This window comes from Aegilops tauschii, chromosome 2, assembly GCF_002575655.3.
Source record: "Aegilops tauschii subsp. strangulata cultivar AL8/78 chromosome 2, Aet v6.0, whole genome shotgun sequence".
Taxonomy (NCBI): Eukaryota; Viridiplantae; Streptophyta; class Magnoliopsida; order Poales; family Poaceae; genus Aegilops; species Aegilops tauschii.
The window spans coordinates 49,640,999-49,713,087 of NC_053036.3; the positions used below are offsets into that span (position 1 = coordinate 49,640,999).

Genomic DNA, 72,089 nt, shown 5'->3' on the forward strand with positions numbered 1-72,089 from the left:
GGAAGGGGGCGCCCCCCCCCCTCCCTAGTCCAATTCGGACTAGCCCATGGGGAGGGGTGCGGCCACCCTTTGGGGTCTTTCTCTCCTTTCCCGTATGGCCCATTAAGGCCCAATACGTATTCCCGTAACTCTCCGGTACTCCGAAAAATACCCGAATCACTCGGAACCTTTCCGAAGTCCGAATATAGTCGTCCAATATATCGATCTTTACGTCTCGACCATTTCGAGACTCCTCGTCATGTCCCCGATCTCATCCGGGACTCCGAACTCCTTCGGTACATCAACATACATAAACTCATAATAAAACTGTCATCGTAACTTTAAGCGTGCGGACCCTTCGGGTTCGAGAACTATGTAGACATGACCGAGACACCTCTCCGGTCAATAACCAATAGCGGGACCTGGATGCCCATATTGGCTCCCACATATTCTACGAAGATCTTTATCGGTCAGACCGCATAACAACATACGTTGTTCCCTTTGTCATCGGTATGTTACTTGCCCGAGATTCGATCGTCGGTATCTCGATACCTAGTTCAATCTCGTTACCGGCAAGTCTCTTTACTCGTTCCGTAATACATCATCCCGTAACTAACTCATTAGTCACAATGCTTGCAAGGCTTATAGTGATGTGCATTACCGAGTGGGCCCAGAGATACCTCTCCGACAATCGGAGTGACAAATCCTAATCTCGAAATACGCCAACCCAACAAGTACCTTTGGAGACACCTGTAGAGCACCTTTATAATCACCCAGTTACGTTGTGACGTTTGGTAGCACACAAAGTGTTCCTCCGGTAAACGGGAGTTGCATAATCTCATAGTCATAGGAACATGTATAAGTCATGAAGAAAGCAATAGCAACATACTAAACGATCGGGTGCTAAGCTAACGTAATGGGTCATGTCAATCACGTCATTCTCCTAATGAGGTGATCCCGTTAATCAAATGACAACTCATGTCTATGGCTAGGAAACATAACCATCTTTGATTAACGAGCTAGTCAAGTAGAGGCATACTAGTGACACTCTGTTTGTCTATGTATTCACACATGTATTATGTTTCCGGTTAATACAATTCTAGCATGAATAATAAACATTTATCATGATATAAGGAAATATATAATACTTTATTATTGCCTCTAGGGCATATTTCCTTCACAAGATGCTCCACAACGGAGCATATCACCTCTACAATGTGGAGCACAAGAAGGACGAGCCACGTGCTTGGAATGCGGAGCTGCTCCGTGATGACCCACAAGTGTAGGGGATCTATCATAGTCCTTTCGATAAGTAAGAGTGTCGAACCCAACGAGGAGCAGAAGGAAATGATAAGCGGTTTTCAGCAAGGTATTCTCTGCAAGTACTGAAATTATAGGTAACAGATAGTTTTGTGATAAGATAATTTGTAACGAGCAACAAGTAACAAAAGTAAATAAAGTGCAGCAAGGTGGCCCAATCCTTTTTGTAGCAAAGGACAAGCCTGGCCAATTTCTTATATGAAGGAAAACGCTCCCGAGGACACATGGGAATTATCGTCAAGCTAGTTTTCATCACGTTCATATGATTTGCGTTCGATACTTTGATAATTTGATATGTGGGTGGACCGGTGCTTGGGTGATGTCCTTAATTGGACAAGCATCCCACTTATGATTAACTCCTATTCAAAGCATCCGTAACTACAAAAGAAGTATTAAGGTAAACCTAACCATAGCATGAAACATATGGATCCAAATCAGCCCCTTACGAAGCAACGCATAAACTAGGGTTTAAGCTTCTGTCACTCTAGCAACCCATCATCTACTTATTACTTCCCAATGCCTTCCTCTAGGCCCAAACATTGGTGAAGTGTCATGTAGTCGACGTTCACATAACACCACTAGAGGAGAGACAACATACATCTCATCAAAATATCGAACGAATACCAAATTCACGTGACTACTAATAGCAAGACTTCTCCCATGTCCTCAGGAACAAACGTAACTACTCACAAAGCATACTCATGTTCATAATCAGAGGAGTATTAATATGCATAATGGATCTGAACATATGATCTTCCACCAAATAAACCAACTAGCATCAACTACAAGGAGTAATCAACACTACTAGCAACCTACAGGTACCAATCCCAGACTTAGAGACAAGAATTGGATACAAGAGATGAACTAGGGTTTGAGAGGAGATGGTGCTGGTGAAGATGTTGATGGAGATTGGCCCCCTCCCGATGAGAGGAGCGTTGGTGATGACGATGGCGATGATTTCCCCCTCCCGGAGGGAAGTTTCCCCGGCAGAACAGCTCCGCCGGAGCCCCAGATTGGTTCCGCCAAGGTTCCGCCTCGTGGCAGCGGAGTCTCGTCCCAAAAGCTTGCTTATGATTTTTCTTCGGACAAAAGACTTCATATAGCAGAAGATGGCCACCGAAGGGCCACCAGGGGGCCCACGAGGCAGTGGGGTGCGCCAAGGGGGTAGGGCGCGACCCCCACCCTCATGCCTGGTGGGTGGCCCCCCTCTGGTATTTCTTCCGCTCAATATTTTTTATTATTTCCAAGAATAACTTCCGTGGAGTTTCAGGACTTTTGGAGTTGTGCAGAAAGGGTCTCTAATATTTGCTCCTTTTCCAGCCCAGAATTCCAGCTGCCGGCATTCTCCCTCTTCATGTAAACCTTGTAAAATAAGAGAGAATAGACATAAGTATTGTGACATAATGTGTAATAACAACCCATAATGCAATAAATATCGATATAAAAGCATGATGCAAAATGGACGTATCAACTCCCCCAAGCTTAGACCTCGCTTGTCCTCAAGCGGAAGCCGATAACGATAAATATGTCCACATGTTTAGAGGTAGAGGTGTCGATAAAATAAAATACAGACATGAGGGCATCATGATTATTCTTATAACAGCAACATATATGGATATCATCATATGATTCCTTATGCTCAAGTAATAATCTATTCACAATGTCAAGTGTGAATCAGAAACTTTATTGAGAACTAACAAACTGTAATCTCAGTCATTGAAGCAATTGCAATTTATCATAACATCATAACGAGTCAATATAAGAGCTTTTCAGCAAGTCCACATACTCAACTATCATTTAGTCTTTCACAATTGCTAACACTCACACAATACTTGTGGTTACGGAGTTTTAATCGGACACAGAGAAAGATAGGGGCTTATAGTTTCGCCTCCCAACCTTTTACCTCAAGGGTAATGTCAACAATAATAGTTCATGCTAACTTACATCCAATTAGATATATATATATATATATATATATATATATATATATCAGGATCTTTCCAACACACTGTGCTTGCCAAAGGATAAAAGGTAAAAAGGAAAGGTGAAGATCACCATGACTCTTGCATAAGGTAGAAGATAATATTAAAAGATAGGCCCTTCGCAGAGGGAAGCAGAGGTTGTCATGCGCTTTCAGGGTTGGATGCACAAAATCTTAATGCGAAAGAACGTCACTTTATATTGCCACTTGTGATATGGACCTTTATTATGCAGTCTGTCACTTTTATTTCTTCCACATCACAAGATCGTATAAAGCTTATTTTCTCCCACACTAATAAGTCATACATATTTAAAGAGCAATTTTTATTGCTTGAACCGATGACAACTTACTTGAAGGATCTTACTCAATCCATAGGTAGATATGGTGGACTCTCATGGCAAGACTAGGTTTAAGGGATATTTGGAAGCACAAGTAGTATCTCTACTTAGTGCAAAGAATTTGGCTAGCATGAGGGGGAAAGGCAAGCTCAACATGTTGGATAATCCATGACAATATACTTTATCTCGGATATAAGAAAACATAACCCATTACGTTGTCTTCCTTGTCCAACATCAACTCTTTAGCATGTCATATTTTAATGAGTGCTCACAATCATAAAAGATGTCCAAGATAGTATATTTATATGTGAAACCTCTCTTTCTTTATTACTTCCTATTAATTGCAACGATGACCAAAACTATGTTTGTCAACTCTCAACAACTCTTAATCATCATACTCTTTCTATGTGAAGTCATTACTCTCCATAAGATCAATATGATATATTTTTATTTTTTTATTCTATTCTTTTTCTTTTATTCACTCAAGATCATGGCAAAATAATCAAGCCCTTGACTCAACACTAATCTTTATTATATATAGCTCACGGACTCGATTACATAGAGGAATCATAAAGCAAAACTCAAAACTAAATCATACTAAAATTTTATTCTACTAGATCAAGATATTACCAAAATGATCGAACTAAGAAAAACGGTAAAGATAGGAGTGTGATGGTGATACGATACCGGGGCACCTCCCCCAAGCTTGGCAGTTGCCAAGGGGAGTGCCCATACCCATGTGATTACGTCTCCCTTGATGGTGAAGAAGATGTAGGCTTGTCGTCCCTCTTCCAAGGCATAGGCTCTCCATCATAGAAGGATGATCGAGTCTCCGAGATCCTTAAATCTGCAGCCAAACTCATCCTTTTGAATCTATATTCATACTCACATTTTTGGTTTTGCAGGTCATAGATCTGGGCTTGGAGGTGCTCGATTTTCCCGTGAAGCTTGAAGATGGCCTCCCCGATGTCCTTGGCGTCCAGCTTGTGGTTGCTAGTGAACTCCGTGATCATTATGTGATTGGAGTCAAGTCCACGCTCCACCATCTCCTGGCACTTGAAAACTTGTTGCTCCATTGCCTCAAGTCTTGTCTCCACGCTTCCGGTCCTCCTTGGCCCCTCAACATCGCGGATGTGCAGCACCCCCTCATGCATCTCAATGGTTTGAGGGTGTTGCAGCACCTCCGCGAGGTAGGGGTTGATGACCTTCTCGAAGAACTTGTCCTTGGGAGCGCTTGGGGACGTCATAGTGCTCTAGATCTGTCAGAAAAACAGCTTGAAACGAGAACATAGGATAATTATGTGATACAGGAGTCAAAACCTTCGGGAGAGTATATAATGAATTTTTACCGACCAAAAATACGTATCGTGCAAGAAAACGGAGTCCGGAGAGCGCACAAGGTGCCCATGAGGCAGGGGGCGTGCCCTCCACCCTCGTGGAGGCCTCGTGTCCTTCCCAGACTGCTTCTTATTTTTCTATTTTTCTAAATATTCCAAAACGGAGAAAAATTGACATTAGAACTGTTTTGGAGTCGGTTTACTTACCATACCACATACCTATTCCTTTTAGGAGTCTGAAATGTTCCGGAAAGTGTCTCTTATGTATTCCTCCGGGGTTACGGTTTCAATAACATTGGTTTCAACATTTATGGGATTACCTGAGATATAATGTTTGATTCTTTGACCGTTTACCACCTTCGGATTTGTGCCTTCGAAGTTGTTGATTTTTATGGCACCGGAACGATAGACCTCCTCGATAATGTAAGGACCTTCCCATTTAGAGAGAAGTTTTCCTGCAAAAAATCTTAAACGAGAGTTGTATAGCAATACATAATCACCTACATTAAACTCGCGCTTTTGTATTCTTTTGTCATGCCATCTTTTAACTTTTTCTTTAAACAGTTTGGCATTCTCATAGGCTTGGGTTCTCTATTCATGAAGTGAGCTAATGTCAAATAACCTCTTCTCACCGGCAAGTTTGAAATCATAGTTGAGCTCTTTAATAGCCCAATATGCCTTATGTTCTAGTTCTAGAGGTAAGTGACAATCTTTTCCATAAACCATTTTATACGGAGACATACCCATAGGATTTTTATATGCAGTTCTATAGGCCCATAATGCATCATCAAGTTTCTTGGACCAATTCTTTCTAGATCTATTAACAGTCTTTTGCAAAATTAATTTAATTTTCTATTACTCAATTCTACTTGACCACTAGACTGTGGGTGATAAGGAGATGCAATTCTATGATTAACGTCATACTTAGCAAGCATTTTACGAAAAGCACCATGAATAAAATGTGAACCACCATCAGTCATTAAATATCTAGGGACTCCAAACCTCGAAAAAATAACTTCTTTAAGCATTTTAATAGAAGTGTTATGATCAGCACTACTAGTTGGAATAGCTTCTACCCACTTAGTAACGTAATCAACAGCAACTAAAATATGTGTATATCCATTAGAGGCAGGAAACGGTCCCATATAATCAAAGCCCCAAACATCAAATGGTTCAATAACAAGTGAATAATTCATAGGCATTTCTTGACATTTACTAATATTACCAATTCTTTGACATTCATCGCAAGATAAGACAAACTTACGGGCATCCTTGAAGAGAGTAGGCTAATAAAAACCGGACTGCAATACCTTATGTGCAGTTCTATCTCAAGTGTGGTGTCCTCCATAAGCTTCGGAGTGACACTTGCGTAGGATCTGTTCCTGTTCATGCTCAGGTACACAACGCCTAATAACACCATCTACTCCTTCTTTATAAAGATGTGGGTCATCCCAAAAGTAATGTCTCAAATCATAGAAAAACTTTTTCTTTTGCTGGTATGTGAAACTAGGTGGTATGAATTTAGCAACAATGTAATTAGCATAATCAGCATACCATGGAGCAACACGAGAAGCATTTATGACATTCAGTTGTTCTTCAGGAAAGCTACCATCAATAGGTAGTGGGTCATCAAGAACATTCTCTAACCTAGACAAGTTGTCTACAACGGGGTTCTCAGCTCCTTTTCTATCAATAATATGCAAATCAAATTCTTGTAGCAAGAGAACCCATCTAATAAGTCTAGGTTTAGCATCTTTCTTTTCCATAAGATATTTAATAGCAGCATGATCAGTGTGAATAGTTACTTTAGAATCAACAATACATGGTCTGAACTTATCACAAGTAAATACAACTGCTAACAATTCTTTTTCAGTAGTAGCATAATTTCTCTGGGCATCTTCTAGAGTTTTACTAGCATATTGAATAACATTTAGTTTCTTATCAACTCTTCGCCCTAGAACAGCACCTACAGCATAATCACTAGCATCACACATAATTTCAAAAGGTAAATTCCAATCAGGTGGCCGAACAATAGGTGCAGAGATTAATGCTTTCTTAGGTATTTCAAATGCTTCTACACAATCATCATCAAAGACAAATGGTATATCTTTTGTAATAGATTAGTCAGAGGCCGAGAAATTTTTGAGAAGTCCTTAATGAACCTCCTATAAAAGCCGGCATGACCAAGGAAACTTCTTATACCTTTGATGTCCTTGGGACACGGCATCTTTTCAATAGCATCAACCTTAGCTTTGTCAACTTCAATACCTTTTTCAGAAATTTTATGCCCCAAGACAATACCTTCATTAACCATAAAGTGGCACTTCTCCCAATTCAAGACAAGGTTAGTTTCTTCACATCTCTGCAAAACTCGATCAAGGTTGCTTAAGCAATCATCAAAAGAGGATCCATAGACGGAGAAATCGTCCATGAAAACCTCACAAATCTTTTCACAAAAATCAGAGAATATAGCCATCATGCATCTTTGAAAGGTAGCAGGTGCATTACATAAACCAAAAGGCATACGTCTATAAGCAAAAGTACCGGAAGGGCAAGTAAAAGTGGTCTTTGATTGATCATCAGCTGACACAGGTATTTGAGAGAAACCAGAATAACCATCTAGAAAGCAAAAATGTGTATGTTTGGATAGCCTTTCTAGCATTTGATCAATAAAAGGTAAGGGGTAATGATCTTTTTTAGTAGCTTTATTTAATTTGCGGAAATCAATTACCATCCTATAACCTGTAATAATTCTTTGCGGAATCAATTCATCTTTATCATTAGGAACGACAGTAATACCTCCCTTCTTAGGGACACAATGGACAAGACTTACCCACCGACTATCAGCAACGGGATAAATTATACCCGCCTCAAGGAGCTTTAGTATTTCCTTTCTTACCGCTTCTTTCATCTTAGGATTCAGCCGTCGTTGATGATCAATAACTGGTTTGGCATCTTTCTCCAAATTTATTTTGTGTTGGCATAGAGTGGGACTAATGCCCTTAAGATCATCAAGAGTATATCCAATAGCAGCACGGTGCTTCTTCAGAGTTTTCAATAAATTTTTTCCTCCTTCTCTGAAAGGTTAGCACTAATAATAACAGGATATATTTTGTTTTCATCAAGATAAGCATATTTAAGAGTATCAGGCAATGGTTTAAGCTCAAACACGGGATCACCCTTGGGTGGAGGAGGATCCCCTAGGATTTCAACAGGCAAGTTGTGTTTCAGAATAGGTCCCTGTTTAAAGAATACTTCGTCTATTTCCCTTCTTTCATTCATGAACATATCATTTTCATGGTCTAGCAAATATTGTTCTAAAGGATCACTAGGAGGTACGGCAATAGAAGCAAGGCCAAGAATTTCATCCTTACTAGGCAATTCCTCTTCACGATGTTGTGTATGAAATTTAGAAAAATTAAATTCATGAGTCATATCACCTAGACCAATAGTAACAACATCCTTTTTGCAGTCTATCCTAGTATTAACAGTGTTCAAGAAGGGTCTACCAAATATAATGGGACAAAAGCTATCTTGTGGGGAACCAAGAACAAGAAAATCAGCTGGATATTTAGTTTTCCAACACAAAACTTCAACATCTCTAACAATCCCAATTGGTGAAATAGTATCTCTATTGGCAAGCTTAATTGTGACATCAATTTCTTCTAACTCAGTAGGTGCAATATTACGCATAATTTCTTTGTATAAGGAATGAGGTATCGCACTAGCACTAGCACCCATGTCACATAAGCCATGATAACAATGATCTCCTATTTTAACATAAATAACAGGCATGCCTACCACAGGTCTATGTTTATCTTTAGCACAAGGTTTAGCAATTCTAGCAGTTTCATTGCAGAAGTAAATAACATGCCCATCAATATTATCAGCGAAGAGATCTTTAACAATAGCAATATTAGGTTCAACTTTATCTTGCTCAGGAGGTGTATAAGTTCTAATATTACTTTTACGAACCACAGTTGAAGCTTTAGCATGGTCCTTTATTGTAACAGGGAAAGGTGGTTTCTCAACATAAGCAGTAGGAACAATAGGATCATTATAAGTGATAGTCTTTTCTTCAACTTTAATAGGTGCAACTACTTTTAGTTCTATGGGAGGATGATATTTAAACCACTTCTCCTTAGGGAGATCAACGTGAGCAGCAAAAGATTCACAGAAAGAAGCTACTATCTCAGAGTCAAGTCCATATTTAGTGCTGAATTTACGGAAAACATCGGTATCCATAAAAGACTTAACACAATCAAACTTAGGTGTTATACCTGACTCCTTACCTTCGTCGAGGTCCCAATTTTCAGAGTTGCGTTTAATTCTTTCCAATAAATTCCATTTGAATTCAATAGTCTTCATCATAAAAGAACCAGTACAAGAAAGCATGGTGCGATTGTTGTCAGAAAGCCAAGCATAAATTTTTTTAATAATCATTTCTCTTGAGAGCTCATGATTGGGGCATGAGTATAACATTGACTTAAGCCTCCCCCAAGGTTGAGCGATGCTTTCTCCTTCGCGAGGCCAAAAATATAATTACGATCACGATGAACAAGATGCATAGGATAAAACTTCTGATGAAATTCCAATTTCAATCGTTTGTAGTTCCATGATCCCATATCATCACATAGCCTATACCATGTCAATGCATCTCCCTTCAAAGATAAAGGGAAGACTTTCTTCTTGATAACATCATCGAGCATACCTGCAAGCTTAAATAATCGACAAACTTCATCCACATAGATTAGGTGCTCATCAGGATGTAATGTTCCGTCTCCTGCAAAAGGATTAGCTAGCAGTTTTTTCTATCATACCCGAAGGGATTTCAAATTAGACATTTTCATTTTCAGTAGGTTCAATAGGTTGAGGAGCAACTCTTTGCTCTACTGGTCAGGGTGAAGATACCCCGAACAAGCCCCTCAAAGGATTACTTTCCATAGTAACAAGTGACAGTAAATTTCAGCACACTATATAAATTTTTCCTTACCAAATTCCACCTACCAAAGGCGCTTCACTCCCCGGCAACGGCGCCAGAAAAGAGTCTTGATGACCCACAAGTGTAGGGGATCTATCGTAGTCCTTTCGATAAGTAAGAGTGTCGAACCCAACGAGGAGCAGAAGGAAATGATAAGCGGTTTTCAGTAAGGTATTCTCTGCAAGCACAGAAATTATAGGTAACAGATAGTTTTGTGATAAGATAAATTATAACGGGTAGCAAGTAACAAGTGTAAAGAAAGTGCAGCAAGATGGCCCAATCCTTTTTGTAGCAAAGGACAAGCCTGGACAATTTCTTATATAGAGAAAAGCGCTCCCGAGGACACATGGGAATTATCGTCAAGCTAGTTTTCATCACGTTCATCTGATTCGCGTTCGGTACTTTGATAATTTGATATGTGGGTGGACCGATGCTTGTGTGCTGTACTTACTTGGAAAAGCATCCCACTTCTGATTAACTCCTATTGCAAGCATCCGCAACTACAAAAGAAGTATTAAGGTAAACCTAACCATAGCATGAAACATATGGATCCAAATCAGCCCCTTACGAAGCAACGCATAAACTAGGGTTTAAGCTTTTGTCACTCTAGCAACCCATCATCTACTTATTACTTCCCAATGCCTTCCTCTAGGCCCAAACAATGGTGAAGTGTCATGTAGTCGACGTTCACATAAGACCACTAGAGGAGAGACAACATACATCTCATCAAAATATCGAACGAATACCAAATTCACATGACTACTAATAGCAAGACTTCTCCCATGTCCTCAGGAACAAACGTAACTACTCACAAAGCATATTCATGTTCATAATCAGAGGAGTATTAATATGCATAATGGATCTGAACATATGATCTTCCACCAAATAAACCAACTAGCATCAACTACAAGGAGTAATCAACACTACTAGCAACCTACAGGTACCAATCCCAGACTTAGAGACAAGAATTGGATACAAGAGATGAACTAGGGTTTGAGAGGATATGGTGCTGGTGAAGATGTTGATGATGATTGACCCCCTCCCGATGAGAGGATCGTTGGTGATGACGATGGTGATGATTTCCCCCTCCCGGAGGGAAGTTTCCCCGGCAGAACAGCTCCGCAGGAGCCCGAGGATCGTTGGTGATGACGATGGCGATGATTTCCCCCTCCCGGAGGGAAGTTTCCCCGGCAGAACAGCTCCGCCGTAGCCCAATAGTTTCCCTTGCAGAACAGCTCCGCCGGAGCCCTAGATTGGTTCCGCCAAGGTTCTGCCTCGTGGCGGCGGAGTCTCGTCCGAGAGGGGGAAATCATCGCCATCGTCATCACCAACGATCCTCTCATCGGGAGGGGGTCAATCTTCATCAACATCTTCTCCAGCACCATATCCTCTCAAACCCTAGTTCATCTCTTGTATCCAATTCTTGTCTCTAAGTCTGGGATTGGTACCTGTAGGTTGCTAGTAGTGTTGATTACTCCGTGTAGTTGATGCTAGTTGGTTTATTTGGTGGAAGATCATATGTTCAGATCCATTATGCATATTAATACCCCACTGATTATGAACATGAATATGCTTTGTGAGTAGTTACGTTTGTTCCCGAGGACATGGGAGAAGTCTTGCTATTAGTAGTCATGTGAATTTGGTATTCATTCGATATTTTGATGAGATGTATGTTGTGTATCCTCTAGTGGTGTTATGTGAATGTCGACTACATGACACTTCACCATTGTTTGGGCCTAGAGGAAGGCATTGGGAAGTAATAAGTAGATGATGGGTTGCTAGAGTGACAGAAGCTTAAACCCTAGTTTATGCGTTGCTTCGTAAGGGTCTGATTTGGATCCATATGTTTCATGCTATGGTTAGGTTTACCTTAATACTTCTTTTGTAGTTGCGGATGCTTGCAATAGGAGTTAATCATAAGTGGGATGCTTGTCCAAGTAAGTACAGCACCCAAGCACCGGTCCACCCACATATCAAATTATCAAAGTACCGAACGCGAATCATATGAACGTGATGAAAACTAGCTTGACGATAATTCCCATGTGTCCTCGGGAGCGCTTTTCTCTATATAAGAAATTGTCCAGGCTTGTCCTTTGCTACAAAAAGGATTGGGCCATCTTGCTGCACTTTATTTACACTTGTTACTTGCTACCCGTTACAATTTATCTTATCACAAAACTATCTGTTACCTATAATTTCAGTGCTTGCAGAGAATACCTTACTGAAAGCCGCTTGTCATTTCCTTCTGCTCCTCGTTGGGTTCGACACTCTTACTTATCGAAAAGTCTACGATAGAGCCCCTACACTTGTGGGTCATCAAGACTCTTTTCTGGCGCCGTTGCCGGGGAGTGAAGCGCCTTTGGTAGGTGGAATTTGGTAAGGAAAATTTATATAGTGTGCTGAAATTTACTGTCACTTGTTACTATGGAAAGTAATCCTTTGAGGGGCTTGTTCGGGGTATCTTCACCCCGACCAGTAGAGCAAATAGTTTCTCCTCAACCTACTCAACCTACTGAAAATGAATTTTTTTACTTTGAGATCCTTTCGGGTATGATAGAGAAACTGCTAGCTAATCCTTTTGCAGGAGATGGAACATTGCATCCCGATTTACACTTAATCTATGTGGATGAAGTTTGTGGATTATTTAAGCTTGCAGGTATGCCCGATGATGTTATCAAGAAGAAGGTCTTCCCTTTATCTTTGAAGGGAGATGCATTGACATGGTATAGGCTATGTGATGATATGGGATCATGGGACTACAAGCGATTGAAATTGGAATTTCATCAGAAGTTTTATCCTATGCATCTTGTTCATCGTGACCGTAATTATATATATAATTTTTGGCCTCGCGAAGGAGAAAGCATCGCTCAAGCTTGGGGGAGGCTTAAGTCAATGTTATATTCATGCCCCTATCATGAGCTCTCAAGAGAAATGATTATTCAAAAATTTTATGCTCGGCTTTCTGACAACAATCACACCATGCTCGATACTTCTTGTACTGGTTCTTTTATGATGAAGACTATTGAATTCAAATGGGATTTATTGGAAAGAATTAAACGCAACTCTGAAGATTGGGATCTCGACGAAGGTAAGGAGTCAGGTATAACACCTAAGTTTGATTGTGTTAAATATTTTATGGAGACCGATGTTTTCCGTAAATTTAGCACTAAATATGGACTTGACTCTGAGATAGTAGCTTCTTTTGTGAATCTTTTGCTACTCATGTTGATCTCTCTAAGGAGAAGTGGTTTAAATATCATCCTCCCATAGAACTAAAAGTAGTTGAACCTATTAATGTTGAAGAAAAGACTATCACTTATAATGATCCTATTGTTCCTACTGCGTATGTTGAGAAACCAGCTTTTGCTGTTAGGATAAAGGATCATGCTAAAGCTTCAACTGTGGTTCGTAAAAGTAATATTAGAACTTATACACCTCCTGAGCAAGTTAAAGTTGAACCTAATATTGCTATTGTAAAAGATCTCTTGGCTGATAATATTGATGGGCATGTTATTTACTTTTCTGAGGAAACTGCTAGAATTGCTAAACCTGGTGCTAAAGATAAACATAGACCTGTGGTAGGCATGCCTGTTATTTCTGTTAAAATAGGAGATCATTGTTATCATGGCTTATGTGATATGGGTGCTAGCGCTAGTGCAATACCTATTGTGGGTTGGTGATTGCAATGGGTTGGTCCTGTTGTGGCCAAAGAGTCTGCTTCGTTTGGAGGCGGCCGGGAGCACACCCACGAGCACGCAGTTAGGTATGAACATCAACACCCCACCTACCCAATTAGCGTCGGCTGTCGTGTTGGGTGATAGCGGACGGGGTGAGGAAGAGGCTCCATTAGTCGCTGGTGACGTCGCCATAGATGAGGATGACAATGACGATGACACTCAACAGTATCTCAATACTGGCGCCTACTCAGGGTTTGAGCGTCATGAGTCGGTGCCTGAATTGCCGCCTCTGGAGGCTGAACGTATTATAGACGACCTTCCGGTAGCAAAGAAGCCTAGGAAGAGATCGAGGAAAGGCAACCAAGATGCTTCTATGATCCAGCCACCTTAGCAGCCTCGGGTTCAAGACCGTATAGATATCCCCGGTGCGGCAAAATGGCATATCCCCGGTGAACCAATCCTACCTAAAGAAACGCTAGGGGCCAGATTCGGCGATCTAAGGAGACTTCATGACGATGTGCTGCGGATAGAGAAAGCCCTCATCACCTCGAAAAATCCAGGATACCCACTCTACATGGTTAACGTGCCGCGACAATTGTCGTACGTTGACACATTCCCTGCGGAGAAGTTCTTCCTTCGATTCGATTACATCTTCGACATGTTTCACTTGAAGAAGGTGGATTTTACGTTTTTCCGCCTTTATGCCTTGCACATGAACTACCTCATCGGGGTTGAGCAGATACCTCATATCTGTGTCGCTGACCCGTACTTCATGCACGAGGGCTTCTTGGGAGTCTGCACAGAGCACCATGAATACGTGAGGGAATACATCGCCAATTTCATGCTCGCCAATAAGGACAAGGAGGCGATTCTCATGCCTTATAATCCCCTGTAAGTCATCGCGCGGATATCCTTCCTTCGATTTCAATCATTCATTTGCACGGTGGAGGCTAATAAATTTGAGGTGTACTTATTTTGCGCTGCGGCGGGCGCGCCGTCCTCATCATCCTCTACCCCCGATACTCCCACGCTCTTTACTTGGACTCATCGAAGAACATTAACAAAAAGGATTACACCCAGATCAAGTCTGTTCTCGACAGTGCTATGTTTTACTACGGCGCACGGGTGGAGAGGTCAAGGACAAGAAGAAAAGGGACGGCAGGCCCACCTTCGGCCATAAGACCGACTTCTGCTGCATCCAGCAACCGAGTGATTCTCTTAATGATGGATTCTATGTCCTACACCACATGCTGGAGTACAGACGGGATCACCAGAACCTTCGCATGTCACCTAGATCCGGCGATGCCCATATTCTGCAATGGGCAAAGAACTTAGGAGATATCGAGGATCATCGACTTCGAGCTTAGTTCTATCACATCCAGCGCGAACTTGCCCAAATCATCATGAAGGAGGTCATGGAAAAAACAGGGATATTCTATGAAGAAGGACAAATGTCGCGGGAAGACGTCCGAACACGCGTAGCCGCTCAGCATCTCGACCTGAAGCTTTTCACTAAGCTCGGGGACTATCTCCCTGACTTGGATGGATGGCACGACATGTTGGAGTGATTGTCGATATATGATAATGTGTCCGTTTAGTCCATACTTTCTGTATGACGAAACTTTGAGTTATGCACGACGCAACTTTATTTGTGATGTAATTAAACCGTCCTCCTCGACTAGCGAAGATCACTCTAGTTAGGGCATTTTGGGTACGATGAACTTTGTTATTTATGCTTATGATATGTTGCTTCTATTTTTGCCAAGTCCGTCTCTTTCTGTTGCTCAACTATATATGTTGCATATCATCGACTCATGTGACGATGCAGGTACATAGATCATCGATGGCGAAGAAGTGCTATGCCAGGAGTATACGACGAGTGGCCGGAGTGTCAGGCCCAGGTGTACCGGTTTCCGGTTTCCGAGCGACAGCCAGTAGTTAGTTTAGGTTCACGCTAATGCGAGAGAGGGATACGAACTCATGTACTGCATAGTTCCGCTCTCACTCATAGTGATAGCTCTTGTCGCGTATACAATTGTTTAGATGGATGACGATGTAGTTGCAAGTAATCGAGACTTGTATCGCTATTTTCGAGATGATGACGAGAGACCACTTTGTGTTGGATGATGATTATGACGATGACATGATTTGATGAGACTATTTGTATGTATATGCTATGATTACATTTGTATGTGTATGATATGCTAAAGATTATTGTATAAAGCCTGTTAAAATACAAAACAAATACGCAGAAAAAAATAGAAACTAATAAAACTAGCAGTAGCGAGGGGAATAAAGTTAGCAGTAGCGCTCCCTTACCAGTCGCGCTTCCTGCTAAAAAGCGCTGGAGATATCAGCAGCAATGCTTTGCACTAAAGCTCGCTACTGCTAGCCATGTATAGCAGTAGCGTTGGATGACACGCGCTACTGCTACATGTTAGCTGTAGCGCCTTATCAGTAGCGCGGCCACCCGCGCTACTGATAGGCAAAATACCCACGCTACTGCTAGGGTTTTCCCTAGTAGTGCTTGGTGATTTCCCTCTCGAAAGCATTGCACTTCCTCGGTGATAGTTCGGTTTATGAAGGGCGTGCATGACAACATAAATCAAACCTTCTCATATTTTAACTAGGGCACGGTGAGGCCATACCATGGCACCATGCCAAACGTCATGTTTTTCAAGCACGTATTTAATTGTTCTATAGTTGATAACCCAGTAAATGACGCGTTTGTGGTTGACTATTGCCACGCATTCCCTCGAAATCTCTGCCCCTTCCTTGTAAAAGGCTTGAGAATTTACTAAATACCACGAGTATGGTTTTTCCAGACCGTTCTTGTGCACCTTTTCAAGCACCAATTGTTTGAATTTGAATTATGTGCATTAATGCCTACAAAATGCACATAATCCCCTAAATATTGTAAATGAACCCGGAAAAGTGTCAAATTTGAACACGGTGGTTAGCAGGGTTTATGTTCATCGTAGAAAAAAACTCATGGATGAAGGACAAAGGATATTTGGATTCCCATTCAATCTCGATGATTTACTATCGCACACGATTCATCTTCGTCGCCTCTGCGAACCGTGTGTGTTCACTCACACATGCAAAAGGAAAAAGAAAATCCTCGCCCACTTCGTCCCCACCCACTCGCCGCGGACTCCTCCGCAACTCTGCACCTCATCAACTTCTATCACGGCGGCCACCCTAAGCTCGACGGTTGTTGTCGGCGGGCATAGGTCGCGCTCCAAACGGCACGGGATTTCGCCCCTCCCACTTTCCGCCGCCTATCTGCACCGACATTCTAGACTCTGGTCGACTGGGGTTTTCTGCGGTATTGGGACGGGGATTTTTCTCATGGAGAAGGTAATCAACTTAGCGAAATATTCACTCATCTCTTATCGCAGTCCGTCCGTCGCTGTTAATCAACCTGCGGAAATCGCCGTGGAATCATTTTTGTTCTAGTTGATTCATGGGTGTTCATTCATGTGTCCACAGTGCGAGCACAAATCGGGCAAGTGTCTTCGTGGCCAGTCGGAAACAAAGTTCTATCTCACCATTCCGGATGACTTCAGGGAGCGCTCGGTATGTTCAATCTCAACCTACCACGGCCGGCATGGCCCAAATTTGTGAACATATACCGTCTGTTGCTACATTATCTATATATTTGCATCAAATCTTTGTTACATTATTTATTTTTAATTCTATATTTTTGTACTTTGCTTTCATCTATATATTGATCTGTTCTATTAGTTACTCCCATATTTGCATCTTGCTCTGTTATTTCAATATATCTAATTTACGATCTTAATTTTCATTTCAAGCGGTACATCCCTTGCTTTGCAAGAACAGGAGTAGAAGGAAATCTTGGGCTTTACTTTGTTGATGACTCCCAGGATGTCATATTGACAATGCAGCATGGATTTACAATGACGGTTAGCGTAAAACTTGATAAAGATGGTCACTCCTATTTTAATGCGGACCTTTGGAGAAAAATGTCTAAGTGTTATGAACTGAAAGCTGGCAATAAAATTCTAGTGCGTGCACCATAGCCTGATCTAATTAACATGGATGTTTACTTCCCCAACATCATCAGCCGATCAAAGTCTGATCGAGGTTAGTATCCTTTCAACTTTCTCCATGCTGTCATATTACTTAGCAAAATCGGGGTATTTGTTCTGACTAATTGATCACTATTTAAGCAACCAATTGTGATTTCATATTCTGACTCCGTTCCTAGGTAGTAACAAATTCTATTTACCAATTTATGCGCACTATATATTTTTCTGCCATGTTCTGAATAAATAATACATTTTCACCTTTTAAGCAGGATATGTTGGATGCATAGTGAACGATTTGTATGTTACTAAGCGTACCAAATTTCACTGGAAGGACTTGAAGCATGTCATAAACTTTGTTGATAATCTGACAGAGATAGCACAGTGTATGAACGCTGAATTTTGGATGGGATTAATTAGACCTATGGTGCACACATTGAACAAGACCAATTGTGTGCACAAAACGCTGGTAAAAAGTCTTATTTTAATGTTGATGCTCATAAACTATATATATCTTCAACGATATGTTACAATGGGTTCTTATTCTACATGTCAACAGAAATTGTCCGCTGTAGCAGTTCCTGGATTGATTTCCCGGCATGGTCGAATTACACTTGTGCCCGCTAATAACGTCAAAGTGATTGCAAGGTACTGCATTTCCCGCAGAAATGGAACCATTCAAATTAACAAGTTCTCGCTTGTCGTGGCAATGCATCCATATTGGAAAATTGGAGATACTGTTCTACTCATGCTCTACCAAGGCACAGGAGGGCTCTTCCTTTTCATTGACGAGATGCCGAGTCGCCGTGATCAAGCTGCTTCCAGCTGATAGTTGTGGTTGTTGGTCCTCAGTCTCTTAAAATGTGCTAGCTATTACTATGTTAAGTATGTAGATATGGACCATATGGTTGTTGGCCCTTAGCCTCTTAAAATGTGATAGTTGTTATTATGTTAAGTATGTAGATATTTGTCAAAACCGTATTACGAAGATCCTCCTTTTGTCGAATAGTGTAACCACTATATATATGTTACTCAAACGATGTTACCCAAGTTCTTAAATTTTCATAGAAAGTATTAGTACCGTACACCGTTCATTGAGTTTAAGCGTGTGCTCGATGTCCAGAAGGCATTTGCATATTAATTGTCCATATTGCAAATTCACACACATGTTAACATAAGGAAACATATGTGTAACTTACTAATCATCGCACACGAGTACTCGCAAACGCATCGTGTGCGATACTCCTAGCCACCGCAAGCAACTAGTTTGCGTTTGTCAAAGATTTTGTACACATAGAATCGCACACGAACTAACTGTATTAACCGTCTGTGTTGTAATTTCTCATCGCAAACAGTTCATCCGAGTCGGCTGTTTGCCACGTATCACACAACATCTTGTTTACACGACTCGTTTGTGTTCTTTTGGCTCATTGGGAGTGACAAATCCTAATCTCAATCTATGCCAACCCAACAAACACCTTCGGAGATACCTGTAGAGCATCTTTATAATCACCCAGTTACGTTGTGATGTTTGATAGCACACAAGGTATTCCTCCGGTATCCAGGAGTTGCATAATCTCATAGTCAAAGGAATATGTATATGACATGAAGAAAGCAATAGCAATAAAACTGAACGATCAATATGCTAAGCTAACGGATGGGTCTTATCCATCACATCATTCTCCTAATGATGTAATCCCGTTCATCAAATGACAACACATGTCTATGGTTAGGAAACTTAACCTTCTTTGATTAACGAGCTAGTCTAGTAGAGGCTTGCTAGGGACACAGTGTTTTGTCTATGTATCCACACATGTATCAAGTTTCCGGTTAATACAATTCTAGCATGAATAATAAACATTTATCATGATATAAGGAAATATAAAATAACAACTTTATTATTGCCTCTAGGGCATATTTCCTTCACGAGCAGGTACCACAAACGAGGCCCAGCCAGTAATTTTTTTAGAGGAGGCCCATAACCCCCCCCCCCCCACGCGGTTCCTCCATATATGCGGGCGCCGATGGGATTTAGGGTTCCCGTCCCATAAATCCTCCGCCGCCCTCCGCCGGAATCCTCCCTTTGCGGCGTCAAATTCGCTCCGCTCCAGCCACATTTTCCTTCCCATTTCTTCATCCTTTCTCGTTGAAAATGTCGTCCGCGGGCTCTGGTAGTGGAGGCAGTGGGGGTTTCGGCCACCGCGGTGGCTTCGGGTTTGCCGGCCGCAACCCGCAAGCGCCTCCACGACAACGAGGCCGGTGGCTCCGCCCTCCGCCCTCCCGTGTCGACAGGCAAAGGGAGGTGGCGTGCAAGCGCGCCGCGAAGTCCCACGGCTCCGGAGTGAGGTCGCGGGCGTGGAATACCTTCCGGCGTTGCGGCCGACTCTTCGACCTAGCGATCCAGCGGCAGCACGCGGCCAAGCGGGTGTGCTTTGCGGAAAGGGCCGCCACCGACACCGGAGATGCAACTACGGCCGCGCAACTGCCAGCGCTCTGGGAGGAGTACCAGCTCCAAACCCGACTCTTTGGTTCGCTGATCCACAATAGGCTGCATGGAGGCAAGGCACTGCTCGCCGAGGTCATCTCCAGCGACGAGGATGACGAGGGCCACGACAACGGTTCAGGCAAGGAGTAGACTGCGGCTCCGGCGACAGCAAGTTTATCTAGCTAGTTTAATAGTTTTATTTAAGTTTTATCTAGTTTGTGTCTATGCTTTGCATGAACTCCGGCAAACTATCTAGTTTTATCTAAGTTTAAATTTGCAGTATGTTTACATTGTATCTGTTCTGCGCAAGCTTGCGTGTTCCCGCAAATTGGTTTTACAGGATCCCGTAACTGAAAAGTAGGGGACAGAGAGACACGGGGAGATAATTACACGATAGTACCACATTTGGGGCGGTGGTGGCGAATTGGTACCACTTTTGGAAATTTTTACGTGTCAGTACCACGTTTGGGTCGAACCATTGAAAATTGAGCTAATCTTCGTATTTCTACGTATTGACGTTGGAACTGACCGCCCGGGCCCGCGTGTCAGCTGCCACGCTGGCGAATCAGCACCCGCCCGCTCGCTCGATACGTGCGGTCTGGCTCGAACCGGACCGGCCCGTGCTCTGTCTCTCCCTCCTCGCTCGTGCCTTCCTCCTCGCTCCTCTCTCGCCGCCCTCGTCGCTGCCCGCAGTGTTGCCGGACCGGACCGCCGCCGCCCGCCATGGTTTTCGAAGACGAAAGCAGTGAGGAGACGTCCAGCCTGCCGTACATGCACTCGACCTCATCCACGGACAGGCTTAACCAGGTGATTTCCCTTGATCTAGGTTTAGGGTTAGGGTTTCAGATTTGGGGCTTTTTGATTTGGTTGATTTTGCTGGGTTTTGATTTGGGCATTTTGTTTGTATGAGGTTCGGCAGGTCCCTTTCAGCGTTGAAGATCCAGATTACCAGGGGCTTGAGCTGGAAACGATGTCGCCATGTGAGAAGCACGGGAAGGCATCTGAGAGGCTTGTCGCATTTGAAGGAACAGACACAGGGAGAAGGTTCTTAGCATGTGCAGAGCCGGTATGAATTGTAGGGTGATAGTTGGATATTATATTTAGGTTGATAGTGTCATTTTATTGTTGGTTTGACAGTGGCATATTGAACATGACTACAAGGCCTGATTATTAGGGCATATTCACTTTTGCAACAGCAGTAGTAGTAGTTTAATGACAGTGGTACTGTTATTTAGCAGTGGCATTGTTCTTGGTATCATGTGAAATATTCAGTTTGGGACTTCTACAGGTTTTATGTTGCTGTTGTGGCATTTTTATGTAGTTAATGGCAGTGCACTGTTAATTATGTTGCTGTTACACTTTTGCTCCTGTTTGGAACTAAATATTGAGTGCACTGTTACTTTTATGTTGGGATGCACCTGCTGTTATGTATCTAAATGCTACAAATATTCAGTTGAATGGAGCATATGTACTGCATATGCTTTGGTAGTTCAACAAGGTTGCAGTTTGAGATAGCTCTTGTTTTGTAGCTGATTAGCAAAATCTAGTTCAAATCTGTAGCTGAGTGGTGTTGTAATTTGTCATGCTGTTATTTAGTGGGTAGGTACATGTCAATTACCAGTGTAGCTTAGTGCTGCTATATTACCAATTTAGAAAGGAAAAACAGTGGTAGGAACTAATGTAGCTTAGTGCACTAGTTATTTACCTGTGGTATGAACTAACTTGTTTATTATTTATCTTTTTGCTCTTTTTGCAGGAAGGGCAGAATTGTGGGTTTATTGAATGGGTTGATCACCAGTGGCCCCCAACAATGCAAAATGCATTGTTGAAGCTGTGGGCAATGGTTGAAGATAGCAGGAGTGCTAGGGTGAATGATAATCTTGAAAGTCCTTTCACTATCCACCATCTGACAGAAGAGAAGAACAAGTTGGAGGCCAACTATGACAAGCTAGTCCAAGATGTGCATGAGCTTATGAGCTTCCAGGAGGAGAGGGTGGTGGATTTCAGACATCTGTAGTCTGCCATTACATATCAGCATAAATGCAGAAGTGAACTGGTGGCTGATATGAAGGCACAGATGGCAAAGAGAGATGCAGAGTCTGAGAAGCTTAAGCAGAATTATGAAGTGCTACTGAACCTGACAAGAGCTCAAGCTACAATCATCCAGAACCTGAAGTTGAAGCATATTACAGACAAGCAATTGCTTAGTGAAGCTAAGATGAACTTGGAGTTGAAGAATGCAGAGCTCACAAAGTCTGAGGAGAAGCTCACCCAAGATAAGCTAGAGTTGAAGTTTCAGGTTGCAGATTTGCTTAAGGGAAAGGAAAAGCATGGTGAAGAGATGGTGCAGCTAGAGCTTCAGTTTGCTGAGTTGATGAAGGCAGAGGAGAAGCTGAAGGAGAAGATCAAGGGGATCCAGGCCATCCTAGAGAAGTGAAGAAAATGAATATGAGACTAGTGGGCAATGCTGGCCTTTTGGGCATGATGGTTGTGTAGTGTATGGCTCTACTAAATGTGAACTTCTCTAAGATGAACTATGGCTGTGTATGTATGTAGTAAATATGCTTTTCATCCTTTTGTGAGAAAAGGATGAACTATGCATCTAAACTCCACTATGTGTTGTGAACAATGGTTGTGTACCCTATAATATGTTGAACTCCAGTAACTATTGTGTGTTATGTTTGCTAGACTTGAAATGATGATATATCATGCATTGGACGATGGATCAGATATTCTGTGTTATGTTTGCTAGACTTCAGATTATGATTTCTCATGCACTAGGTTTTATATTAGATGATTATGTTAGCATTGGAAGACTATTTGATGGTTATGTTAGCACCGTAAACCCTAATGGTTAGGTTTAGGTGGCTCCGTCGACTCCGAGGCACCGTAAACCCTAAAGGTTAGGTTTAGGTGGCTCCGTCGACCCCTAGGCACCGTAAACCCTAATGGTTAGGTTTAGGTGGCTCCGTCGACCCCTAGGCACCGTAAACCCTAATGGTTAGGTTTAGGTGGCTCCGTCGACCCCTGGGCACCGTAAACCTAATGGTTAGGTTTGGGTGGCTCTGTCGACCCCGAGACACCGTAAACCCTAAAGGTTAGGTTTGGGTGGCTCCGTCGACCCCTAGGCACCGTAAACCCTAATGGTTAGGTTTGGGTGGCTCCGTCGACCCCGAGACACCGTAAACCCTAAAGGTTAGGTTTAGGTGGCTCCGTCGACCCCTAGGCACCGTAAACCCTAATGCTTAGGTTTAGGTGGCTCCGTCGACCCCGAGACACCGTAAACCCTAAAGGTTAGGTTTAGGTGGTTCCGTCGACCCCTAGGCACCGTAAACCCTAATGGTTAGGTTTAGGTGGTTCCGTCGACCCATAGCCACCATAAACACTAATCCTTAGGTTTAGGTTGGTTCATCCATATGACCAAATAGCAAAACAATGCCATTAAAGTATGAACATAAACCATCAAGTTATCCACCCAAGTGGCATCAATCCATGAACCATCAAGTTATCCCCAACAGAACCATCAAGATATCCATTGGCATCAGCAAAAGTTGCTTTAGTGGCATCAAACACAAAAGGAAACACATTGTAGTGGCATCAAACTCTAAATAATACACATTGTACCATGAATACAAGTTGCTGATGTATCATCAAAGCAAAATAAAGCAGAATGTATCATCAGCACAAGTTGCTGTAGTGGCATCAAACCAAAATAAAGCATCAGCAGTAGTTACTGGAGTGACATCAAACCAAAAGATAGCATTCCACATTGTAGTAGGTGCACATTGTAGCATCAGCAGAAGTTTGCATCACCTTCTGCCACCTCTACTAGCATTGAACCAGGCCATCCATCCAGTGTGTGTGCCATCAGTTGGTGGAGGAGGAGCACTAGAAGTTGAGGCACCATACTGCCTTGGGGCAGAGAAAGGCCTTGAAGAATGAGCACCTCTCCTAGCAGAAGATTGAGCACTAGAAGATGCTCTTCCAGATCCTCTTCCACCACCAGCCCTTCTTCCAGCACCTCTGCCAGCACCACTTCCACCACCTCTACCAGCAGCACTTCCAGTTCTTCCAGCTGTTGGTGTTGGTGTAGGAGCTCTATTTGTTGGTGCAGGAGCTCTAGTTGTTGGTGCAGAAGCTCTAGGTGTTGTTGAAGCAGCTCTAGGTGTTGCTGCAGGAGCTGTAGGAGCAACACCTCTTCTTTGTGAATTCCTTGCAGCAGGCTTGGAAAACAATTCAAAGGAAACACACTTAATAATACTACAAGTAAGAAATGTACAAGGGACAAAGGTAATTTACAGAAACATCAAAGTGAAGAACTAGTTCAAAGGGCTTACCACATGTTTGTTCTTTCTTAAGGCCAACTCAGGTTTCAACTGTTTAAGGCAGCTTGTGTATTTATGCCCTTGTAATCCACAATTGCTACAAGTTATTGTCCCCATTCTTGAGGTGGACTTTGGCTTTGGAACTTCAAATTTTCCCTTTATCCTCTTCTCTTTCTTTCTTCCTTTCTTGACTTTAAATGCTGGAGGTTCTATGTCTGGATCTGGGGTCTTTGTCCAGTCATGCTCACCAGGGACAGGATATATCATTGGTTCATATGCTGCCAAGTAATATGGTTTCTTGAAAAAATTGCTTACAAAGTCCTCTGGAAACCTTTTTGCCTTGTTAATTGCTGAGATGTCATGGTTACATGGGACTCCACTGAGGTCCCACTTTCTGCAACCACAGGTTTCAAGTTCCAAATTGACAGCATGTGTTTGCTCCCCACTAGTTACTTGCCACAAGTTAACACCTGCTTGAATGGGTTTGCAGTACTTGGCCCTTTCCTTCTCAATCTCCAACTTCTCACTGTAATGTGGTGTGATCTCCCATCTAGCTTCCTTTCCACTCTCTCTATTCCTGTGCCACCTAACCATCTGCTTATCCTTTATGCCATCACACATAGTTCTTATTGGTTTTTTCCTATGATCTAGGATGTACTTGTTAAACACCTCAGACAAATTGTTGACAACCAAGTCAGTCTTGCAATTTGTATCAAATGCATGCCTAGCCCAGGTTTTCTTGGGTATTGCACTAAGCCACTGCCAAGCTTCCTCACTCTCAGCTTTGAGATCATCCATTGCTATATTAAATTTGTGTTCATTATATGCATAACTGGCATTATCCATGCACTTCTTAAGGTCTTCCCCCCTAAAGCCAGCATTTTGAAGTTTGCATATATGTGTCTTAAGCAGAATCTTTGATGATTGTTAGGAAAAACTCTATCAACTGCAAACAGTAGCCCCTGGTGCACACAATTTAAACAGCTAAGCTACTGTCTAATACACATGTAAACACATATTTAGCAGGCAATGCAAGGTGGATAGACATACCTTCTGTCAGTCAGACATTATAGTATATGGACCATACTGTCCAACTTCTCCTCCAAGACAAATTTTCAGTTGGTGTAGAAACCGGCACCAGTTTGCTTTGTCCTCTTGTCCAACAATGCCAAATGCCGGTGGGTATATGTTGTTATTGCCATCTCTACCAGTGGCAGCCAGGATTTGTGCACCAGTGGTTAGCTTGATAAAACATCCATCAATACCTAAAACATGAAGTAAACATAACATGTTAAATGCAGTTATATGTGCAAGCTATTGAAACTAACAACATCAAAGTAGTGTACAAGCTAAAATAAACTAACCAATGAATGGTCTACACCCCTGTAGAAATCCCTCCCTTGCTCCATTGATGCAGTAAAACATGGCATGGAATCTGGGTCCTGGATGTGGGATTTTTTCAGTGGCTCTTAGAGTTACAGTGCTGACTACAACTCTACTCCCAGGGTTTGTATCCATGATAGTCTGAGCATAGTCTCTCAGCCTTGGGTATTGCTTCTTATGATCTCCCAACACAGCCTCATCAGCTAGGTTTTTTGCCCTATATGCCATAGCCTTGGGCACATCCACACCATACTTTTCCATGCAGGCATCAATAAGTGTATGTATGCTAGTAGTGACATCAGATCTGAATAGTGGCTCATATTGCTTTGCAAGCCACTTGGCACTTACCCTGGTTGTTTCAGTAGAACTAGGGCAAGTGTGTTGTAATCTCATCTTCTTAATTGCAAAAGTGTTTTCCCCTTTTATAACAGCTGCCACAATGCAGAACTTGCATTGTGAATTCTTGCAATGCACAATGATCCTCTTATCTGAGTTCCTGTGATACTTGAAGTCTCTGCACTGAGTGATGTGCAAGCTCAACAAAGCATCTCTGAATTGATGTTGATCTATGAAACACATCTGCAGTTGTAGTTGTTGGTGTGGTTGTTCCAAATCCTCATTGTACCATACTCTAGGTGGCCTCTTCTTTGCCCTGCTCTTCCTTCCTTGAGGTAGCACAAATGCTAGTGGCTGAAACCCATCATCTTCACTGTCCTTCAGTAAACTATTATCTTCTTCATCTGATGATGGTTTCCAATCAGGTTGCACTTCTTCTAAAACACTGGAATGTGACCTTGTTGTTGGTCCCCTCCTTACTTGCAGCTTCTGCTTCTTCTTTGTTGGCACCGATATTTTTTCTTCCTCTTCTGGAACAATAGGTCATCATCCTCCAAATCAAATAATTCCTCTACCTCTGTGTCACCCTCATAATGCACTTGTTCTTCCTCCTCTGTTTCTTCTTCTGATTCTTCATCCTCTGTTTCTTCCTCATGTTGTTCTTCTACTTCTTCCTCTCTCTGTCTGTTTCCCTCTTCCATCTCCATGTCTTCAGCATCATTAATTTCCTCATTATAGTTAGGCCTTAAATCCCCAATATAATAAGGGTTAGTGTCACTTTCATATTGCCCTTCAGATGAAGATGCATAACTGCCATCATAGCCATCTTGTTCTTCTTCCACAACTTCTTTTAACTTTGGATTTAGAACACTCCTGCTCTCTTGTGTTAAAACAGCAGGGCCTACAACTGCAATAGAGCAGCTACTCTGACCTTCATAAGCTACACCTTGCTGATCAACAGCATACACAGGAGGATCAGCTAGATCATAAACCACAGGCTTAGAATAAACAATTGCATCTAATTTTTGCTTCTCTACAAAACCCTTTTGTGCTAAACTGACAACTGGTGGACAAGCCCTAAATAGCAAATTAAGCACCAAACTCTCCTCATTCTGCCTCTTGGTCAACTGTAGTTTAACATTACTATCAACCAATTCCAAACCCTGCTCTCCTGGGGTCTCCAATAAAACAGCAGTGAATTATCAATACTAAAGCCTTGTGTTTCCATCAATGCAACCATATTCAGATATGTCACATCTGAACAACTTAACTTCCTCTCTAACAGATCATTATTGTCAAAATGGATCCTAACATTCCATATGTCTTCATATAAACTACAATTCACATGCAATTTGCCTAATCAGTACACTATAACCCTAATTAGCAAATAAATGAGAAGAAAAAAAAAAGACAGAAACAAAAACTTACAGGACGCCGCCGAGCCCGTGGGTCATCGTGGCTATTGCTAGGGTTCGTCACCCATTGTTGTGCCAGCCGTACCCGCTGCTCCATGGACAGTGCGGGCTCCATGAACTCGTCGTCGTCGCTGGAATACTCAGAGCTCGAGTAGCCGTCGCCGCCCTCGATTGGAGATCTCCCCTCGATTCCTTCTGCCGCGCCGCTGCCGAAGAGGGGAATGTTTGCGCCGCCGCCATCGCCGTTGCCGCCACCGCCGCTGCCGCCACCACCGCCCGGGGTCGCCGCCGCCATCGCCGTAGAGACGCGCGAGGGAGCTAGGGTTCGTCGACGAACAGGGGAAGAGAAGAAAGGAGAGGGAGAGACAGAGCACGGGCCGGTCCGGTTCGAGCCGGACCGCACGTATCGAGCGAGCGGGCCGGTGCCGATTCGCCAGCGTGGTAGCTGACACGCGGGCCCGGGCGGTCAGTTCCAGCGTCAATACGTAGGAATACAAAGATTAGCTCGATTTGCAACGGTTCGACCCAAACGTGGTACTGACACGTAAAAATTTCAAAAAATGGTACCAATTCGCCACCACCACCCTAAATGTGGTACTATCGTGTAATTATATCAGACACGGGATGTGCTAGAGATGCTCTAAGCGTCTATGGTATTTACTTGGTGAGTTTTCTCTCTGTGTGATATACCAAAGTCTACACTGGAAATCATTCAATAAAGGAAAAAATTGGGTGGAACCAGAGACCTTTCTTTAAAAAAAAGGAAAATTTGCTTCAAAATTCAATTGTAATCATGTCAAATGCAGGACCGAAAATTCTAGAAGAAGAATAAGAATAGCAAAAGCACGAGAACACCACGGCTAGCGCGAATACCAACCCCCTGGCTCGGAATCATCTGCGGCATGGCGCACTCCTCGCCGTTGAAGAAGACCTTGGTCGGGAACCCGTCGCCGCCAACCACGTCGACATCGCCGGGGCCATTCTTTTTGGTGAAGGAGAGCACGGACTGCTGCTTCCCGGGCACGGGGTAGTCCACGCCGCTCACGTTGCTCTCCCTCAGCAGGAGCTCGAAGCCTTCCCTGCCGCGCATGAAGATGGCGCCGTCCCCGACGGCGGTGGCGTTGAACGAGTAGGCCTGCTCGAACCCGCCGTACACCTTGTCGTCCATGACGACGGTGGCGAACCAGTCGCGCATGTCCGCGCCCTCCTCCCAGTTGAACAGCGTCACCCGCGCGCTCCACCCGCCAGCCGCGTCCGTGGCGACGTGCCAGTTCACGCTCACCCCGCAGCTGTCGCCGCACGGCGTCGGGTTCGGCGGCGCGCCCAGCTCCTCGTCGTGATACCACTTGAGCGTCTCCTTGGCCCGCCACTCGAACGGCATCAGCAGCGCGTGCGGCGGCAGGAGCAGCGCCGGCGCCGTCGTGCTGCAGGTCGTCGTAGGCGCCGCCGGGGTGGAGGCGGGGCAGCCGCACGCGCAGGTGCTGCAGGGGATCACCGACTCGTTGTAGAAGGCGGAGAAGGACACGCAGCACTGCGGCGGCTTGGACGGTTTGGAGTCGTCGACGGTCATGTTGCACACCGCCTGCCACGTCGAGACGGCGAGCGTCGTGGAGACGAGCCCGCTCGGGTCCGGGAACTCCGTGGGGCTCACCAGCGCCGGCTGCCCGCACGCGTACGCCTGGTTGAGCGGCGACGCGCCGGAGATCCTGAAGTTGGCCGGGGCGTGCGGCCTGGCCGTCCGGTTGAGGTCCGGCGGCATCTTGTACACCTCCATCTGGAACGCCGACCTGGACTGCGCCTCGTCCATGGTCTTGGGCAGGATGGTGCCGTTCCTGCAGCAGTGCTCGATCTGACCGAGGGACTTGTCGTTGCGCCGCGACGGCGGCAGGTCGTGCACCACCGGCCGGCGCTCGCAGTTGAGCACCTTGGAGAAGTCGAGGTCCTTGTAGTACTGCCCCTGCGGGCCGTAGAGGCAGCCTCTCGTGTCCACCTCCCGCGGGTACGCGCCTCTCATGGAGTTGACGAACTCGCCGCGCCGCCACTCCCACGACAGCTCCCACCCGTCGAGCCGGCCCATCGCCGCGTTGTTCTCGAGCGTCACCAGCGCCAGATACGTGGTCTCGTGCGCCTGGAGCACGTCGTAGGTGATGACGAGGTCGCCGGTGACGCGCGGGAGGTAGGTGTTCCCGGCCGCCGGCGGCACGGCCGAGGGCTGGTCTGGCGCAATCAGCACGCAGCACGCGGAGAGGACACTCGGCGCGGTGGCGACAGGCAAGCAGGAGTACGCGGGGTCGGCCAGCGAGATCGCGGACGGGAGGGTCACGACCGGCTCTGGCCCCGCGAACAGCGTCCCGACCAGCTTCACCGTCGCCTGTATCCTGGTCAGGTCGCCGGCTGTGGCGATCGGCGTGAGGAGGTCCGTCTGCGGGTTCCCAGACAAGGACGTCGCGCCGCCTCCGGCCGCCGTGGTGTTGTACGGCAGGTCGTCCCCGAAGGTGAGCACGGCGCCGTCGAGACTGACAAGAATCTCGCCGTGCGCGAAGGCGACCAGCAGCGCCCACGAGGGGAGCGTGCGGACGCCGTTGTTGAGGACGGTGGCGCTGGCGCGGAAGGAGTAGGGCTGCCTGCCGGCCGCGGCGGCGGCGGGGTCCACGAACGGCCTGATCCTTTGGTGGGCCTCGGGGGCGTAGGTGAGGAAGACGCCGTTGCAACCCACGTCGGCAGGCGCCGGCGCCGGCAGCGGCTGTGCCGCCGCAAGCGCGACGAACAGGAGGAAGACGAGGGCGAGGCGAGCGTGCATGACCTCCATGGTCGTGGTCGTCGACCACAAGCGGCAACGGGTTTTCTTCTTCCCCGCTGCTTGATTCTTGGCGGGAACGGGTGCAATTAAGCTCCAGAGCCCATGGCAGGGGGTGAGGAACGAGTCTTTGTCTGAACTGTCCCCAGATGGAAGCGCAGGATAAATCCAAGCAGACGCAGGTCACACAACCAGAACCAGGTCTGCATCCACTTGCAGAGAAGCTGCTGACTGTCGGGAGCAGGCCATGAAATTGTCTGCATCTTCCTCTTTAATTTTCAAATGTGAAATAGCAGGCCGGGTGACATATGGATCAGTTTGGTTCTTCTGATCTTTTAATTATAGAGGTGGCCGGCTGCTCAACACGGTATCCCTGCTTCTACCTTAGCTATTCGGTTGGATTTTCCATTTGGACTTGGTGATTATAAGATGCAAATAAACCTGCCAAGTGATGTAAGATTTGCGAACCAATCTATGCTTGGATGGTTAGATGTGCAGTGGTATCCCTGATGCACCAGGTTTCAAGTGTTGGCGCTCGCATTTATCCTAAATTTATTTCAGAATTTCCGGCGATACGCGTTCAGTGGAAGGAGAGGTCCCCGTCGACTACGAGGCGTCTATGGTAACTTCGTAAAATCTCAAGATGATATGCCGTATAAGTCTCTCGGAGGTGCTCCTCGGGGTAGGGTGTGCTTGTGTGCGTTCATTGGGGTGAGTGTATGCGCGTTTATATGAGCGCTTGTGTATGTACTGATGTTCAAGAAAAAGTGATGCAGGATTTTTCAAATCGCGGCGAGCTTAAACAAGCCTCGAAGATAGCGCCAAGATGTTTTTTTAAGAACTAGGACAATGTATGTGTGTTGCAACGGGATATAAATATTGTACTACGTTAGCTTGTGATTTATCTGCCCGTGATTTACGTTATATTTTGCCGAGAAGTTTGGTAAGTAAGTTAACGTGAAACTAATTCAGAAGGTAAGTAAATTAAGGTGATTATCAAAAAAATTAAACACGAAACTTTACATTCTTTTAAAGTAGTATAAGTACAGAGATAGTAGACAATGCGACACAGATTTTAGAGAGATGATGGAAGGAGGTCCATCACTGCTATATGTAGATGGGCCGGTTCCTTGACAAATTTAATGAAGCTCCTTACGCACCCTCCTCTCTCATTGCGTCCAACAGCAACGAGACCCACACGCCACTCCTTTACGGACCGCTACGTCCCCTCCTGTTAGGGTTTCTGTTTCCTCTCGGCGACTCCTCGAGCCGCCGTTGAGACCAACTCATCCCCTCGCCGGGTTTCCCTCCGATTCTCAGCCAGGCTAGGACCGATCAAAGGGCGATCTTGTATCGCCTCCGGTCTTGACCTCGGCAGGATTTTTGTGGAGGCAGGAAGGCAGTTAGGGTTTCGTCAAAACCTGGTGATCCGCTGTTGTCGTCAGGTTAGGGTTTGGAGATATGGCAAGCCGCGCGTCTGGTTCTGGTGCGGAGGCTAAGGATGTGGAGGAGATGATGAAGAATCTGGGCATCACTGAGGATGACTTGGATGACGTGGTTTTTGAAGAGCAAGATGTACCAGCGGATGCGGCTACGCGGTGGATGGCAATCGCGAGAGTTCACACACCAAAGAGCTATAGCCAGTATTGGTTCTTTCGCAATATGAGGGCTTCCTGGGATCTGGCGCAGGAGGTGAAGATCCGTCCGCTCGAAGAAAATCTCTACACAATGCAGTTCTCTTGCCTGGGTGATTGGGAACGCGTCATGGTGGAGGGACCTTGGACCTTCAAAGGGAACGCTGTGGTGCTTGCATAGTATGATGGGTTCACTAAGCCATCAGAGGTAAATCTGGACATGTTGGATATATGGGCTCAAATACACGACTTCCCTGATGGTTATTTCCCGATGATCAAAGCCCTACCAGGGAAGATTGGGCAGTATATATACGCCGAACCGAAGTCACAAGATTTTGAAGGTAATTTTGTCCGGGTTAGGGTTAAGATCAATGTTCACCGTCCACTAAAAAATGCAGTCTCGGTGGTGAAAGAAGGTAAAAGGAAAATTTTCTGGTGAAATACGAGCGATTACCTGACTGGTGCGCCGTATGCAGCCACCTTGGTCACCAATTTAAAGAGCATGGTGACGGTGTTCACCCCCTGAGGCTTTGGTTTACAAGAATCTACGGGCAACGTGGTTCAGAGGACCTGGCTGGGGACCGGGAGAAAGAAGAGGACGCAGCAGATCAGGACGAGGTCACGGCCGAGGCCGTGCACCATCCCAGAGGAGCCAGGAGATGTGGACTGAGCAGGATGATCCAGAAAGTATGAGGGGGGATGTTTCTATGGATGACGCTGACAACAACAGGAAGAGGGGCTCTCTCATGGTTTCGGACCCGAAGGGCTCTGCCAGTTCCACGCCTACTGTCCAACCAAGCAACGCTCTTCTCTTGCAGGAAAACCAAGATGCACCTGCGAGTTCTCCTTCAAAGCAGGAGCCAAAGAGGAACAAACTGTCACTACCTGCCCCAGATAATGCTATGGTTAAGATCCTAGTCCTGACAATAAACAATGATGCGCGTATGGCGGGCTCCCACGAGGAGTCGCGCCATGCGCAATGAGTCTACTATGTTGGAACTGTCGCGGGGCTGGCAGACCCGCGACAGTTCGAGAGCTTCGTGATCTAACAAGGCAACTTGCCCCCTCTGTTTTATGCATTGTTGAAACTCAGATAGAGGGCTCTCGAGTAGAGAATTTAGCAGGCTCATTAGGTTTTACCAATAGTTTTGCAGTTAGTAGTTCTGGCAGAAGTGGTGGACTTGGTATCTTTTGGAATGATGAAATAAAGCTTATGGTTGATGGCTACTCTCAGTATCATATTAATGTTGTGATTGATTATTTGGCTAATATAAAATCAAGGGTCACCTTCGTCTACGGGGAAGCCCAAGTTTCGGAAAGATAAAAACGTGAGACATGTTGTGTAGCATTGTTGGAGCCAACGGTCTGCCATGGCTGGTTATGGGTGATTTCAACGAGGTGTTATACTCATATGAGCATCATGGTGTGGCAAACAGAAGCCAGACACAGATGGACGCGTTCAGAGATGCACTTGATACGTGCGGCTTGTCAGATATATGCTTCAAGGGGATCAATTGGACTTTTGAAAAAAAGGTGACAAGGGGAACTTACACCAGAGTACGACTGGATAGATGTGTTGCGAATCCAGCATGGTCACTGGCCTTTCCATTGGCATCATTAGAACACAAACATGCTGCTTCTTCTGATCATATACCTATATTCCTCCAGCTCAACACGTTGCATGCATGTTCACGAGGACCGAGGCAATTCAGGTACGAGATGTGTTGGGAGCGGGATCCCATGCATGCGAATGTAATTGGTGAGGGGTGGGCCTCACAGAATCTAGACCAGGCCCGACCGCTGGAGCAGGTCCGACAGAAGCTGCAGCGAGTGTCGGGGGACCTTTCTGCATGGGACCGCGAGCATTTTGGTAATGTCAGGAGACAGATCGCTCAGCTGCAGCGACAACTACAGGAGATACGCGGACTCCCAGGTAGATCCGGTCCCAATCACTTGGAGCTGAAAATAACAGAAAATCTGGTGGAGCTATATCATCGTGAGGAAATTTTATGGCGACAGAGGGCAAGGCTTGAGTGGCTGATGCACGGAGATAAAAACACGTACTTTTTTCACTTACGTGCGAGCAGAAGGAGACGCAAAAATCTGATCAGAGCTCTACAGAAGGAGACGGGGCAGATTACCGAGGAGAGAGATGAGATGGAAGCAATGACCACCGCGTTTTACAAAAACTTGTACACCTCTAAGGGGGTGCAGGACATGGAGAGCGTCCTCTCAACCGTGCCTCGCAAAGTGACACAAGGCATGAATGACATGTTGAACGAGCCCTACACCCAAGCAGAAGTCAAAAAAGCCCTTTTCCAAATGTTCCCTACAAAGTCACCGGGACCGGATGGGTTCCCAGCCCACTTTTTTCAACGCCATTGGGAGTTGTGGTGAGGATGTAACAAAAGCAGTGCTTGATATTGTGGAGGGCAAGGAGTCAGCAAGAAGCATTAACGAGACAGTTCTTGTGTTGATCCCAAAGGTGAAAAATCCCACGTTATTGTCACAGTTCCGGCCCATCAGCCTTTGCAACGTCCTCTACAAAATTGCATCCAAGGTAATATCTAACCGACTGAAAATCATTTTACCTGAGATCATCTCCGAGGAGCAGTCAACTTTCGTTCCGGGGAGATTGATAACTGACAACATTGTGACTGCTTACGAGTGGTTGCACTTCATGAAGAGGAATAAAGCAAAGAAACATCAATCATGCGCACTGAAACTTGATATGATGAAAGCTTATGACAGACTGGAGTGGGAGTACTTGCAATCAATCATGCTGAAACTTGGTTTCTCCCAAAGATGGGTGGATATTGTTATGGGGCTGGTATCTTCAGTCACTTTTTCAGTCCAGTTTAATGGGAAGAGGTTGGAGGAGTTTACACCAACACGTGGAATCAGACAAGGGGACCCGATATCTCCGTACTTGTTCTTGTTAGCAGCAGAGGGCCTTTCGTGCCTGTTAAACTCAAGAAGTGAGTCATCCAACATGAGTGGTTTACAAGTGGCGCCTTCGGCACCAAAGGTGAATCATTTATTATTCGCAGATGACAGCCTGCTGTTCTTCAAGGTAAATAGTATGGGTGCTACCGAGGTGAACCTAGTACTGGACAGGTATTGTTCGGCTTCAGGACAACGTAACTACAACAAGTCATCGGTTTATTTCAGCAAAGGGGTTCCTGATAGCATACGAACAGAGGTGAAGGCAGTGATGCAAATTCCAACTGAGACCCTAAATGAGAAATATTTAGGAATGCCCTCGGACATAGGCTCATCAAAAAACGGTGCCTTCAAATATTTGAAAGATCGCCTTTGGAGCAAAGTGCAAGGTTGGATTGAGAGCACAATGTCTTCTGCAGGTAAAGAGGTTTTGGTCAAGGCTGTTGCCCAAGCAGTTCCGGTCTTCTCTATGTCCTGTTTCAAATTTCCACGAGGCCTATGCGAACACCTAAATATGTTAATCAAGAAATTTTGGTGGGGGAGCAAAGAAGGAAAGCGTAAACCCCACTGGGTTTCGTGGAAAACTATGACCCAACCAAAAGGCATGGAGGGACTCAGTTTCAAGGATTTGAGCTATTTAACTTGGCTATGTTAGCCAAGCAGGCATGGAGGCTGTTGCAGGAGCCGGACTCTCTTAGCGCGCGCATTTTAAAAAGCATATATTATCCAAGTTGTTCGACCTTGGACGCTCCTCTAGGGAATCATCCTAGCCAGATTTGGAGAGCCATTGTAGAGGGCCGTAAAACATTGAAAGTTGGCCTAATTAAGCGCATTGGCACCGGAGAGACGACAAGGATTTGGGAAGATAACTGGTTGCCAAGGGAGGAGATGATGAAACCTTATGGGTGTATCACCCAAAACCCACCGCTGCTTGTGTTTGAGCTTATAGATAGTACATCAGCTGGTTGGGATAGAGCAAAGGTGGAGTCTGTGTTTATGCCGATGGACACTCAAGTCATCCTTCGTATTCCCTTATGCACTCGCAATATCCCAGATTTTTTGAGTTGGCATTATGAAATGAATGGGCTCTTCTCGGTCCGCTTGGCATATCACATGCTTGTGGCTACCAGATCTAGAAGAGAAGCGTGGCTGGAAAATAACTCGGGCACCTCAAGCGCGTTGACGGAGGAAAGATCTTGGAAGAGTTTGCGGAAAACTAGAGTACCTGGAAAGGTCAGGATGTTTCTTTGGAGACTGTCAAAGCATTCGATCCCAACAAATGATGTCCGGGCTAGAAGAAATATGGCACAATCAAACTCATGTGGTCTATGCGGGGCACCCGATTCGTGGAGACATTCACTCCTAGATTGCACAATGGCTCGGTGTATCTGGGCGCTCGTAGAAGGAGATCTGCCACAAAATGGCAGTAACAACCGAGCCAAAGGCAAAGCATTGGCTCTTCACTCTAATGGAGCTTTTAACTCACGCTGAATTTGTTAAGCTCTCGGTGACGTTATGGGCTACCTGGGCAGCAAGGCGGAAGGCCATTCATGAAGGCACGTTTCAGAGCCCACATGCGATCATGTCGTTTGTTGACAGGTACATAAATGAGCTGGAGGCGATCAATGGGAGACAGGAACCGGACCGGACTGAACCCAGGATGGTACTATCCGGCGGAAGGAAACCAAAAGCTCCTCCTGCGGGTTTTGCATAAATTAACGTCGATGCGGGGTGCAGAATAGGAAGCAGGGGGACAGCTGTGGCGGTTTGCAGAGATAACATGGGGACGTTCCTCGGAAGCTCTGCCCTGGTAATTAGAGGAGTGGATGATCCTGCCACGCTGGAGGCAATTGCGTGTCGGGAAGGCCTGGCACTCGCAGCTGATCTTCATATAAAACAGTTTGTCATATCTTCTGATGCAAAGGAGGTGGTAAGGGCTATCCACAACAACAGCAACGGACCTTTTGGTGCCATCATCAAGGAGATTAGAGTCCAACAGTTATCATTTTTATGTAATTTTTGTTTTGAAGGTCGTTTGAACAATTTATAAGCTCATAAGTTAGCCAAGTATTCTCTTTCCTTGGGTCCGGGGCGCCACGTTTGGTTTGGCCAACCCCATGACCTGAACTGTATTCCACTTCATATGGTTTTCGATGAATAAAGCTTGGCTATTTCCCTCAAGAAAAGCAACGAGACCCACACGGGACGATTCGACTGGGACACACCATTCGCGCCATGTAACGCGTGGTACTCTAGTAGCCATTTTATGAATACGTGGAGATTTTCTTCAATTTTTGTTTTTTAAGTGAACATTTTTAACACTGAAATAGTTTCTAAAGTTTGAAGCTTTTTAAGAAAAGTTCAGTTGTTGACATTTTGAATATTTTGAACGTTTTATAACATTTCTAATAATTTAAAAAATAATTGAATTTTCTGAAAATTTGGAACATTTATTAGAAAACATGAATACATTTATAAATTTTTAACATGTTTGAAGAATTTAAAAAATTTAAGAAAAAGAAAGTGCAATTTAGAAAATGTGTTTTTTAATTACTAAGAGTTTTTGCAACACGCTAGATTATACAAATTAAATTTGAAATTCCAAATATTCAGAAATTGTGAGCATTTTTGTAAACGCAAAGAAAATTTCAAAATTGTGTTTTTTAAAGAATAATATTTTGAAAACTGTTTTCAGTGGTTTTTTAAAATAATGATAACAATTGAAGAAAAAGGAAACTAGAAAAGAAAAGAAAAATAAAAATAGAAACTAGAAAACTAGTAAAAACTTCAAAAATAAGAGAACCTGTTGGGGAACCTTCTATAAGATTACCAAAAACAGAAGAAGCCGCACAACAAACACCTATGTTTCTAGCTAAATGGGACGGTCCACCTAGAGCGATGGCCTCACTCGCCTGTGCGAAAGGGCCCTTATTGGACGCAATGAAAGTCCAATAGAATTTTGGTCGAAAATTTAGCACGACAAGTTGGAACACGGACCAAACAGCCCCAAAGAGGCCATGACGCCCAATGCCAAGCCGAGTTGGGCTAACCTAGTCTCGGGTTTTTTTTCCCAAAAAGTACAATTGATTTCTTTATGGTTTTTTTGGATAATTGTATTTATACCTTTAGTAGTGTCCCCCTCAACCGAATTGCCCCTAGTTTTTGGAAACACGTGGTCTTGCCCGACCCACTTTGTCATCTTGTGCCTTTGCCATTTGACCGTTTGACTGTCACTTTGAAAACTTCATAACTGATTCATACTAAATCAGAAAAATACAAATAAGATACCAATTTTTTTAGAAAAACATCACCTGTATGTCAATGTCACTTGCATTCATGACAAAAGTGTTGGTAAGTGCCCATCCAAGTTTTAGCTCTTATCATACCACCATGAATAGGAAAGTCTAAAAAACTTCAAAAACTTCAAGAAAAATTTGGTGCGAAAGAATTGTAAATGTTTTAAGTGCTTGCCAAGTTTCATCGGGGAATGACATTCGTGGAAGTCGTGGCAAAAAAAACAGTCAACACTCGAAAATAGACAATTTTTTTTTGCCACGACTTCCACAAATGTCATTCCCTCATGAAACTTGGCAATCACTTAAAACATTTACAATTCTTTGCCACCAAATTTTTCTTGATTTTTTGAAGTTTATTAGAGTTTACCATTCATGGTGGTTGATACGTCTCCAACGTATCTATAATTTTTTATTGTTCCATGCTATATTATATTCTGTTTTGGACATTATTGGGCTTTATTATACACTTTATATTATTTTTACGACTAACCTATTAACCGGAGGCCCAGCTTAGAATTGCTTTTTTTGACTATTTCAGAGTTTCGTAGAAAAAGAATATCAAACGGAGTCCAAACGGAATGAAACCTTCGGGAACGTGATTTTCGGAACGAACGTGATCCAGAGGACTTGGACCCTACGTCAAGACATCAACCAGGAGGGCACGAGGTAGGGGGCGCGCCTACCCCCCAGGCTCGCCCTCCACCCTCGTGGGCCCCACGTTGCTCCACCGACGTACTCCTTCCTCCTATATATACTTACGTACCCCCAAACTACCAGATACGAAGCCAAAAACCTAATTCCACCGCCGCAACCTTCTGTACCCATGAGATCTCATCTTGGGTCCTTTTCTGGAGCTCCGCCGGAGGGGGCATCGATCATGGAGGGCTTCTACATCAACACCATAGCCTCTCCGATGATGTGTGAGTAGTTTACCTCAAACCTTCGGGTCCATAGTTATTAGCTAGATGGCTTCTTCTCTCTTTTTGGATCTCAATACAATGTTCTCCCCCTCTCCCGTGGAGATCTATTCGATGTAATCTTCTTTTGCGGTGTGTTTGTTGAGACCGATGAATTGTGGGTTGATGATCAAGTTTATCTATGAACAATATTTGATTCTCCTCTAAATTCTTTTATGTATGATTGGTTATCTTTGCAAGTCTCTTCGAATTATCAGTTTGGTTTGGCCTACTAGATTGATCTTTCTTGCAATGGGAGAAGTGCTTAGCTTTGGGTTCAATCTTTCGGTATCCTTTCCCAGTGACAGTAGGGGCAGCAAGGCACGTATTGTATTGTTGCCATCGAGGATAACAAGATGGGGTTTATACCATATTGCATGAGTTTATCTCTCTACATCATGTCATCTTGCTTAAAGCGTTACTCTGTTCTTATGAACTTAATACTTTAGATGCATGCTGGATAGCGGTCGATGTGTGGAGTAATAATAGTAGATGCAGGCAGGAGTCGGTCTACTTGTCTCGGACGTGATGCCTATATACATGATCATACCTAGATATTCTCATAACTATGCTCAATTCTATCAATTGCTCAACAGTAATTTGTTCACCCACCGTAATACTTATGCTCTTGAGAGAAGCCACTAGTGAAACCTATGCCCCCGGGTCTATTTTCCATCATATTAATCTTCCAACACTTAGTTATTTTTATTGCCTTCTATTTTACTTTGCATCTTTATCATAAAAATACCAAAAATATTATCTTATCATATCTATTAGATCTCACTCCCGTAAGTGACCGTCTAGGGATTGACAACCCCTTATCGCGTTGGTTGCAAGGATTTATTTGTTTGTGTAGGTGCGAGGGACTCGTGCGTGGCCTCCTACTGGATTGATACCTTGGTTCTCAAAAACTGAGGGAAATACTTACGCTGCTTTACTGCATCACCATTTCCTCTTCAAGGGAAAACCAACACAGTGCTCAAGAGGTAGCAAGAAGGATTTCTGGCGCTGTTGCCGGGGAGGCTTAAGCAAAGTCAAGTCAAGATTTGATTTCCCGTCAACGAGCCATTTCTGGCGCCGTTGCCGGGGAGTCTACGCAAAAGTCAACATACCAAGTACCCATCACAAACCCTTATCTCCCGCATTATATTATTTGCCATTTTCCTCTCGTTTTCCTCTCCCCCACTTCACCCTTGCCGTTTTATTCGCCTTCTCTCCGTTCGCCTCTTTTTCGCTCGCTTCTTGTTTGCTCGTGTGTTGGATTGCTTGCTTGTCACGATGGCTCAAGATAATACTAAATTGTGTGACTTCACCAATTCCAACAACAATGATTTTCTTAGCACTCTGATTGCTCCTCTTACTGATACTGAATCTTGTGAAATCAATGCTGCTTTGTTGAATCTTGTCATGAAAGATCAATTCGCCGACCTTCCTAGTGAAGATGCCGCTACCCATCTAAATAGCTTCGTTGATTTGTGTGATATGCAAAAGAAGAAAGATGTGGACAATGATATTGTTAAATTGAAGCTATTTCCTTTTTAGCTTAGAGATCGTGCTAAAGCTTGGTTTTCGTCTTTGCCTAAAAATAGTATTGATTCTTGGAATAAGTGCAAAGATGCTTTTATCTCTAAGTATTTTCCTCCCGCTAAGATCATCTCTCTTAGAAACGATATTATGAATTTTAAGCAACTTGATCATGAACATGTTGCACAAGCTTGGGAGAGGATGAAATTAATGATACGTAATTGCCCTACACATGGTTTGAATTTATGGATGATTATACAAAAAATTTATGCCGGATTGAATTTTGCTTCTAGAAATCTTTTAGATTCGGCCGAGGGAGGCACTTTTATGGAAATCACTTTAGGAGAAGCTACTAAACTCCTAGATAATATTATGGTTAATTATTCTCAATGGCACACTGAAAGATCTACTAATAAAAAAGTGCATGCGATAGAAGAAATTAATGTCTTGAGTGGAAAGATGGATGAACTTATGAAATTATTTGCTAATAAAAGTGTTTTTTCTGATCCTAATGATATGCCTTTGTCTACTTTGATTGAGAATAATAATGAATCTATGGATGTGAATTTTGTTGGTAGGAATAATTTTGGTAACAACGCATATAGAGAAAATTTTAATCCTAGGCCGTATCCTAGTAATTCCTCTAATAATTATGGTAATTCCTACAAAAACTCTTATGGAAATTTTAATAAGATGCCCTCTGATTTTGAGACTAGTGTTAAAGAATTTATGATTTCTCAAAAGAATTTCAATGCCTTGCTTGAAGAAAAATTGCCTAAGATTGATGAGTTGGCTAGGAACGTGGATAGAATTTCTCTTGATGTTGATTCTTTGAAACTTAGATCTATTCCACCTAAGTATGATATCAATGAGTCTCTCAAGGCTATGAGAATTTCCATTGATGAGTGCAAAGAAAGAACCGCTAGGATGCGTGCTAAGAAAGATTGCTTCGTGAAAGCGTGTTCTTCTAGTTTTCATGATAATAAGGATGAAGATCTAAAAGTGATTGATGTGTCCCCTATTAAATCTTTGTTTTGCAATATGAATCTTGATAATGATGGGACTGAATATGAGCCACCTTTACCTAGAAGGCGTTCCAAAAATTCGGAGTTTTTAGATCTTGATGCGAAAATTGGTAAAAGTGGGATTGAAGAGGTCAAAACTCTACATATTAATGAACCCACTATTTTGGATTTCAAGGAATTTAATTATGATAATTGTTCTTTAATAGATTGTATTTCCTTGTTGCAATCCGTACTAAATTCTCCTCATGCTTATAGTCAAAATAAAGCCTTTACCAAACATATCGTTGATGCTTTGATGCAATCTTATGAAGAAAAACTTGAGTTGGAAGTTTCTATCCCTAGAAAACTTTATGATGAATGGGAACCTACTATTAAAATTAAAATTAAAGATCATGAATGCTATGCTTTGTGCGATTTGGGTGCTAGTGTTTCCACGATTCCAAAAACTTTATGCGATTTACTAGGTTTCCGTGAATTTGATGATTGCTCTCTAAACTTGCACCTTGCCGATTCCACTATTAAGAAACCTATGGGAAGAATTAATGATGTTCTTATTGTTGCAAATAGGAATTATGTGCCCGTAGATTTTATTGTTCTTGATATAGATTGCAATCCTTCATGTCCTATTATTCTTGGTAGACCTTTCCTTAGAACGATTGATGCAATTATTGATATGAAGGAAGGGAATATTAGATTCCAATTTCCGTTAAGGAAAGGCATGGAACACTTCCCTAGAAAGAAAATAAAATTACCTTATGAATCTATTATGAGAGCCACTTATGGATTGCCTACCAAAGATGGCAATACCTAGATCTATCCTTGCTATTATGCCTAGCTAGGGGCGTTAAACGATAGCGCTTGTTGGGAGGCAACCCAATTTTATTTTTAGTTTTTTGCTTTTTGCTTCTGTTTAGGAATAAATCTTTGATCTAGCCTCTGGTTAAATGTCTTTTTATGTTTTAATTAGTGTTTGTGCCAAGTTTAACCTATAGGATCTTCTTGGATGATAGTTATTTGATCTTGCTGAAAATTCCAGAAACTTTCTGTTCACGAAAATAATTGTTAAAAATCACCAGAACGTGATAAAATATTGATTCTAATTGCTGCTGATCAATAAACAAATTTTCTAGGTCGTCCTATTTTGGTAGATTTTTTGGAGTTCCAGAAGTTTGCGTTAGTTACAGATTACTAGAGACTGTTCTGTTTTTGACAGATTCTGTTTTTCGTGTGTTGTTTGCTTATTTTGATGAATCTATGGCTAGTAAAAGAGTTTATAAACCATAGAGAAGTTGGAATAAAGTAGGTTTAACACCAATATAAATAAAGAATGAGTTCATTACAGTACCTTGAAGTGGTCTTTTGTTTTCTTTCGCTAACGGAGCTCACGAGATTTTCTGCTGAGTTTTGTGTTGTGAAGTTTTCAAGTTTTGGGTGAAAGATTTGATGGATTATGGAACAAGGAGTGGCAAGAGCCTAAGCTTGGGGATGCCCATGGCACCCCCAAGATAATCTAAGGACACCTAAAAGCCAAAGCTTGGGGATGCCCCGGAAGGCATCCCCTCTTTCGTCTACTTCCATCGGTAACTTTACGTGGAGCTATATTTTTATTCACCACATGATATGTGTTTTGCTTGGAGCATCTTGTATGATTTGAGTCTTTGCTTTTTAGTTTACCACAATCATCTTTGCTGTACACACCTTTTGAGAGAGACACACATGATTCGGAAATTATTAGAATACTCTATGTGCTTCACTTATATCTTTTGAGTTATATAGTTTTTGCTCTAGTACTTCACTTATATCTTTTAGAGCACGGTGGTGGTTTTTTTATAGAAACTATTATTCTCTCATGCTTCACTTAGATTATTTTGAGAGTCTTAAACAGCATGGTAATTTTCTTAAATAATCCTAATATGCTAGGTATTCAAGACTAGTAAAAACTTTCTTATGAGTGTGTTGAATACTAAGAGAAGTTTGATGCTTGATGATTGTTTTGAGACATGGAGGTAGTGATATCAAAGTTGTGCTAGTTGAGTAGTTGTGAATTTGAGAAATACTTGTGTTGAAACTTGCAAGTCCCGTAGCATGCACGTATGGTAAACGTTATGTAACAAATATGAAACATGAGGTGTTCTTTGATTGTCCTCCTTATGAGTGGCGGCCGGGGACGAGCGATGGTCTTTTCCTACCAATCTATCCCCCTAGGAGCATGCGCGTAGTGCTTGGTTTTTGATGACTTGTAGATTTTTGCAATAAGTATGTGATTTCTTTATGACTAATGTTGAGTCCATGGATTATACGCACTCTCACCTTTCCATCATTGCTAGCCTCTTCGGTACCGTGCGTTGCCCTTTCTCACATTGAGAGTTGGTGCAAACTTCACCGGTGCATCCAAACCCTGTGATATAATACGCTCTTTCACACATAAACCTCCTTATATCTTCCTCAAAACAGCCACCATACCTACCTATTATGGCATTTCCATAGCCATTCCGAGATATATTGCCATGCAACTTTCCACCGTTCCATTTATCATGACACGTTCATCATTGTCATATTGCTTTGCATGATCATGTAGTTGACATAGTATTTGTGGCAAAGCCACGATTCATAATTCTTGCATACATGTCACTCTTGGTTCATTGCATATCCCGGTACACCGCCGGAGGCATTCATATAGAGTCATACTTTGTTCTAGTATCGAGTTGTAATCATTGAGTTGTAAATAAATAGAAGTGTGATGATCATCATTTTCTAGAGCATTGTCCCAAGTGAGGAAAAAAAAAGAGAAAGGCCATAAAAAAGAAGAAGGCCCAAAAAATGAGAGAAAAAGAGAGAAGGGACAATGTTACTATCCTTTTTACCACACTTGTGTTTCAAAGTAGCACCATAATCTTCATAATAGAGAGTCTCTTGTTTTGTCACTTTCATATACTAGTGGGAATTTTTCATTACAGAACTTGGCTTGTATATTCCAACAATGGGCTTCCTCAAGTGCCCTAGGTCTTCATGAGCAAGCAAGTTGGATGCACACCCACTTAGTTTCTTTTGTTGAGCTTTCATATATTTGTAGCTCTAGTGCATCTGTTGCATGGCAATCCCTACTCCTTGCATTACCATCAATTGATGGGCATCTCCAGAGCTCATTGATTAACCTCATTGATGTGAGACTTTTTCCCTTTTTGTCTTCTCCACATAACCCCCATCATTATATTCTATTCCACCCATAGTGCTATATCCATGGCTCACGCTCATGTATTGCGTGAAAGTTGAAAAGGTTTGAGATTACTAAATTATGAAACAATTGCTTGGCTTGTCATCGGGGTTGTGCATGATGAGAGCATTCTTGTGTCACGAAAATGGAGCATGACTAAGCTATATGATTTTGTAGGGATGAATTTTTTTTGGCCATGTTATTTTGAGAGGACATAATTGCTTACTTAGTATGCTTGAAGTATTATTATTTTTATGTCAATATTGAACATTTATCTTGAATCTTTCGGATCTGAATATTCATACCACAATTAAGAAGAATTACATTGAAATTATGCCAAGTAGCATTTCACATTAAAAATTCTGTTTTTATCATTTACCTACTCGAGGACGAACAGGAATTAAGCTTGGGGATGCTTGCTACGTCTCCAACGTATCTATATTTTTTGATTGTTCCATGCTATATTATATTCTGTTTTGGACATTATTGGGCTTTATTATACACTTTTATATTATTTTAGGGACTAACCTATTAACCAGAGGCGCAGCCCAGATTTTTTTTGCCAATTTCAGAGTTTCGCAGAAAAGGAATATCAAACGGAGTCCAAACGGAATGAAACCTTCGGGAACATGATTTTCGGAACGAACGTGATCCAGAAGACTTGGACCCTATGTCAAGACATCAACCAGGAGGGCACGAGGTAGGGGGGTGCGCCTACCCCCAGGCGCGCCCTCCACCCTCGTGGGCCCCACGTTGCTCCACCGTCGTACTCCTTCCTCCTATATATACCTACGTACCCCCAAACTACCAGATACGGAGCCAAAAACCTAATTCCACCGCCGCAACCTTTTGTACCCGTGAGATCTCATCTTGGGTCCTTTTCTGGAGCTCCGCCGGAGGGGGCATCGATCATGGAGGGCTTCTACATCAACACCATAGCCTCTCCGATGATGTGTGAGTAGTTTACCTCAGACCTTCGGGTCCATAGTTATTAGCTAGATGGCTTCTTCTCTCTTTTTGGATCTCAATACAATGTTCTCCCCCTCTCCCGTGGAGATCTATTCGATGTAATCTTCTTTTGCGGTGTGTTTGTTGAGACCGATGAATTGTGGGTTGATGATCAAGTTTATCTATGAACAATATTTGATTCTCCTCTAAATTCTTTTATGTATGATTGGTTATCTTTGCAAGTCTCTTCGAATTATCAGTTTGGTTTGGCCTACTAGATTGATCTTTCTTGCAATGGGAGAAGTGCTTAGCTTTGGGTTCAATCTTTCGGTATCCTTTCCCAGTGACAGTAGGGGCAGCAAGGCACGTATTGTATTGTTGCCATCGAGGATAACAAGATGGGGTTTATACCATATTGCATGAGTTTATCTCTCTACATCATGTCATCTTGCTTAAAGCGTTACTCTGTTCTTATGAACTTAATACTTTAGATGCATGCTGGATAGCGGTCAATGTGTGGAGTAATAGTAGTAGATGCAGGCAGGAGTCGGTCTACTTGTCTCGGACGTGATGCCTATATACATGATCATACCTAGATATTCTCATAACTATGCTCAATTCTATCAATTGCTCAACAGTAATTTGTTCACCCACCGTAATACTTATGCTCTTGAGAGAAGCCACTAGTGAAACCTATGGCCCCCGGGTCTATTTTCCATCATATTAATCTTCCAACACTTAGTTATTTTTATTGCCTTCTATTTTACTTTGCATCTTTATCATAAAAATACCAAAAATATTATCTTATCATATCTATCAGACCTCACTCTCGTAAGTGACCGTGTAGGGATTGACAACCCCTTATCGCGTTGGTTGCGAGGATTTATTTGTTTGTGTAGGTGCGAGGGACTCGTGCATGGCCTCCTACCGGATTGATACCTTGGTTCTCAAAAACTGAGGGAAATACTTACGCTGCTTTACTGCATCACCATTTCCTCTTCAAGGGAAAACCAACGCAGTGCTCAAGAGGTAGCAGTGGTATGATAAGAGCTAAAACTCGGATGGGCACTTACCAACACTTTTGTCAGGATTGCAAGTGACATTGACATACAAGTGATGTTTTTCGGAACATTTTGGTATCTTATTTGCATTTTTTGATTTAGTATGAATTAGTTATGAAGTTTTCAAAGTGACGATCAAACGGTCAAAGGGCAAAAGCACAAGATGACAAAGTGGGTCGGGCAAGACCACGTGTTTTTAAAAACTAGGGGCAATTCGGTTGAGGGAGACACAACTAAGGGTATAAATACAATTATCCCTTTTTTTCTCTGGTGTTTTTTTCTTTTGTTGTTCTTTTTTTGTTGGGTATAAAATATCCATGGTACTGCGCCTGGCGTAACAGCTCCTGGTGCAGCAACAGGAACTAGCTTAACGTGGGAGGCGGTGAGTTAGTAGCAGTAGGTCGCAAAGTGGCTTTGTTACCTATTCCATCAGGAACACCATTTTTTTTAGTCCATCACATTCATGCATTTACCGGGTGCTTTGGTTGTTGATCCATTAATAAAAAAATTAGGCCGTAAGATCAAATCAAGAATTTCATTATATCCATTTCTTATACCTTCTATTTTTTTAGTTACAGCTTTTTTTGTTGGATTTCACTCCAACCGTGGTTGAGAACTAGTATTTCGTTTGGTCTAAAATTGTTTTGGATGAGCTCCTAACGAGTTTCAGAATTTACGCTCTTCATTCAATATTTCCCTTTTTAGAAGACATTTTTTTGCATTTGGTCCTAAGGGCGCCATATTCTAGGATCCCAAGTTATGCTATTGAAAATTCGTTCCTCTAGCAGTTAGTTTGAGCATTTCGTCCCCTTTTTCAAATCTTGGTTTCGTCTAGTCAATAATAATTTGATTATTTTTAGATAATAGTAGATAGGAAGAAGGCTCGTAAGGAGTCCTATCGAAACCAAGAAATATAGGCCTACAAACTTTCCATAAATTCAAACAACCTATTTGTAAACCTAAACAACCTTTTCATAGGTGTCCTCGGATTAGCCCCGGAGATCGAATTGATTATAAATTGGTAAGCCGGGTCGGCTGATACACTTTAAAGTGGTTCTTTCTCTATACACTATGCATAAATGTTTAATGCACGATGAACAATTCTTTAGTATACAATGAATTTTTTTTTGATACACACTAAACATGTTTCGTAATATAGATTGAATATTTGTTACTATATGATCTCTTTAATACACACTAAACATGTTTATGGATAACTTTTCCAATAAACAGTGGACACTTTTTAATATGTGACTTATTTAAAACACATACTGAAAAAGGTACTTTTTTATTTCTAATAAGTTTTAAAATATTTTAGCTCCATAAAAAATAACAATCATTTTTTTTGCAAAATAACCAACCCGACGCGAGTCGGTGATCCCCTGCAGCCCCTGCGCGTGCGACTGTCCCACCCCGGCGCCTACGACCTGCAGCACGACGGTGCCGGCGCTGCTCCTGCCGCTTCACGCGCTGCTGATGTCGTTCGAGTGGCGGACCAAGGAGACGCTCAAGTGGTTGCACGGCCAGGAGCTGGGCTCGCCGTCGAACCCGATGTCGTGCGGCAACAACTGCGGGGTGAGCGTGAACTGGCACGTGGCCACGGACGCTGTCGGCGGGTGAAGCGTGCGGGTGACACTGTTGAACTTGAAGGAGGGCGCGGACATGCAGGACTGGTTCGCCACCATCGTCATGGATGACAAGGTGTACGGTGGGTTCGAGCAGGCCTACTCGTTCAATGCCACCGCCATCGGGGACGGCGCCGTCTTCATGCGGGGCAACTTCCTGCCGAGGGAGAGCAACGTGAGCAGCGTGGACTACCCCGTGCTCGGAAAGCAGCGTCCGTGCTCTCCTTCACCAAAAAGAATGCCCCCGGCGAGACGTGGTTGGCAGCGACAGATTCCCAATGAAGGTCTTCTTCAACGGCGAGGAGTGCGCCATACCGCAGAGGATTCTAAGCGAGGGGGTTGGCGTTCGTGGTAGCCGTGGTGGTGTTCTCTTGCTCTTGCTACTCTTCTTCTTCTTCTAGAATTTTGGAGCCTACATTTGACCTGACTACATTTGAATTTTGGCAATTTTTACTCTCTTTTTTTAAAGAAAGGGGTTCCTCTGGTTCCACCTTTTTTTTCCAAAGACCACAAGGGGATGTAGCTCAAATGTTAGAGTGCTCGCTTAGCATGTGAGAGGTATGGGGATCGATACCCCACTTCTACAATAGTTTTGTAATTTTTAGCAGATATGAAAATACTGTAAAAAACACTCTTGACTTTACTTGCAAACTCCAAATCTCACAAACATACCTGCAATAGTGCACCAATAATCACAGGCCTAGACTAATATGTTACCATCATTTTCCTCAAAAAACAATGTTACCATCATGATTTTATTACCATCCACTTTGTAGAAAAAGGAGGAAAATGATACTCGGAGATAGTCACAACATCCCAGAAAGAAAGAAAGAAAAAACTCATCTATATGTTCCGCCCTACACCCAACCAAATTTATTCAGTTAATCAGTCTCGTCAGTGCAACGGCCAGGTCACTTGGATTACATGATCCAAGTTGGAGAAGATGGGTGCTCAAATATGCTCAAAGGATAATTTTATAGTCAACAAAATAATACTCCCTCCGTTCACTTTTGTAAGTCGTTTCAGACAACTCAAAATAGGCTGTTTTACACATTGTCTGAAATGTCTTTAAGGACTTATAAAAGTGAACAGAGGGAGTAATAAAATCTTGCGGAAATAACAGCGAGAAGGAAGATATCAGCGGGTCATGAGCATCAAGCACATCCCTTGGCAGAGACTTGGATGTTGATTTGCAGAAGAGTGCAACCCGTGAAATCTATGTGTCATGCTTGATTGCTAGTAGGCCTTTCTTTCCCCGACAAAAAAAGTAGGTCTTTGATTCCCCTGACGTGGAGTGCGCCACGCCGCAGAGAATTCCGGGTCCGGGGTAGGCATTCGGGTCACATGATCCTCATTATCGCTGATAAATTCTTGGACTATAAATGTTTTAGATGCATCTAAGGAACAGTGCAAGTAGTGGTGAAATTTTCCATTTTTATTCTTCTAGAGAAAAGATTTCTCTACCATGTACCATTTTGTCTCAATGCAGAGCCTATTTGTTTTTACTGGTTGATATAATTGCCCTAAAGTATCATAGAACATTTCTATTACTATCATATTGCTTTGAGGGAATCTCTATTACTATCATAAGTAAAGAAAAAAAATCATGTTATTCTTTGAATACAGGGATAAAGTAGTATTAGCACCTTCAACATTTGCTACTGCTTGGTGTGGTACAATCAGAGCCACTGACATTGCTTCACCCATCGGTTCAATCACTTGGTACCAACTTTTTCCTTCAATTGTCCACAATTTAGTTGCTCTTTTACCGATATAACATTATTGTATACTTTGTGTAAGTACAAAAAGACAAGAGTTTAACATTAAAATTCACAAATTCAGATTGTAGCAGAGTTAAGATATATATGAGTTGTCAGCTCGTACTGCATTGATGAAACGACTTCTCCGCCCAAATTGAAGATATTTCGTTCATAGTCAATGAAATAATAGTTAATCTTATTTTATGTCATACTACAATAAAAATTAAATAGTTTATATCAAACTTTTATACTTATTTAATCTTATTTTATGTCATATTACAATTTAAGAGAGTATAATTTTATTATTTAATTTGTATAGTTAACCACATAATTTAGTTGGTATAATTAACCATTGTCCTCTTTATGATAAATTTATATTATGTGATGTAACAAAAATTATCTTTGAATTATTTTTGTGATAATTCCATAAATTATATAGTGCATACACACATATTATAAGTATGCACATATGTTGTGTATATTTAAGTTTTATTAAATACCATGTCAATAGTTTCTAAAGAATAATGTCCAACTAATATTTCAATAGTGATTTTTAGTCTATTATTAGATGGACATACCTATAGAACCTTGTAGAGTATAAATTGTATCATTAGAAAATGTGTTGCAAGTTAGATTCAATAATAAGTTCAACATATGCATGGTATTAAAAAAGCAACCACCACCGATGAACGTAGACATATCGCTGATTCTGTTGCGCGCGCGCGCACACACACATAGATTCACATATACAATTTGTTTATTTGGTATGCTCATCTAGATGTTTGGTTTCATCTCATGTATACAAGAGCTCATATCAGTTTCTAAAATAAAATTTATGTACGGATTAACAAAGAAATCTAGTTAATGTAATGAAGTCAACACTATGCGGTGGAGGTTCTGATTGTCTCGGAAGATCGCACGTCCGGCCGTTGAGAAGATGTATTTGTTAGATGCAACAAAAAGTATGTCCTCCGAGGCGTGAACGACCACTACACGTCGTTATCTCCTAACGTTTGTTGCACCAAGGAGGAGTGAGAGCTCTCACATCTCACGGACTGGTCACACTGGTAACTGCAAAATCTGAATATGGCAGGGCACCAAGGAGGAGGCAGAGCTCTTGAAGGAAATATGGCCTAGAGGCAATAATAAAGTTATTATTTATTTCCTTATTTCATGATAAATATTTATTATTCATGCTAGAATTGTATTAACCGGAAACTTGATACATGTGTGAATACATAGACAAACATAGTGTCACTAGTATGCCTCTACTTGACTAGCTCATTGATCACATCATTAGGAGAATGATGTGATTGACTTGACCCATTCCGTCAGCTTAGCACTTGATCGTTTAGTATGTTGCTATTGCTTTCTTCATGACTTATACATGTTCCTATGACTATGAGATTATGCAACTCCCGTTTACCGGAGGAACACTTTGTGTGCGACCAAACGTCACAACGTAACTGGGTGATTATAAAGGTGCTCTACAGGTGTCTCCGAAGGTACTTGTTGGGTTGGCGTATTTCGAGATTAGGATTTTTCACTCCAATTGTCGGAGAGGTATCTCTGGGCCCACTCCGTAATGCACATCACTTAAGCCTTGCAAGCATTGCAACTAATGAGTTAGTTGCGGGATGATGTATTACGGAACGAGTAAAGAGACTTGCCGGTAACGAGATTGACCTAGGTATTGAGATACCAACGACCGAATCTCGGGCAAGTAACATACCGATGACAAAGGGAACAACGTATGTTGTTATGCGGTTTAACCGATAAAGATCTTCGTAGAATATGTGGAAGCCAATATGAGCATCCAGGTTCCGCTATTGGTTATTGACCGGAGACGTGTCTCGGTCATGTCTACATAGTTCTCGAACCCATAGTGTCCGCACGCTTAAAGTTCGATGACGGTTATATTATGAGTTTACGTGATTTGATGTACCGAAGGTAGTTCGGAGTCCCGGATGAGATCGGGGACATGACGAGGAGTCTCGAAATGGTCGAGACGTAAAGATCGATATATTGGACGACTATATTCGGACATCAGAAAGGTTCTGAGTGGTTCGGGTATTTATCGGAGTACCGGAGAGTTACGGGAATTCGCCGGGGAGTATATGGGCCTTATTGGGCTTTACGGGAAAGAGAGAGAGGCAGGACGCCCCCCCAGGCCTAGTCCGAATTGGACTAGGGGGAGGGGCTGCGCCCCCTCCTTCCTTCTCTTCTCTCTTCCCTTTCCTTGACTCCTACTCCTACTACTTGGAAGGGGGGGGGGATCCTACTCCCGGTGGGAGTAGGACTCCTCCAGGGCGCGCCATAGGGGCCGGCCCTCTCCCCCCTCCTCCACTCCTTTATTTATGTGGCCAGGGGGCACCCCATAGACACAACAATTGATCCCTTGGATCTCTTAGCCGTGTGCGGTGCCCCCCTCCACCATAATCCACCTCGATAATATCGTAGCGGTGCTTAGGCGAAGCCCTGCGTCGGTAGAACATCATCATTGTCACCACGCCGTCGTGCTGACGGAACTCTCCCTCAAAGCTCGGCTGGATCGGAGTTCGAGGGACGTCATCGAGTTGAACGTGTGCTGAACTCGGAGGTGCCGTGCGTTCGGTACTTGATCGGTCGGATCGTGAAGACGTACGACTACATCAACCGCGCTGTGCTAACGCTTCCGTTTTCGGTCTACGAGGGTACGTGGACACACTCTCCCCTCTCGTTGCTATGCATCACCATGACCTTGCGTGTGCGTAGCAATTTTTTTGAAATTACTACGTTCCCCAACAGTGGCATCCGAGCCAGGTTTATGCGTAGATGTTATATGCACGAGTAGAACACAAGTGAGTTGTGGGCGATACAAGTCATACTTCTTACCAGCATGTCATACTTTGGTTCGGCGGTATTGTTGGATGAAGTGGACCGGACCGACATTACGCGTACGCTTACGCGGGACTGGTTCTATCGACGTGCTTTGCACACAGGTGGCTGGCGGGTGTCAGTTTCTCCAACTTTAGTTGAACCGAGTGTGGCTACGCCCGGTCCTTGAGAAGGTTAAAATAGCACTAACTTGACAAACTATCGTTGTGGTTTTGATGCGTAGGTAAGAACGGTTCTTGCTCAGCCCGTAGCAGCCACGTAAAACTTGCAACAAAGTAGAGGACGTCTAACTTGTTTTTGCAGGGCATGTTGTGATGTGATATGGTCAAGGCATGATGCTATATTTTATTCTATGGGATGATCATGTTTTGTAACCGAGTTATCGGCAACTGTCAGGAGCCATATGGTTGTCGCTTTATTGTATGCAATGCAATCGCCCAGTAATTGCTTTCTTTATCACTAAGCGGTAGCGATAGTCGTAGAAGCAATAGTTGGCGAGACGACAACGATGCTACGATGGAGATCAAGGTGTCGCGCCGGTGACGATGGTGATCATGACGGTGCTTCGGAGATGGAGATCACAAGCACAAGATGATGATGGCCATATCATATCACTTATATTGATTGCATGTGATGTTTATCTTTTATGCGTCTTATCTTGCTTTGATTGACGATAGTATTATAAGAAGATCTCTCACTAAATTTCAAGATAAAAGTGTTCTCCCTGAGTATGCACCGTTGCCAAAGTTCGTCGTGCCCAGACACCACGTGATGATCGGGTGTGATAAGCTCTACATCCATCTACAACGGGTGCAGGCCAGTTTTGCACACGCAGAATACTCAGGTTAAACTTGACGAGCCTAGCATATGCAGATATGGCCTCGGAACACTGAGACCGAAAGGTCGAGCGTGAATCATATAGTAGATATGATCAACATAGTGATGTTCACCATTGAAAACTACTCCATTTCACGTGATGATCAGTTATGGTTTAGTTGATTTGGATCACGTGATCACTTAGATGATTAGAGGGATGTCTATCTAAGTGGGAGTTCTTAAGTAATTTGATTAATTGAACTTTAATTTATCATGAACTTAGTCCTGGTAGTATTAGCATATCTATGTTTTAGATCAATAGCTCGCGTTTAGCTCTCCTGTTTTATTTTTGATATGTTCCTAGAGAAAACTAAGTTGAAAGATGTTAGTAGCAATGATGCGGATTGGATCCGTGATCTGAGGATTATCCTCATTGCTGCACAGAAGAATTATGTCCTTGATGCACCGCTAGGTGACAGACCTATTGCAGGAGCAGATGCAGACGTTATGAACGTTAGACAAAGCTCGGTATGATAACTACTTGCTAGTTTAGTGCACCATGCTTTACGGCTTAGAACCGGGACTTCAAAAATGTTTTGAACGCCACGGAGCATATAAGATGTTCCAAGAGTTGAAATTGGTATTTCATACTCATGCCCATCTCAAGAGGTATGAGTGTTAGGGAACGTAGTAATTTCAAAAAAATTCCTACGCACACGCAAGATCATGGTGATGCATAGCAACAAGAGGGGAGAGTGTTGTCCACGTACCCTCGTAGACCGACAGCGGAAGCGTTATCACAACGCCGTTGATGTAGTCGTACGTCTTCACGATCCGACCGATCAAGTACCGAACGTACGGCACCTCCGAGTTCTACACACGTTCAGCTCGATGACGTCCCTCGAACTCCGATCCAGCCGAGTGTTGAGGGAGAGTTTCGTCAGCACGACGGCGTGGTGACGATGATGATGTTCCACCGACGCAGGGCTTCGCCTAAGCTCCGCAACGGTATTATCGAGGTGTAATATTGTGGAGGGGGGCACCGCACACGGCTAAGAGATCTAAAGGATCAATTGTTGTGTCTCTGGGGTGCCCCCTGCCCCGTATATAAAGGAGCAAGGGAGGAGGAGGCCCGCCCTAGGAGGGGGCGCACCAAGTGTGGAGTCCTACTAGGACTCCCTAGTCCTAGTAGGATTCCACCTCCCATATGGAATAGGAAAAGAGGAAGGGAAAAAGAGAAGGAAGGAAGGGGGCGCCCCCCTTCCCTAGTCCAATTCGGACCAGACCAAGGGGAGGGGTGCGGCCACCCTTGAGGCCCTTTTCCTTCTTTCCCGTATGGCCCAATAAGGCCCAATACGTATTCCCGTAACTCTCCGGTACTCCGAAAAATACCCGAATCACTCGGAACCTTTCCGAAGTCCGAATATAGTCGTCCAATATATCGATCTTTACGTCTCGACCATTTCGAGACACCCCGTCATGTCCCCGATCTCATCCGGGACTCCGAACTCCTTTGGTACATCAAAACTCAATAAAACTGTCATCGTAACGTTAAGCGTGCGGACCCTACGGGCTCGAGAACTATGTAGACATGACCGAGACACGTCTCCGGTCAATAACCAATAGCGGGACCTGGATGCCCATATTGGCTCCCACATATTCTACGAAGATCTTTATCGGTCAGACCGCATAACAACATACGTTGTTCCCTTTGTCACCGGTATGTTACTTGCCCGAGATTTGATCGTCGGTATCTCGATACCTAGTTCAATCTCGTTACCGGCAAGTCTCTTTACTCGTTCCGTAATACATCATCCCGCAACTAACTCATTAGTCACAATGCTTGCAAGGCTTATAGTGATGTGCATTACCGAGTGGGCCCAGAGATACCTCTCCGACAATCGGAGTGACAAATCCTAATCTCGAAATACGCCAACCCAACAAGTACCTTTGGAGACACCTGTAGAGCACCTTTATAATCACCCATTTACGTTGTGACGTTTGGTAGCACACAAAGTGTTCCTCCGGTAAACGGGAGTTGCATAATCTCATAGTCATAGGAACATGTATAAGTCATGAGGAAAGCAATAGCAACATACTAAACGATCGGGTGCTAAGCTAACGGAATGGGTCAAGTCAATCACGTCATTCTCCTAATGAGGTGATCCCGTTAATCAAATGACAACTCATGTCTATGGCTAGGAAACATAACCATCTTTGATTAACGAGCTAGTCAAGTAGAGGCATACTAGTGACACTCTGTTTGTCTATGTATTCACACATGTATTATGTTTCCGGTTAATACAATTCTAGCATGAATAATAAACATTTATCATGATATAAGGAAATATATAATACTTTATTATTGCCTCTAGGGCATATTTCCTTCAATGAGACCTCTGACAGTACTTTGCCTACAAGATGGAGGAGAATAGCTCAACCAGTGAGCATGTGCTCAGATTGTCTGGGTACTACAATTGCTTGAATCAAGTGGGAGTTAATCTTCCAGATAAGATAATAATTGACAGAATTCTCTAGTCACTGTCACCAAGTTACTAGAACTTCTTGATGAACTATAATATGCAAGGGATAACGGAAACGATTCCCAAGCTCTTCGTAATGCTGAAATCTACGAAGGTAGAAATCAAGAAAAGCATCAAGTGTTGATGGTTGACAAGACCACTAGTTTCAAGAAAAGGGCAAAGGGAAGAAAGGGAACTTCAAGAAGAACGGCAAGCAAGTTGCTGTTCAAGTGAAGAAGCCCAAGTCTGGACCTAAGCCTGAGACTGATTGCTTCTACTGCAAAGGGACTGGTCACTAGAAGCGGAACTGCCCCAAGTATTTGGCGGATAAGAAGGATGGCAAAGTGAACAAAAGTATATTTGATATACATGTTATTGATGTGTACTTTACTAGTGTTTATAGCAACCCTCGGTACTTGATACTGGTTCAGTTGCTAAAGAGTAGTAACTCGAAACGGGATTTGCAGAATGAACAGAGACTAGTTAAGGGTGAAGTGACGATGTGTGTTGGAAGTGGTTCCAAGATTGATATGATCATCATCGTACACTCCCTATGATTAGTGTTGAACCTAAATAAGTGTTATTTGGTGTTTGCGTTGAGCATGAATATGATTTGATCATGTTTATTGCAATACGGTTATTCATGTAAGCTAGAGAATAATTGTTGTTCTGTTTGCATGAATAAAACCTTCTATGGTCATACACCCAATGAAAATGGTTTATTGGATCTCGATCGTGGTGATACACATTTTCATAATATTGAAGCCAAAAGATGCAAAGTTAATAATGATAGTGCAACTTATTTGTGGCACTGCCGTTTAGGTCATATTGGTGTAAAGCGCATGAAGAAACTCCATGCTAATGGACTTTTGGAATCACTTGATTATGAATCACTTGATGCTTGTGAACCATGCCTCATGGGCAAGATGACTAAGACTCCGTTCTCCGGAACAATGGAGCGAGCAACAGATTTGTTGGAAATCATACATACTGATGTATGTGGTCCAATGAATATTGAGGCTCGCGGCGGGTATCATTATTTTCTGACCTTCACAGATGATTTGAGCAGATATGGGTATATCTACTTGATGAAACACAAGTCTGAAACATTTGAAAAGTTCAAAGAATTTTAGAGTGAAGTGGAGAATCATCGTAACAAGAAAATAAAAGTTTCTACGATATGATCGCAGAGGTAAAATATTTGAGTTACGAGTTTGGCCTTCAGTTAAAACAATGTGAAATAGTTTCACTACTCACGCCACCTAGAACACCACAGTGTAATGGTGTGTCCGAACGTCGTAACCGTACTTTATTAGATATGGTGCGATCTATGATGTCTCTTACCGATTTACCACTATCGTTTTGGGGTTATGCATTAGACACAGCTACATTCATGTTAAATAGGGCACCATCTAAATCCGTTGAGACGACAACATATGAACTGTGGTTTGGCAAGAAACCAAAGTTGTCGTTACTTAAAGTTTGGGGTTGTGATGCTTATGTGAAAAAGTTTCATCCTGATAAGCTCAAACCTAAATCGGAGAAATGTGTCTTCATAGGATACCCAAAGGAGGCAGTTGGGTACACCTTCTATCACAGATCCGAAGGCAAGATATTCGTTGCTGAGAATGGATCCTTTCTAGAGAAGGAGTTTCTCTCGAAAGAAGTGAGTGGGAGGAAAGTAGAACTTGATGAGGTAACTGTACCTGCTCCCTTATTGGAAAGTAGTTCATCACAAAAATCTGTTCCTGTGACTCCTACACCAATTAGTGAGGAAGCTAATGATGATGATCATGTGACTTCAGATCAAGTTACTACCGAACCTCGTAGGTCAACCAGAGTGAGATCCGCACCTGAGTGGTACAATAATCCTGTTCTGGAGGTCATGTTACTTGACCATGACGAACCTACGAACTATGAGGAAGCGATGATGAGCCCAGATTCCGTGAAATGGCTTGAGGCCATGAAATCTGAGATGGGATCCATGTATGAGAACAAAGTGTGAACTTTGATTGACTTGCCCGATGATCAGCAAGCCATAGAAAATAAATGGATTTCAAGAGGAAGACAAATGTTGATAGTACTGTTACTATCTACAAAGCTAGAATTGTCGCAAAAGGTTTTCGACAAGTTCAAAGGTGTTGACTACGATGAGAGTTTCTCACTCGTATCTATGCTTAAGTCTGTCCGAATCATGTTAGCAATTGCCGCATTTTATGAAATCTGGCAAATGGATAAATAAAACTGCATTCCTTAATGGATTTATTAAAGAAGAGTTGTATATGATGCAACCAGAAGGTTTTATCGATACTAAAGGTGTTGACAAAATGTGCAAGCTCCAGCGATCCATCTATGGACTGGTGCAAGCATCTCGGAGTTGGAATATATGCTTTGATGAGTTGATCAAAGCATATAGTTTTATACAGACTTGCGGTGAAGCCTGTATTTACAAGAAAGTGAGTGGGAGCACTACAACATTTCTGATAAGTATATGTGAATGACATATTGTTAATCGGAAATAATGTAGAATTTTCTGGAAAGCATAAAGGAGTATTTGAAAGGAGTTTTTCAAATAAAGACCTCGGTGAAGCTGCTTACATATTGAGCATCAAGATCTATAGAGATAGATCAAAACACTTGATAAGTTTTTTCAATGATTACATACCTTGACAAGATTTTGAAGTGGTTCAAAATGGAACAGTCAAAGAACTAGTTCTTGCCTATATTACAAGGTGTGAAATTGAGTAAAACTCAAAACCCGACCACGACAGAAGATAGAAAGAGAATGGAAGTCATTCCCTATGCCTCAGCCATAGGTTCTATAAAGTATGCCATGCTGTATACCAGATCTATTGTATACCCTACACTGTTTTCGTAAAGGGAGTACAATAGTGATCTAGGAGCAGATCACTGGACATTGGTCAAAATTATCCTTAGAAGACTAAGGAAATATTTCTCGATTATGGAGGTGATAAAGAGTTCGTCGTAAAAAGTTACGTTGATGCAAGCTTTGACACCGATGTGGATGACTCTGAGTCTCGATCTGGATACATATTGAAAGTGGGAGCAATTAGCTAGAGTAGCTTCATGCAGAGTATTGTAGACATAGAATATTTTCAAAATACATACGGCTTTGAATGTGGCAGACCCGTTGACTAAACTTCTCTCACAAGCAAAACATGATCACGCCTTAGTACTCTTTGGGTATTAATCACATAGCGATGTGAACTAGATTATTGACTCTAGTAAACCCTTTGGGTGTTGGTCACATGACGATGTGAACTATGGGTGTTAATTACATGGTGATGTGAACTATTGGTGTTAAATCACATGGCGATGTGAACTAGATTATTGACTCTAGTGCAAGTGGGAGACTGAAGGAAATATGCCATAGAGGCAATAATAAAATTATTATTTATTTCCTTATTTCATGACAAATGTTTATTATTCATGCTAGAATTGTATTAACCGGAAACTTGATACATGTGTGAATACATAGACAAACATAGTGTCACTAGTATGCCTCAACTGGACTAGCTCATTGATCAAAGATGGTTGAGTTTCCTAGCCATAGACATGAGTTGTCATTTGATTAACGGGATCACATCATTAGGAGAATGATGTGATTGACTTGACCCATTCCGTTAGCTTAGCACTTGATCGTTTAGTATGTTGCTATTGCTTTCCTCATGACTTATACATGTTCCTATGACTATGAGATTATGCAACTCCCGTTTACCGAAAGAACACTTTGTGTGTTACCAAACGTCACAACGTAACTGGGTGATTATAAAGATGCTCTACAGGTGTCTCCGAAGGTACTTGTTGGGTTGGCGTATTTCAAGATTAGGATTTGTCACTCCAATTGTCGGAGAGGTATCTCTGGGCCCACTCGGTAATGCACATCACTTAAGCCTTGCAAGCATTGCAACTAATGAGTTAGTTGCGGGATGATGTATTACGGAACGAGTAAAGATACTTTCCGGTAATGAGATTGAACTAGGTATTGAGATACCGACGATCGAATCTCGGGCAAATAACATACCGATGACAAAGGGAACAACGTATGTTGTTATGCGGTTTGACCGATAAAGATCTTCGTAGAATATGTGGGAGCCAATATGAGCATCCAGGTTCCGCTATTGGTTATTGACTGGAGACGTGTCTCGGTCATGTCTACATAGTTCTCGAACCCGTAGGGTCCGCACGCTTAAAGTTCGATGACGGTTATATTATGAGTTTATATGATTTGATGTACCGAAGGTAGTTCGGAGTCCCGGATGAGATCGGGGACATGACGAGGAGTCTCGAAATGGTCGAGACGTAAAGATCGATATATTGGACGACTATATTCGGACATCGGAAAGGTTCTGAATGGTTCAGGTATTTATCGGAGTACCGGAGAGTTACGAGAATTCGCCGGGGAGTATATGGGCCTTATTGGGCTTTAGGGGAAAGAGAGAGAGGCAGGCCGCGCCCCCCCCCCCCCCCAAGGCCTAGTCCGAATTGGACTAGGGGGAGGGGCTGCGCCCCCTCCTTCCTTCTCTTCTCTCTTCCCTTTGCTTGACTCCTACTCCTACTACTTGGAGGGGGGGGATCCTACTCCCTGTGGGAGTAGGACTCCTCCAGGGCGCGCCATAGGGGTCGGCCTTCTCCCCCCTCCTCCACTCCTTTATATACGTGGCCAGGGACACCCCATAGACACAACAATTGATCCCTTGGATCTCTTAGCCGTGTGCGGTGCCCCCTCCACCATAATCCACATTGATAATATCGTAACAGTGCTTAGGCGAAGCCCTGCGTCGGTAGAACATCATCATCATCACCATGCCGTCGTGCTGACGGAACTCTCCCTCAAAGCTCGGCTGGATCGGAGTTCGAGGGACGTCATCGAGTTGAACGTGTGCTGAACTCGGAGGTGCTGTGCGTTCGGTACTTGATCGGTCGGATCGTGAAGACGTACGACTACATCAACCGTGTTGTGCTAACGCTTTCACTTTCGGTCTACGAGGGTATGTGGACACACTCTCCCCTCTCATTGCTATGCATCACCATGATCTTGCGTGTGCGTAGGAATTTTTTTGAAATTACTTTGTTCCCCAACAGCTCTCACATCCCATGGACAACTAGTTATCTCGTTGGAGCCCAAGCTCGTTATCCGTCATGCAAAGGCTAGGAAGTCTTTGACTTGTTTGATCATGCTTGTCTGGTAGGCATTTTGAAGAAAGAGAAATAGTCGTGTCCTCCGGTACCACACCTCCCCCGTCAACCTGAATAATTTAAGAATCCCTTAACCTTTGTGTTTGTAAGCCCTAGGATGTATCCAACAAACTAGCTTGATAGTTTTTTTAAACGGCCCTGACTTTGTGCCATCTACGCACTCACAAGAATCGTCAACGGAAGTACATCTGATCATGAATCCGTGTTCAAATGGGAGAGAGGAGGGAGGGCCTGCAAGAAAAAGTAAGAAAATTCTAGTTTTTACGGCGCAAGAAAATCGTACTTGTAAGTTTTAAAAAAATCTAGAAAAAAAGCATTGTCCGTAGATATCAGTTGCTGGTGTGTGGGTGTGAAGTTTGAAACATAATGAATTTAAGCAATATATTCGAACACACCCTAGTTTAACTAATCATGTGCATGCAACCCCACTCCGCTAAGTAAAAAACGAGAGTAAGAGCATGCAGCGTCTTGCCATATGCATGCAAACTAATATAAAATGTGATGATGTCAGCAAAAGATTATTTTTTATTTCGAAACTTCAAAACATTTTGTAGCAAACTGTTGGTCCAATTGAAAAACCGTTTTCACATAAAAGATTCGTCACGACGAGACCTTCGAAACTAGATCTCATGTTGGTATGTTTCAACGACTTTTTTCGGGTCAAAAGTTATTAGACCTAGGCTAAGTTATCACGTCTGTGGTATGTGAGTTATCATCCAGTTTACATAGAAATTACCGAGGCATAAAAATGGCTCCTCCAACATTCTCTCCACATGCAAATGCACTAGAGCACAGGAAAGCTTGTCATTGTAGATTTTCACTATTTTGAAACAGTAAAATATTTTATAGCTCAAACTATCGCTTCTGATTGAAAAATCGTTTTCACATAAAAAATCCGTTGTGACGAGAACTTCAAAACTAGATCTCATGTTGGCATGTTTTGATCACTTTTTGGTCGAATGTTATCGTAAGTTATCAGTTATGTTATATGTATATTAACATGTTATTTATGCAGAAGTGATTGGGGGTGTGTTTTCAACAACTTTTTTTCCCGGGTCGAAGTTACCATAGTATTTGTACCTAAGTTATCAGGTCCCTGATGCATATATTACCGTGTTATTTGCATAGAAGTAACCGGGGTATGTTTCAACAACTTTTTATTCGGGTATAATGTTACCGTCATGTTTGCACCTAAGTTATCAGGTCTGCGGTGCTTATATTACCATGATACTTATATAGGAATTACCGGGGTGTGTATTCAACTATTTTTTTTCCACGGGTAAAAGTTATCGTGGTGTTTGTGCCGAAGTTATCATATTTGTGGTGCTTTTATTACCATGTTATTTATACAGGAATTATCGGGTGTATGTTTTTTAACAAATTTTTCACCAGGGCAAAATGGCATCATGGTGTTTGTATGTGAGTTATCAGCTCTGTCGTGCGTATATTTCCATGTTATTTCCACAAAAGTTATCGGGGATATGTTCTCAACAACAAAAATCGCCCGGTCAAAGTTACCGTGGTGTTCCGAGTAAGTTACCAGCTTTATGATTTGTATATTATCATGCTATTTCTACAGAAGTTACCGGGTATGTTTGCAACAACATTTTTCCCTTGTCAGATGTTACCGCGGTGTTTGTGTGTAAGGTATAATGTCTGCGGTGGGGATCGAGGGTATGTTATCAAGTCAAAGCTACCACCTTATTTCCACAGAAGTTATCGGAGGGTATGTTATCAAGTCGAAGCTACCACCTTATTTCCACAGAAGTTATCAGAGGGCATGTTATCAGGTCGAAGTTAGTTATCGCGGTGTTTGTACCTAAGTTATCAGGTGTATGATACATGTATTATCATGCTATTATGAAAAAGTTATCAAAGACCACGTAAAAAGTGTAGGTAAAGAAATAGTGTGAACTGATGGAGGACATGGAGAAAAAACAATAGAACTATGTGAACTAGTGTAGAACATGCAGAAGAAATGGTGTAATTGGCAGCCTGGCCATTTTTTTATATTCAAACTCGTAATATCCAAGATACAAGTATATTGTAACTTGATTGTAAACAAAAAGATTGAGCTGACCTGGTGGTTAGTGAAGTAGCAATACTTAGGGCGTGTTCGGAAGTCCTTCAGGGACGCAAACTCCACAACTCCTTTGCCGCGTGCTAGCAGCCAACTCCTCGTCTGAAACCACGGAGCGATGGATTCATTCGGTATGGTAGCTTCTGATTCTGAGCGCTCGGCCAGGCTGGAAGGCATGTATTGGGCCATTCACTGGCGTGAGCTGGTGCCTGGGCTATAGGCCTGGTCGGATGGGTTGTTTTTTGACATTTTTTAGCCCATGCGGCTAGGGTTTTTTTTTTGAGCCGACATGCGGCTAGGGTTGGTCACGGGCATGTAGGGGAATGCACGAGGCGGGGAGGAAAGGAATAGCGCTCGCTCGAACCGGTACGTGCATGTCTCACTTGGCGGTGGCATAAGTTTGTAATTTCCATCAACTCTAGCTTCTCAGCGGAACTGGAGCTCGGGAAAACCAACTCCGCAAATCCTCGTAATTTGCACGGCACTCCGCTCCAGCTTCTCTCGCTAAACTCCTGAAGTTGGAGCGTTCGGCCCAACTCCGGACGTGGAGCTGAAGGAGCCAGGAGCTGGAGGCCTCCCGAACAGGCCCTTACACGAGACATTGGGTTCAACTCCTAGCCAGCACAATGATCTTTTTAGCATTTTTAACTCATTGAAAAACAGAGAAAACAAGCCTCTATTTTACCTGATGCGAACGTGAAAAAAAACTGTCAGGACATGGGCTTGATCGAGACAAACTTTCACGGACGTGACTAGCTGGCGCACGGGCGCCCGATCACAGGAGCGAGCGCTCTTTCAGAAAAGGAAGGAGCAACCCCGCACGCGACCAGGACAACCCAAAAAGGTAACCCACCCACGCAACCAAGACAACCCAAAAAGGAAACCCACCCACCCGTGCACGATCACGCTCACATTATCTATCCCACCTGCATTTATTAGGGGCTCAAAAACTTTAAAAAGTTATAACTTTTCATTAGAATGTCAAAATTCAAATCTGTTTTCACCGTTGGGTTTCTCGCGACGAGTTCTTCAAAACTAGATCCCATGTCAGTAGGTTTCGACGAACTTTTTTTTGAGCAACTTTGTGTGCTACGGCGGCAACTTTAGTGCTCTAGAAAAGCAACTCCTTTCCCCCCTAGTATGACTACCTATCAACGGAGGATCCTTATAAATTGGTTACCATGACTACCAATTGACTAGCTTCACCTCCAAATCAACTATCATAAGGACAACTCCAACCTGGACCACCAAAACGCAAAAATGCAAAACTGTTCTAGCAAAAAAAAAACAAAGCAACTACCCTAGCAAAACCAAGCAATTGTCCTAGCAAAACCAAGCAACTCCCCTAGCATCTACTTTAGGCAGAGGAAAAAATGCATGAGCAACTTGAATAGCCTTTTATGGACACATATTCGATCTACTCCTCCCCCCTCTCATCCACCTTCTCGTATGTTGTAGCAGAAGATCAAAGCAACTCAATTACAAAGAAACGCAAAAGGTGTGAAACTGTTGTAGCAGAAACAAGCAGATGTCCCCGACACTACTACTTAGATTGTCTATTTTAGGTAGAAGAAAACATATGATCAATTTGAATAACCTTTATGGACAACTATCTTACCCCCCCTTCCCCCATGTAACTTCTCATTTGTTCTAGCAAAAATCCAAACAACTCAACTACAAAAGGACACAAAATGCAAAACTGTTCTAGCAAAAAAACAATCAACTGCCCTAGCAAAACCAAGCAATTGTCCTAGAAAAATCAAGCAACTCCCCTGGCATCTACTTTAGGGTGGAGGATGGGGGCGGTGTTGTGCTTCGCGCGGAGCGCGTCGACGGGAGGAGGATTGGGGCGATAGCCGTGTAGCTGGGAGGAGGAGGATCACGGTGTTAGTTACGTCCCCATGACCAACTCCACCCTGCTCCCCCTGTATGATTTTCGTCAAGTACGATCATACCAAAAGGGATCCCAACCCAGAGGAGATAAATTCTTAACACATCTCTATGACACAAACTTGAAAGGTATCTAAAACCTTTGCATATTAGCTAAATTATGGTCTTGGTAATGTTATTGTTCATGAGGATTGGGCAACTGGATACATGGTTTTAGACAAGTGTATGGTTGATTGTGGGCAACTGGATACATGATTTTGGACAACTGTATGGTTGATTGTGGGCAACTGTGGGAATTCCTAACTAACACATGCAACCAGGAATAGCAGGGCCAAAAAGAACACTTGTCTAAACCAACCTATACAATCAAGAAGAGCTTATTCCATCAAGAAATCTTAAAAAGTTCTTTTCCAGTTTCAACAAGGCTTGGTGTGCATTGACTGTTGTCGTGTACAACTTATCTTTGAATTGGTTCTAGCTATATTTCCTGAAAATTGAGTGTGCACTACCGAACTAAGCTACTACTCTTGCTAATATCAACGTGTATCCCAACTTTCTAATCGTAAAAGGTCCATTTACTCATATTCTGCACCCTTTGTCAAAATAGCCATGCAAATCAATCATCACATCAGTTCTAGGCCATCAGGAACTACTTCCTAGGTGTATCTTCTCAGTCTGTATACGTATTCAAATCTGAGATGGTAATCTAAAAAACTTACAAGCAAACAATCCAAGCAACTCGGAACAGAAAAGTGTGAAATTGTTCTAGCAAAAGCAGGTAGCTGTCTCTAGCATTACTACTTAGATTATCTACTACTTTTGGCAGAAAAAACGTGTGAGAACCTTGAATAACCTTTGTCGAAAACTATCTGACCCCCTCCCCATGCAACTTCTCATCTGGTCTAGCAAAAATCCAAGCAACTCAATTTGAAAACATAAAGTGCAAAACTGTTCTAGTAAAAAGGAAGCAATTGTCCTAGGAAAACTAAGCAACTGCAATTTTTTCCCGATTAAATGCAGCAACTTTGTGATTTCAGGCAACTCATACTAAAATTTAAAGCAACTAATGTTAGGCATTAAAAAGGGGGGTTGCAACCCCTATAAGCTCCTTGCAATAATATCAAGCAACCCTTGTGTAAAATAATAAAAGAACCACAAAATAACAAGTAGAGGACAACATACATAGGTGGCAGTAACACACATATATAGATGCATTATATACACAAGTATAAAAAACGATGCATCAGGTTTTTGAGCAACTACGGGTATGGACCGAGCAACTCCCTCTATCGTGTGATGCGACTAATACTGTATTTTTTAGAATTACTTTCTATCCACCTCTCTACGCCCGTTTCGGTTGCCTTCCTTCTCCATCTTCATCATCTCATCAAAGGTATATCTGAAAAAATCACAAGTACCTCATGTTGATCCACCATTTGGCCCTATGAAGCATCAGGTAGAGCGACCCTTTTGCTTGTAACTCAATATAAAAAAACAAAAAATGCAAAATTGTTCTAGCAAAAAAAACAAGCAACTGCCCTAGCAAAAACAAGCAATTGTCCTAGCAAAATCAAGCAACTTTCCTAGCATCACTACTTAGATTATCTACTTTAGGCAGAGAAAACTGTATGAGCAACTTGAATAGCCTTTTATGGACAACTATCCAATCTACCCCCCCCCCCCCAACATCTCATCCACCTTCTCGCATGTTGTAGCAAAAACCAAAGCAACTCGATTACAGAGAAACACAAAAGGTGAGAAACTGTTCTAGCAGAAGCAAGCAGATGTCCCTAGCATTACTACTTAGATTGTCTATTTTAGACAGAAAAAATATATGAGCAACTTGAATAACCTTTGTGGACAACTATCTTACCCCCCCCCCCCTCCCCCTTGTTTCCAGGCCCTATGGATTTAGTAAAAATTAAAGCAACCTTCCGCTTAATTCCAGGCAACCATATTAAAAACTTGAGCAACTACGCACACAGAGGGTTATCCAACATGTGCTATTTCTGTAGGCAACTTCCTGCGAAAAGGATGAACACCTTGCATCAATCGACTTAATCAGAACACATGTTCATTTGCTAGATATATGTATCCATCCATCCACCTAATCCCATGTCAGAGACACTCGAGAAACAACAAGAACTTGTTCTAGTTTAGAAACTAGTACAGCCTTAGCAACACACAAACAAATTTAGTTTCCTTACTCACATGTTCTTCTACTTGAGAAACTGAAACTAGTACACACATCTAGCAAGCTGATCTCAGACTTGGGGATCTAGCAGTACAAATATAGTGTGTCTTTCCTCATCTCTCGTTTTTTATACAGCAGTACAAATGTTCACGAGCAGAACATTGGCATCACGCTGCAGCATAAGAAATATGGCCCAGCTGCCAGCAACCAATACCTAAGCACGCAATCAAATGGGATGATCCCCAAACCCATACTTCTAAACTGGAATACCATTCCTGGATTTGGAGGCGGTACTGTGCCATTACCTCTAACCAACGACAAATCGACATCTCCATTGCCCTTCTTCTCTGTCTTTGGCATCCCCAACACCTTAATATGCAGACTCCACGCACGGCTTCCCGGCGGCGGGGCAGAAACCCTCGCGACCAACATGGATGAGAAGGCAAATCACGGTGCACAAGAGGAGCAGGTACCTCGACAGCTCGACGACGCCGGCGGCGGCATCGCTCCAGCTCCGCTCGAAGAAATTGGGAGGAAAAGCCGGCGGCGCTGCAGCTCCAGTTCCCGGGCGGACCTCTCGTCGGGCTCGTCCGATCCGCCGCCTCCACATCGACCTCCCAGGTGTCACGCCGGCGTGCTCCCGTGCTTTTTCTCCACCTCTGTGGTGAGACGGGGAAAGGGATAAGGATAAGGTATTTTTTCTTGATAGAGAGCGATAGCGAACGGATGGATCAGTGTGCTGGCTCTTTTTGGAAGGGAGTGACCTGTGCGGTTTGTCGGATAGTGCGTGCGCTGATAACAATCAAATAGCGCAGCTGCACGATTGAGTATTTAGGAACTTTCACAACGTGGCCTTGATCGAGAGCGATAAAGCTGGGGTCGAGCGGGGAGATGGAGCGAGAATTGTGGGTCACGGGAAAAAGAGACGCAGTTAGAGCGGATCGTGCGAGCCATCGGATTCAAAACGAACGACATCCGGGTCGTTCAGATCTGTCGCTAAAAATCCTGCCGGAAAATAGCTTTTCCGAAATGAAAAATATACGTATTATGCGTACAAAGTTTCAAACTTTGTAACTTAAGCCAAAAAAATGATCGGAAATGCGAAATGGCCTCTCCCTATTGGCTGTTGATTCAGGTTCAACTGTTCCAAAACTAGATAATACCCCGCGCGTTGCTGCGGAATATGTAAAATATAAACTTCAAAAAAATATGCGTATTCAAGATAAAATGGAAGAGAAGTGTTTCAAATTTATTATCTGTTGTTTCATATGAAAAAGGCTTGTGTAAATATAGATTTTTAAAAAAGTACCCAAGTCATCTTGCCAAGATTAAAAGTTTTTTTTAATTGTTTGGATTGTTTACCACATGTGTCACATGGTGTTGCCAAGATTAGAAGTTGATTCTGTACAGCTAGTCTTGTTGTTCCTTTTAGATGTATACCAAATTATTATTGCATGAAGAGTGCAGACCTCATGCGTACCATTTTAGTCTAAATAGCTCATGTGTTTTGTGAGACAAACATAAAGCATATACTCCTTTTGTAAACTAATATAAGATCTTTTAGATCATTAAAGCCCCCTGTAAACTAATATAATATCTTTTAGATCACTACTTAGTATATTGCATGGCCACTTGGCCATATATGGAACATAATACTCATGGCCCTATCACCGGAAGGTGTCGTATTCCTTTGTATTGCAACAAATCTGCACAGTAAAACATATAGATACAGGTGGATAGGAGATGCGAGATCAGGATAAAAAAGGTGCATCAGTACCCATGGCCATTTTTCTTGTTTTTCTGGGAGAGACTAGTGTAAAAGCAGCACCTAGTGTGCAAAAATAGAAAAAAGCAGTGACATCCGTCGGATTTCGGATGGATGTCTCAGATTCAGCTTGAGGAACATGGTGGAGGGATCTTTTTGTACATAACTGTTACTCAAGGGGATTTTCATAAAAATGCACACAAGCTCCACCAACTCACGTGCATTGCATCTGAGACATCCATTTAATATCTGACGGATGTCACTGCTTTTTTCTATTTTTGCACACTAGGTGCTGCTTTTACACTAGTCTCTCCCAGGTGATTGACTTGAGATCGTTCAGGGCGCAGCTGCAGCCGTGCAGGCTCATCCTCGCCAGCGTCCGGGACAGGTCCTCCAAGGACAGCGACCGCAGGTTCATCACCGTGCACCGCCGCCGCACCGACCTGGGACCCAACCATGGCTCCGCACCCCGACTATTTCTCCTCATCGGCGCCGCCGCCCCGCCCGAAGCACACGAAGAGAGGACCCCGCCCCTCCAAGTTGTCGCTGTCAACCAAGGCCCGCCCTACACAGCGTCGGCTTCAAGGCCGGAAAGAATCCCTGTCGGAGAGAATCCCTACGTTGCTACCAGAGTATCTTCCCAGGCCGGAAAGAAAGGCATCTCCGGGTCCCAACGGTTGGTACGATTTCCGTGAACCAACCAGAGCCAATCTCCAGAGCTACCTTCTCCAGAAGGGAGACTGAGAAGGGAGAGGAGGAGCCGGGCACCATGGACGCCGCCTCACTGACACACGCATCACATCAGCAAGGGGAAAACGAGGCAGAAGGAGAGATTTTTAGTGGCTTTTCCTGGATGCGGGTGTGAACCGTGAAGGAGGAGAGGAGAAGACGTGTGAGGCTGCATGCGCAATTCAAGTGGCAGTCTCGCGAGGCGTTGTGTAGTGTATATAAAAGGTGCAGACGACTCCTCAGTGGCCATATGTTCATTTCACATTATTACTTTGCACTTAATTTCTCCCTCTGTGGTGGAGAAGGTGATCAGCGGAGAAGTAGATGAATAGTTTCATTAGACAAAGAAAGAAGATGAATAGGAACGTGTGGAAAATTAATTAGATGGGCCGAGAGCATATACATGAAGGCCATACGTCGGCACTTGCAGTCCACTTGTTTAGCCAGGCAACGAAGGAAATTTAACGTGGGGTGCCCCCTCCCCCCCCCCCCCCCCCCCCAAGGCCCCCGCGTCGCTCCCGCTGGGGCGACTCGGGCGGCTCAAACCCTAGCCCGCCGCCGGGGCTCCCTCCCCCTTTTCCTCTCCCTCGTCGCCGCCGGAGGGGGTCGCCGGAGCGCCGCGCGGCCGCCGGGGATGGTGGCGGCGAGGATCTGGTCGCGCCGCCCCTGTGGAGGATCTCGGAGCCGAGGTGGCGACCTCGGGCGGTGGTGCTGCGTCGTCCTCAGCAAACGGCGGCAGCGGGTGCTGGCCGCCCATCTCGGCCGTGCGGGCGGTGCGGTGACGGCGGGCGATGGCGGTGGTGCGTGGTGGCTTCAGGGCACCCGCATCAGATCTGAAGGCATCTTCCTCTTCAACCTCTTGTCACCCTCGTCTCAGATCCGTTCTCCGGCGGCCTCCGGGCACCGTAGTCGTGTCTCCTCTCGAGGTGGGGGTTGGGAGAGGGGACCGGAGAAATCCATGGCTGGCTATGCCGGCCTGCCGGCGGCGACGCCCATGGGCGTCGTACCCTTCCTGTAGGCGCTGGTAAAAATGCCCACTTTTCCCCCTCCTCTTCTTCCCGTGTTGCTCGTGGACCAGGTGAATACCCATATCCCTCGGGATTGGGCGGCAGCGACGCCGTGGGCGCCGTCACCCTCAAGGGGGTGCCGTCTTTGGTGAGCTCTGGGGGAAGTGTGCTTGTTCCGGTTGGGGGTTGCTCGGTCTTCAGCAGCCTTGCCGTGTAGCTTGCTTCTCCTTGTGTGCAGATATCATGTATTGCCGATGCTTCCTTTGGATGAGCTCCAAGTAGTTTGGCAGTGGTGTCCTGGTGTGGTCTTCCGGTTGGCAACGGCGTCGGTCGCTCTTTAGCCCTCGGGTGGGCGTCTCCACCTTTCGACGGATCGGCGTCCTTCGTGCCAGGGCGAGGGGGCAGGGAGCCCCCTTCTGAGGTGGAGGAGGGCGACATCGACGGCCAGAGCCCATGGAGCTGACAACGGAGCTCCTCCAACTACTGTTTGGTTCTTCCCCAAGCTTTGCTGGTGCCCTGCGTGTTGTTCTGCTCGCTGTGGAGGGCTTCTTCGACTTCTAGCTGGACTTGTGCTTTAGTTTCCATATCTTTGCTAGT

General features: G+C 43.5%; 2 protein-coding genes across 2 annotated transcripts; one reads left to right on the plus strand and one right to left on the minus strand.

Annotated features, from left to right (window-relative positions):
* The first annotated feature begins 20,873 nt into the window (after positions 1-20,873).
* LOC109763862 (uncharacterized) lies at positions 20,874-22,167 on the plus strand. The gene is made up of 3 exons (XM_020322734.2): positions 20,874-20,957; positions 21,070-21,216; positions 21,907-22,167. The coding sequence occupies exons 1-3, from the start codon at positions 20,874-20,876 to the stop codon at positions 22,165-22,167; spliced, it is 492 nt and encodes a 163-aa protein (XP_020178323.1).
* A 6,189-nt stretch (positions 22,168-28,356) lies between these two features.
* Positions 28,357-30,535, minus strand: LOC109763876 (COBRA-like protein 7). Its single transcript, XM_020322746.4, has one exon. It carries the CDS (start codon positions 30,416-30,418, stop codon positions 28,427-28,429), a length of 1,992 nt encoding a protein of 663 aa, XP_020178335.1. The 5' UTR covers positions 30,419-30,535; the 3' UTR covers positions 28,357-28,426.
* Positions 30,536-72,089: the final 41,554 nt, after the last annotated feature.

Coding starts and splice junctions, on each gene's coding strand:
- LOC109763876 (XM_020322746.4), bottom strand. CDS start 30,418: ATGGAGGTCATGCACGCTCGCCTCGCCCTCGTCTTCCTCCTGTTCGTC.
- LOC109763862 (XM_020322734.2), top strand. CDS start 20,874: ATGGTTTTCGAAGACGAAAGCAGTGAGGAGACGTCCAGCCTGCCGTAC. Junction 20,958..21,069: donor CCACGGACAGGCTTAACCAG/GTGATTTCCCTT, acceptor GAGGTTCGGCAG/GTCCCTTTCAGCGTTGAAGA. Junction 21,217..21,906: donor TCTTAGCATGTGCAGAGCCG/GTATGAATTGTA, acceptor CTCTTTTTGCAG/GAAGGGCAGAATTGTGGGTT.